The sequence below is a fragment of the Netta rufina genome, assembly GCF_964035555.1.
Source record: "Netta rufina genome assembly, chromosome: 25".
Lineage (NCBI taxonomy): Eukaryota > Metazoa > Chordata > Aves > Anseriformes > Anatidae > Netta > Netta rufina.
Window position 1 is genome coordinate 7,749,250 of NC_140149.1, and position 69,048 is coordinate 7,818,297.

A 69,048-nucleotide genomic window follows, 5' to 3' on the forward strand; every position below is an offset into this window, starting at 1 on the left:
AATCAATAGAGCAGAAAATACATGAAGTCACGCCATTTCTAAGAAACCAGCACCTGTGCTTTCAAAGCCTATACTGCAGTAACTTCTGCATTGATTCATAAAGCTCTCTGAGGCTGCTACACAGCACTCTTCTTTTGAGATCTAAAATTCCAGCTACAGTTGCAGAGCTGCTGGAAACATGACAGAGCCACCTACCTCCCCAGTGTGCTTATTCACCACATGGAAGCGAGTATTGTGCTGAGGCTCCCAGTTTATCCCTTCGGAAATGGGCTTCCCACGGAATTTGGAAGTGATAATCCGCATCAGATTCAGCTTGATGGGTTGCTCAATAAAAATGATATAATTTTCACTCATCCCTGAAAAGGGAGCAAAGGAAGTACTATCAGAGCATTTGGCAAATGAGGCAAAAAATTGTAATCCAGGGGCAGAGGGCAGCAAACAGCCCCTTCTGCTTCACAGTAGGCAAAATCCATAGCATAAGAGACAGGAGACATTCTTACCAAAGCTGTGATAGTAGGAGGGTTTCATCTTATCCATTGGAGCAATGGAGCACAGCACTTTTGCTCCCTCTAACGTGTCACTGCAGTTTGACTTTTGTGGAGGGATCTCAATGATATTATACCTTGTCCCTGGAAAGAAGAACGGGTATTCAACACCACTGAGATGTGAGACTGTCCACATTCATGAAACTAAAGTCAGACTCTGTTCCTTTCTGTTTCCTTAGTGTACTAGGAATGACAGTCATGGGTAAACTAAACAGAAAACAAATGAACAAACAACAACAAAACATTTAGCAAGTCAATAAAACAACCAACAGAGGATGACTACCACAAAAAGATTTTAAAGATCTTCTCAGCCTGGTTAACTGCCATCTAATTTTTCTGTTTGCAATGAATTCCTCATTTTAACTCAGAGTATCCTAAATAAATAAAAGCATCAGGAAGAAACCAAATTCATAGATTATACACCAAAGCAGATGAAAACTTTGAGCTCTGGCGATGACTGAAGCTCGTGGGAAGCTAAGAAGGGCATATCTGAATAATCATCTAAGGTTTAGTCTCTCCAGCTGAAAACAGCATGTGCTGTAAAGCCAGATGCTGCTAAAGCCAAAAGGAAATGAAAACAGCAAGAATGAAAAACAAAACTGGGCAACTGCTCAGTGAATTGGAACTGGCCTGAGGTATAATAATAAACAGCAGTGGCTGTCTTCATAGGCCTCAGACACCTGAACAAGAGGGCCTTCAGCAGTGCCTGCTAGCTCTGAGCAACCATGTAGATATAACTAGATCCCAACTTGGTGTAATGCTCCTGGATTTGAGAAGAAAATCTATGCCAGATAATTCAGGTTCACTGTGTGATATCCAAGTCACTGTAATAACTTCCATTTTCTTTCCTGTATACACTGTTATCATTCTTATCAAAAGCCAGTTAATGTAAGTGGAAAACGTGTCTAATGGCAAAATTCTTTCAATGAAGCTTCAACACTGAATGGGACTCCAAATATCATTCTCCTATTTTCCATAAAACCTTGGCAGAAAAAGTGGGGAATCCATATTCACAGACCAGAGTCAGAAGCATCTGAAACTACTTGCAGGGAGAAGACATTTTTCTGGGGCAGGCTGACAACCTGAAATTAGAACCAACCTGATTTGCCGTCATTTTGACACAAAGAAAAACAGCAGTTTCAAGATCTCTAGACACTGAAGCTTCTTCAATAACTGCTCCTTGAAGCAGCAGGGAGCAGCCTGTCCAGCCTGCCCACTGGCCAGACCTGGTCAGATCCAATCTTACCATGTTTCCCATAGGAATTGCCCATGTTGTATGTCGTCCCATCAGATGCATAATGAGGATGAGCAGTGGCCCCATTCACTGCAATGAATTTGCTCCAGTCTACCTGCAAATCCCAGAGATTTTCAGTCAGTGCATGTTTCCAGTTGCTTTCTAGCAAGCCACAATTTCTAAACATTAGTTTTGGTGAAGTCTGAGGAAGAATAGCTTAATGACTATGGCCCTACTGTGAGATCTGAATTTAAGCCCTTTTTGTGCCTGAAATCTTCCTGAATCCCCATGTAATAAGCACTGCAGACATGCAAAAAGAGAGAGTCACTGCCCACCCCCCCACCACCACCCCCCACCCCCCCCAAAAAAAAATGTTTTTTTTTTTTGAAAGCATACATAGCTAATCAATAGTCATTGTTCACTCTCCTCACACACACACACACACAAAAAGTACTTTCCCTTCCTGGGGCTGGGCTGTGGTTTGGACTCAGACAGAAGAGAGGATGTGCTGGGAGGGAAGTCTGAAGAAAAAAAGCAGGAGGGGGATCAACACATGCATTGAAACATTAAGGCATGGAAGATCTGCTGCTTTTGAATACCAAGCCACCAGAAGATCACAAAACCACACCCTTTTAAGGCATCTCGAATCGGAGATTTTAAATGTGAAGTCATCCCTTCCATTCCTGCATTTAGCCCAAAAATGCCAGTCTACATCTAAAAAGCAGCTTAAGGGGATTTTTTTTCTTCAAGTGACAGGTTGGCTGAACAGAGCTGAACATTCAAACTAAAAATGCCTACACATCTTCTAATCACTAAATTGTGGTTTTACAAAACAGAAAACAGCAAATCAAACTCTCAATTTCAACACGCAAGTAGCATGCAACACCTCATAAACAGAGCACCTTCATGGTTCACAACAGGTCCTGTAGAGAGCTAGGGACTGCTGGAATGCCTCCCTCGAGACCTGAGGGTGTGATGAGACTGCTATCTTATGGTATTAAACAGTCCACAGTAACGTACAGGGAGGGCAGTTAATACTCAAGAAGGGCAGAATCCTTCTTCAGTCCTTTGCCTAGTGAGCCAGCCCAGCAAATATCCGTACCCCCTTTAAAGGAGCCTGCAGGGGGATGCATAGCTCACCCTGCCATCTCACAAGCCATGCTCTACCCTCAAAGACAGCCACGCTCCTGTGAGGCAGTGCAGAGGACATATGGGAAGACTTCTGCTCTGACTTTTGGTTCTTTTGCTAGCATGGGCAAAAGCAAAGTGGCAGCTACACTTGGACTTCACATTGGCTTCACCACCCCGTTGTAACAACGAGGTTTTAGGCAAGACTTTGCAGGTCTGTAGTGTTTAGAGCTGGGGTTGTGTGAAGAGATAAAGGGAACAGATGGGAAGACTGAAGCGACAGTGGAAGAATAGAGATCTGAGATCAGTGATGTTAACTTCTTCCGGTATGCACTTCTATTCTTCACGCACAGACAAGTACAGGCAAGTCCAGACAAGCAGCAAGCTCGGTGGAAAAAACGGAAATGAGTCTACATCTGTCTCTGCCCTGGTCTGCTGCAGTGGGCAGTGACTGAGTGAGAGCTGCCTTGCTGCTAGGTAGATTTCTCAGGGACTCAAGCACACAAGGCAGAGATGCTTCTGACTATGCCTTACAGCTGCATTGATCATTTGGTTTGCAATCTGGTTCTTCTGTACCACAAGCCAACCCCCTTAGCCCACCTGCCCACACCTTTTCCTTTGTTTCAAGTGTTTCTGGGTCCACTTTGTACATGAAGGTGTTCTCACTGCTGACGTAATAGTCTCCTTTGTACACAACGTAGCTCACACTGGCATTGTCACTTGGCTCTGAAACAAAACCCAAGCTCTGTTTAAGCTTACATTACATCATATCAAGTTGGACATGTTTAGACAAAGAAACCCATTTGCAGTGACACTGATCCCCCTGTGGTTGATCAGAGATATCTCCCTAATCTCCAAAGATACTCAAGAAATTCTCTGCACAAGTGAGTTCGGGACAAAAGGACGAGGACTAGCACTTGCTGCACATCTTTCTCAACTCAGTGCTAGATACCAATAACCTACTCATGGTGTGTTGTTTCCTGGAACTAAAGGGAATTGATTGCATCAGCAGAAATCTTGAGAAACAGTTGCTGGGGAAGTTAAAGCATCTTTCACTGAAAGACCCCACACAAAGTTCCATGTACTCAACAGTAACACAAAAAAGCAAGGACTCAGGTTGTTGATGAGACAGGTCAGTGATAGTAACATCATTAATAATATAATTTAAAGAATATACTAGCACTGATTTAAAAAGCTATGAAGTGTAAGTTTTTTGAATTGACCTCTTAACTGTGTATCTGCAGTGATGGAAGGCTTTTCTACACAGCAGAGAGTTTTATGTATCTCATCAGCAATTAAATTTGGATGCTTAAGCCTTGTCAGCATTGCCAGTTAAGGTCACACTGTTCATGTGCACAACAGGGCTCCAGGGTGAGATTCTTGTGTTGCTTCTTACGGGATCTGGAAACCTGCAAAAGAGCTCAAGTTGGACCCAAACAAATAAACTGAGCTGTTCACTTTATGCATTCTGGGAAGACATGTAATTCCACTAACCTCCTAGAGGCTTAAGCAGGTTTTGTTTCTCACATCTGCACCAAATGCATTGCTCAGATGTTGTCAAGGAGCAACACAGACAAAACTGTGTTACCTTCAAGTAGGAGGCTCAATTTCTTTTTCATATTTCACTTACCACATTTTAATTTGCCTTCTTCAAATACACACAAACGTTAACATTCTAGTAAGGGAAGCGTGAAAATGACTCCAATGAAGCCAGCATAACCTTCATACTTTCATACGCCCTTTGCTTTTAACTTATTTCTTCATATCTCTCTTCCCTTCCTCCCCAGACAAAATTTTCTCCTCGGGCAGCCGTATGAGGAGTCCCATGTTTGATTTACACCATTAGAAACACGAGGCGAGACTTGAGGCTACAACGTGGGCTAAGGGGATGGCAAGGATGCTATTTGCATGACAGGACTTGGGAAGAGACTGCTATCTCTTCCCCATTCTCTTTGAAATGGAGTCATGGAGATGTCCCTTGAGAGCTACACACGCACAGCAGTCACAGCTGTTCTTGCTACTCTTAGGGAGACTGAGACCCACTAGCCAGGTGGCTGAGAAAAGCCAAGGAAAAAAAGATTCCCCTGATTGAGCACTGTGTGTACAGAGAACAAAGAGCCCAAAGCTGCCTTGAGAAAAGCCCATAGGACAGGTCAGAACAAGATCCTTCACCACAGGAAGATAAGAAGCAGAAAGTTGTCACAGACACATGCAACAAGTTGCACACTTTAGGTCCGTTCTGGTTTTAGTGGAAGACACTTGGGTTTAAATTAAGCCTATTTCTTTCCTAATTTATGCAGGAGTCTGTAGGCAATGGTACTTCCATTCCTGTGCAAAACACTCTCTTACCCTAACTTCTATCATCTCCTACACCTTAGTACAGGAAGGGAAGGATTAGCCCACTTAACCTACAAGCTTAGCAAGGTGTTTTAAGGGCAAAGCTGTGTCTCAGGGAGAATGGCAGGTTGTAATGCTCATTATCAGACCTGTACAGGGTGTTCCTTGGAAACAATTCTGTTGGCTATTTACAACAAACTCTGGAAGTGAGACAGAGTGTCACTAAAACATTAAGCTGAATGTACATCTCCCAGCTACATCAGACACCGAGTTGTAGTAGTTTCTGTTGTTCCAAGAAACCATATTCTAAGAAAAATATGGGCTCAGAATAGGCCTCCACCAGACTTCCTCACAGCTCCCTTCAAACCGAACCATGAGCTCCCCAAGAAAGTCTTAGAACATTTCACATTTCTTAGAAACCCTCTTACTTGGCGTATCGAAGCGTGACATGAAGCGCTCAAACACACTCTTGCATGGGTCTGGCATTGCCAGTGTCCCAAATTCTGAGACCACGATGCGGTTGTGCTGCCTGTTAGTGAGGTATGAATTGCTCTGCAGAAACTTGCTCCGGTATGTCACTGTGCCATTCCTCAGCTGGAACTGGTGCAGCAGGGCCATGCCATCAAACCAGTGGTTATATCTACAAGCAGACATAAATAGGAGAACAAGAGTTGGACGCTATGTTATGGGCTGCTACACTGTTCCCTCTTGCTTTATTATCAGTTGTGACAAACTCATGTCCAGAGCCCACAAACAAATAAACACATACAGCCTTGTGATGAGCCTCAACTGAGTGAAACAAATAAAATGTATTTGTGGGTGAGGGTCCTGAAGTTAAGCACTGAATTTCAGAGAGATTGGGGCTCCCTGTATCACATTTGAAAACGGACCTTAGGAATTTCTGAAAATGCGAAGTATGGGGGAAATAACTTATACTAGTAAACCAGCCACTTTGAAGACTTCCGCAAAAGGAAAAGAAATTGTGCATTACTGCACAACAAGAACAGAAAATATTACTGAAAGCCCAATCGCACAAGGAACTTCTTTTAGCTCTCAGCTGTTGGCATGATGCCATTCTCTCCAATACGAGAAATCTATGAGACTTAAAGAAATATCTGGAAATATGTGGTTTTGTTTCGTTAAAGAAATCTCCAGAAATAATATCAATCACAAAATCAACCACAGAATGGCTTGGTTGTATGATCACCTTTGGCTAGTTACTGCCATTAGCTTTGCGGGAAGAATTCATCCATTTGCTAGAATGGCAGATCCCAAGCCAAAGGAAGGGGTTGCCTTCTTAAAATGTTTTGATATCTTGTTTTTAAAGTGAGATGGACTTGCTTCTAAAGCAACTCACACAATTCGGCACAATCAATTTTAGAAGTTGCGCCCTGGGTTTCAGAGTGCTCGTGGGATGGACTTTTGTTAATGACAAAGGACTGGGAGTGTGTATGTTTTAATCCCCAGCCCTGTTACCTCATTATACCATTCTGAGTAGGACACAGCCTCTCTGTGACTCAGCTTCTCCACCCTTAGTAAGTTAACCACACAGCTATTTCAGAGAGCCCGCTAAGAGTTTCTAGATGAAGGAGCAGCTGTTCTTAAAAGAATGATAACACAAGCATTTCCCCCTCGCCTGATTTCAAAAGAAATTACAAGGTGCCCCAGAGCAGTAGCAAGCCATTTGGGTGGGTCCCCTTTAGGTTTAGCTAATGCTCAGGCCAGAATCATTTGACAAATTCACCAAACCCAGACTTACTTCTCCTCGCCAAACTCAAATCTCCCAGGACCATTCCTCAGCAGATTGCCATTTATCCATTCAGGAATATGTCCTTTGACCTTTGCTGGGATGGGCTGGGGGGTCTCCTCTACTGTCTTCAGTAAGGGCGAAATGCATTGCAAAGTGGGCAAAGTGGTTTGCTCTTTTGATGGGCTGGGCAGGGATCTCTTTAAACCTGCAAAGAAAGCAGTGACAACAAAGAGCAAGTAACTAAGATTTTCACTTGAATGAGCAGAAAGTTGCTAGAGCTTGAGTTTGGGTATCTAGGAGAACATTTGGCATCCTGCAAGCAGCCAATCTGTACCAGATACTCAAACTAAAGCTCTGCTCCCATAATACCCCACACATCCACAGAGAGACGAAAATCCAGTGGAGTTAACTTTACCTAGTTAATCCATTAGAGACACCTGTTCTGCAGGCAAAAGGAGGTAATAAAATGGGCAGTTTTCTTAGGGTCTTTCTTCTGTCCTGTGACTAGTGGTTCACCATCAAGCTTTATAAGCATTATTGATGCTACTGTATGCCCACATTTTATCCTTTTTTATTTGTGAAATGAGAAAAGTGTTTTGCAAAGTCCTTGACTGCAAAGGCTTTTGTATGCGTAAAACATGCAAAGGAAAGCAAGGCCAATACAGCACGGAGCAAACAGCATAGAAGACGGAGGACAAAGACTAGCAACATCCATTGCTTTGAGGTTTGAAATATGATAAAAGGTATGGTTCACTTCAGCTCCATGCCAGCAAACTGGATAGAGTGGATGCAAGGATTACTGTATGTTAGCCTCTATCCTTTACTATGCCATCATGGCCATATTCTCTGGCATTAACAGCTGTGAACTAATTCTGTGTTAAAAGAATTGCTCACTGCTTGCTTGCAGATGAAGTCACCAGTGCAGCAACGTACTACTTAACAAAAAGGTTTATCCAGGTCCAGTCATGTTCAATACTACTTCAGACACCTCTGTCTAGGAATACATCTGAGCTGGATTTAACCAAGGGTTTCTGAAACAGTGTTGAAAAACTGTGCTATGAGGTTCTTCACAGTAACCAACAGCATTGTTTGCAGCTAAAGGTAACGCATAGTTTTCCTAATGCTGGCCATTTCACAGTGAAGAAATTTTATACTACTAGTATTCCTTTCAACCTGAGTAGTTAGCCAAAATTCAAGATCTCCCAATGATGGGATTTAGAAGAGGGGATACATCATGGCATTAGGTTCCTTAAAAACAAAGAGCTGTTCTTAAACAAAACTTTAGACATTCTCCACTGAATTTAAATAAATAAATAAATTAATTAATTAATTAATAAGAAGTTTTTCTACCCGTAGTACAAAGGCTTTTCTAAGAGAAAGACAAAAAAAAAAACAAACAGCAAGGCAGCTAACTAAAAAGAACATCCCGGAGAACATCCCAGAGGATTCCCAGTGCTCTACTGTAAATCCAGGCAAGCCATAGCTTGCTAAACAAACAACAAAATAGTAGTTACAAACATGAATTCAAAGAACCCCAAGTCTTGGAAGAATACAGGCTGTCAAACACAGGTTGTCGTGTTTTCTCTCTACACTGCGCATGGAGGACTTTGCCAAGTTGGCAGCATTTGAAATGCAGTATACCAGAAGCTCAGACTATTGAAAGGTGCACAGGTCAGTTCTCAAACTCACCAGGACAATCCGATTTCAGAAGCTCAAGAAGGTAATCACTAGCTTTTCCCCTTGCAGACCTCCCCCCTCCCTGCCAAAAAAATAAAAAAAAATAAAAAAATTAAAAAAAAAAGGAAGTGATGAAGAACACAAATGAAACTGAGCTGAAATATACTGACAGGGAAGAACAAAGCAGATTAAACAGGTTTACCTGCAAGGATATAAGCAATAGGAGGAAAAGGTCATTTCTGATGTAGTCTCTTTTTTGCACATTGGCTGCAATATCTCCCCTTACTAGGACAAAAGCATCAATGAAGCGTGAAGAGAAGGGAATGCTGTGTGCTAACAGCACACAGTTATTAGCTCCAGTAGCCTGGCTTGCAAAGCCTCATCAACACAAGGATTGTTTTGGCAATCCATTTAGCTGCAAAGGGGGATTTATCTAGAAAGTGTCCAGGCTGTCGCTTTCCCTCCCAATGCTACCACCTCCTCGGCTAGCACAGGCTCCATTTCCACAGGTCAGTGGAGTTGTTCTGCTGCCCTGCTCCATCCTCACCATTAGACTACTTAGCCCTGAACTAAACCAGAACTGATGAAGATTTAGGCACAAGTGAAACACTGATAGACAAGGACAGCGTGGCATACAGAAGTCCATTCCTGAACCAGTTCTAGGACAGAAGGAAAAAAAAAAAAAAAAAAAAAAAAACACTAAACAAATTCCAGTCAGATAATCAAACTCCACCTGAATTTTGAGGGAGCGATTTGTTCTGGTTATACCACTCACTTTCACCACTGCAGATGCTTGTTCTAGCCTACCTTCTTTAATCCAAGTAAGTGAATTTACACAGGTTGCACAATTTATCCGTGAACCTCTGAAACCACGTATTCACACCTAGAGGAAACGTGCTGTTTCAGAGCAGGAGGTTATCTGTATAAGAACTGTGCTGGCACACAGCATTTGCCTGAGCTTGCTTCTTTAGGACAGCTTGAGACAGAATGGGTGTTAAGTATGCAGGAAATTGAATTGCAAGATCCCTTCAATGTAGTTCTCTAGCTTGTCAATCCTCAAATCCTTCTTTAGATCTTTAATATGGTAAGTCAGCTAGATAAAGAATTCAGGCTGCAGGGCTAAAGCAATTAACCTCAAACCACCAACATCCTCTCCCTCTTAAAATTCAATTAAGTTCTGATTAAATCCTATATGAAGCACTCAATCTGATCCCAACATGAGTGCTCCATAGTATTTCCTTATATAAGGAACAGAAGGCTTTTCATATCAACTGGTACCTGATTTAGTGACTGCCATCAGTATTAGCAGAAATACAGCTTTCGTAGGTTGAGTGAAAGTTTGTGAAGATGTAAAAAAAAAAAAAAGTAGAAATAAAAATAAAATAAAAAAAAAATGAGAGCAACATGTTCCTAAATAGAGATTTTTTTCATCTAAGCAGAAGCAACAATGGCATAACCAAGGATGGAGCAACAGAAGAAGATACTGGAGAGCAGCATTATTACATGTGTGGTGCCAGGAGTTGGATTTGATGATCCTTATGGTTCCCTTCCAACTCAGGATATTCTATGATTCTATGATATGGAAATTTAGGAAGATATACTTCACAAATAAGCCTGAACAGGACTGCCAAACACCTCCTTGGTCATCTCTCATCCCAGTTGCTGTCCCAGAAAGTTCTATTTGAAGTCAATCTTAAAAGTTACTTTGTTTCCTGGCTCTTAACTTCTGTTTGGAAGACTGCTTTAGAACCCACTGCCCAGGTGATAAGAAAAACACTATGAATTTACAGAAATAAGTTATTAATAGGACAGATCCTCATCCTCATTATTCTGTCAGCACTGCCAGGTGGCTTTGGTATTTCTCCCTCTCGTGTGTTTATCACATGCTGTTTTTAAAGAGAGCAATTATATCACTTCCTAAGCTAAGCAAACAAATTTCTTTTAGCTTTCCTTCTCCTATTTCAAACCTGTCATTTACATGATCATCTTAGTAGTCCTTGCAACCTCATCTGGTTAGAATTCATCTTTCTTGACCTTGGATAGACCCAACTGTTTGAGAGATTTCTAGAAAGCATCTGAGAACAGGCTATATACAACAAGAACATGTACATTATTGCCATGTACGATCAGACCACAGAGAAAACAAGCACAGCAAGACCATGTAGTATCTTTCCTCCTGGAAAGTGATCAAAGGAGATGAAGGTCCTGACTGTAACACATGCTAAATGGAATGCAGTCATGATGTCCAGATGAGTCAGAACAGAAGTTTTCAGAAACATAACAGGTCATTCTAGGATATTTCTGAAAAGGAGGGAACAAAAAGGGGGGTCAGGAAGGAAGCAGGTTTGCTCTCCTGAGTTGGTTATGAAAAGATTCAGGACAAGAAACAAAAGACAAAAGTAAGCAATTACCTCCACTACATTCAGCACAACACACACAAAAAAGTCTCTTTCAGTTTCATTATGTAGACCACCTCATTATTACTGACCCCTGGTCAGATCTAGGAACAAGAAGGTTGTCTGGAGATTTCCTCAGTGACCATCACCTACAAAGCAATGCAACATTTATGCACTTCGGGTGGGCAGGTGAATGGGTGCTTCTTTGCAGGGACTTAATGCAACCTACCTTCTGTTTCTTTCCTTTTGTGATGAATCATTATTTTAAAATATACTGAGACTTAATCAGTAGCAGAAAACAATGCCACAGACTAATTAGCATGTGGAGCAAGACCAGAAGGGCTTAGTACAGCATATCTCTCCCTGTCAGAAATTGAAAGGCTGGCATTCATTCAAAAAAAACAAGCTGCTAAAATACCTATGGCAAGACAGTACAGCACAATACAATACAAAACGAGTACTTTACAGGATATTGATTTGTTGCGAATCTGTGAGTCACTATAACTGTGTTTAAATTTAAAAAAAATAATAATAAAAACTACACACACACAAAATCACAAACAAATCCATACCTGCCTAGCCTATATTCCTTCCCTATTAAAAATAAATCTGAATAAAACCCACCTGAGTAAAGTCTACCCTCCAGATTTAATCATAGTTTAATATTAAAAACCGCTCCTACTCTGAAATGCACTAAGCAGATAAAGTACAAACACTTCCTATTTGAAAGCACTGGTCATGAGCTATTATAATAAAGGCATATTGCCATCAGATAGGATCACTCCTAAATGTTTAACTTAAATGCTCTAAATGTTTAACATCTAGCTTCCCAAAAAGACACCAATCTCTGTAAAAAAAAAAAAAAAAAAAAAAAAAAGACAGACTGTTTTTTAACATTGAGCAACAAGTAACTAAAGTAACTGACTCTGCTAGCACTAAGGAACAGCTTTTTTGTGCCCTTTATAAGACAAAGCCACAGTTGTTCAGGCTACAGACCAAGATGGAAGAACTTGAATAAGCAACAAATCAAAGGCACTACACTCGCAGTGGTACTTGATATACTTGTTTGAGCATAATACCTGAAAAACAGTGCAAGATTTTAACCTGCCAGCTCAAAGAACTTTTTTCTGGGTTCTAATTTCCATGCTACTTCAAACCCTTAAAAACAGGATTAGTGTCTAAACTTAATTTGGCATATCAGAGCAGAGGCAGAGCCAAATACAGTGTTGTACTATTTCCTCAGATCTTTCCCAAAGACTGTAAGCTATTTCTGCGTAATTATCACAGCCTATCATTTTCATGTGCTGTTTCCATTCAAGTAGAGGTGTGCCACAATTTCTCTGCCTGTCACAAACTGACATCCTAGCATGGATTATTCACATCCAGAAGCTGTGAAACCAAGGACAAGGATCTTTAAAAAAAAAAAAAAAAAAAGTTTCTGTACATTAAGTAACCCATGTGTTTTGGGTAGAGCAGCAGTGAATCAGAAAATAAATTATACTTGAACAGTGATGGGTGGGTCAGAAAATCTTAACAGTGGACAGAAAATATTTGCTAGGCTTGAAATTGCAATCACATTGAATATAGCAAATCCACTTTCATTTTAACATACATATTTAAATCCAAGGCACAGGGGTCCCTAACGTTTGTCTCCACATGCAACTGCATAGTCTGACTCAGAAGGACGTATAGGACCAGACCAAATGGCAGACCAGTAAAAAGAATGCTCACAGCTGGGATTCCTCGAGCAGAGGAACTCTAGCTCCCTGAGGTCTCACAGAAATTCAGAATAAAGAATAACTGTGCTGGAAATCTTCTGGCGCAAAATGTGGGCCTTGTTATCATCCCTTTAAATTACAGATTGGAACAATAAGGCAAGCAAAATAGCTTTCTCCTACCCGTCTCCCACCCCACATCAAATTGAACTGATGTTGCTGTAGCTATTCATTTCCAGCCTTTGCCAACACTGAATCACCAGGGCTGATACTCAGCTCACCAGAGTCTCACACTGATTACTGAAGTTCTTGCACTTGCCTTGTGTCTGCTGGGAAGTCCCCATACATGACTCCTCGTTCCGTCTAGCCTGTAGGTTTCCCATTGTCAGGGACTCAGCCACCCACTTCCTTGCTAACAGGCAAAGAAGAACATAAAAGAAGTAACATAAAACACAAGGAGAAAGAAATGGGGAAAAGGAGGGGAAAAAGACATGCCAAGGAGAGGTAAGGCAGAAGAGTAACTGTGAACTGTGCATATACTTGCATATGAAATACTTGTTGATTCCCTAAATACACCTATAGAAATAAATACTTATAAATACTATACTTCAGGGGCCTTTTTTTTTTTCAATGACATGAAGGAAGTGTAACATTTTCTTTCTTCAATACTGATTTACATAGCCCAGTCCTTGGAACACTTTCTCTAGAAAGACACCACGAACAAGGAGAGAGAGTAAACTTTGGCCAGTCATGGAAAATATAACAGATGGAACAAACTTAATTCACATTTTCTTTTCTGATATTATCACTTTTTCACTCAAATGCTTGAACAAAGTAGTGCTGGGGAGAGAAAGGGAGGGGTTCTTTCTCAACATTCAACATTCTTACCTTTTAGCTAAGTTGAGATAATGCTATATCAGCAAGGCTTTTCAAAAAGACCTTATTAAAAGTCGGAGAAAAATTGTAATTTCCACAAAGATACAAGAAATGACGCAAGGAAAATTTCAGGCTTTTCATGTTAATCAGATAATCAAAAAGAAAAATATTTACATTCCTATGCAGTCCAGTTTAAACACAACAAAAGAAGCAGGGTTCAGGAGAAGTTAGCAAAGAACCCCAATATACACTAGATTATACAGTCATGTATAAATACACAACATGACATGCCTCACACCAACTTATTTACACATGCAGTGGAAAAAAAATCTCCTGCACTGTTCCTAAACTTGCATCCATGGACGAGGTGCACTGGTGGCACACAAAAGCAGATGGGAGAGCCTTTCCAAGCTTTGGGAACCAACCCTTTTATTCTAAAGGGGAGGAAAACCATCATCAATAAAAACAAATTGGAAAGGAGAGATTCTGGTGAACTGACCTGCTCTGTATTATTTTCCTATTTTACAGTGGCAGATCTCCCTCTCTTAGTCACAACAAAAGACAGATCGAATTGTGTAATGATGGCACAAACTGCAGAGTGCTGTGGGAAGGCAAAATCCCATGGCACAATTTCCCACTTGTACGATCAAAGCTTCATTAATGTCACAGCCCTAAGAAATCCTCTCCCTCTCACAACCCACTTACACATCTCACAGCAGCCTCCCTTGCAGAGAGAATCTGCTGCCGACTGGCTTTCCAGCTCTAAACCATCCGTATCTGCTAATAATCCGAGAGAATCTGTGCAGTGTACTTGCCTCTCCCGCTTACCTTTTCAGTAAATAACAGAATGCTGGCTCCCAACAAACGTTTTGAATTTGCTTAGTTACTCATTCCTGATCGTTAGAAAGAAGCTTGCTCTACCGACCGACCTGTGCTAGCAGCAGCACTTAACAGCAGGTCGACAGAAAACCCCTTCCAAGATGATGGGATAGAAGGATTTGTTTGTTTATGCATTTTACCTGGAATGAATTGCATCAGGGAGGAGAGGAAATGCAGCAAATTAGCGAGCAGGATGCTGACGGCCGACAACAGGATTTTGGAAAACATTTTCTGTTCTGAAGGCATCAGGTCGGAGATGGTCTGGAAAGGTACCGCTGCCAGGACAAGCAGCGTGCAGCAGAGCACTGGTGGCTGCGGAGAGCTGCTTCAGAATAAGAGCCGGCAGGGAGGCTGCCAGCAGCAGCAGCAGCAGCAGGAGCAGGGCAGCAGCGCGCCAGCCTCGGGCCCCTGCCCGGCCAGGGAAGCGAGCATCTCCCGGCGTGGGGCACAGCCTGCGGTGTCACAGCGGGGGGAGCTTCTCCCCTTGCCCTGGGGATGCAGGGAGCAAGTCGCGACCATTTGGCACACGCACTGCGATGACTGTGGCTGTTTTCTTTTTATTAAGTGGCTCCCAGAAGCTGTCCCTCGGTGGAGAGCGCGGCAGCGTACCCAGCACTCAAGGTAACCCACTGTCCTTCAGATGGGACAGATTACTACTCATCCTAAATCTTCTGTTGCAAATTAAGCTGATTTCTTCCTGTCCTTTCTACAAGACACAGCAAACAGCTGATTACTGTCCTTTTTATTACTTATGCTATCATAACCTTCCCCTGTTTTCTGTGTTCTCTAAACTTAACTCCAGCCTTTCCTAATAGATCACCGTTTCTTTGTCCGTTATTATTCCTGTCTCCCACTCTGGACTCTGTCCACTCTGTTTTTAATTCTCCAGCTAGGAGCTAACTAGCACAGAGTAAAGCAGAACTACGCTTTTGCCTTATCCACTAACCTTTAGTTAACACATCTCAGCTTCTTTTTCCCCACACAACATCATATAGGCTGTAGCCATCACTCTGCTTTGTAAGTAGCACACAATCCCCCTTGCTAAGCTTAGTGTTTTTCTCCCCCTTTTTAATTTTTTTTTTTTTTTATAAAATTGATCTTGATTTCATGACAGTTTTCCATCTGATTGAGATGATGGCAAATTTTCAATGTACATTACCGCTAGCATCTGCCACCCCGCATAGCTTGCTGATACTTGAAAATTAATGGTATTCTCTCACGTCGTCCTTCTAAATCACTCACAACAATATTGAATAGGCCAGGTTTGATGCAGATCCCTATAGGATGCTGGCTAAACTGAACTTTCCAGGAAAAGTGAGACTGATTCCTTTGATCAACTTTTTAGCTCATTCTGTGGCCCCTACTTGCTGACTGTTCTTATCTATATAGAGAGATATATAGATATATATATCACGCAAAACACTGGCAGTTCCCTTATATCAAGGTATACCCCACCTATTGTTTTTCTATATCTATTAAGTTTGCTACTCCAATCCAAGTGTGTATTTGATTGTTTTTGTGGACTCTTCCCTGCTGCTTTTGAAGTGATTAAGAAATTTGGTACAGAATCTCCACAGGATAAGAGTTAGACTGATCGATCTGTGATTCTTTGTCCTCATTTTTCCAGCTTTTCACCCTGATAATGTAAGAGACTCATTCTGGTCTTTGCTAGTACTACCTTCGTCAGGTTTTCAAAAGACAATTCAAAGAAAAACCTCGAGGTTTTTTAGATTAGCTGAATTGAATTTAGACTAAATTTCATATGCCTTAAATAGATCTATTACCTATTCAATCTTGTATTTTTCCATTATGATCCATGTACCTACATCTACGCTATTTCAAGGCAGTTTCATTTTAAGTGAAAAGTCAATAACCTTTTCTGGGTAAAGATGATTGGTCCCTGAATACCTCAGCCACATCTGCATTATTTGTTGTTCTCCATTTCAGCTTTCAGATAATAGCAGAGCAATGAGATGAACTGAATACTAGTTTTTCATCACTTACAATTTCTGGATTCTGAAAGTACTCACAGCAAGCTCAGAAATGCAAGAGAATCACTGCCGAAAATCCCCGTGACTTCAAGAGAATCAGAACTTTGCCTCAGATGCTTCCACAATTTCTAGAAAATCCATTTATATTCTGTTACTGATCTGTCATCTTAGACGTTCTTGGTAATTTACTAAGGCACTGCAGCTTAAACAACAGGGGGAGAAGCTTAAAGAAAACGTAGTTACCAGCTGAGCTTTGCTGATCAGATTTGGCAGCTTTAAAGCCAATTAATTTTCAGTTCAAACCTCCTTCAGTAAAACTGGAAAGCGGATAGTGATGGGAGAGGTGCCAGGAGGACTCCATATGAAGCTCATTCCTCAGAGAGAGGATGAACTTTTAGCTTCATTTCAGAAGACGAGAGTAAGAAAATTGTTTTTTTTTCTCCCAATAAATATTGAAATACCCAAGAGAAACAATAAGCCCAGGAACATCACTATCAATGTAGGCAAATTGGAAAACACCAAAATTATATTTTGTAATGGTTTAGAAGATAAACAGAGTATGAGTATTCCCACATACAACAGATATTGAATAGCACACTGGAAGGCAAGAAACCTTGTTTATATTTTTAAAGTAAAGTAATTATGGAAGAATTCCTTTTAAATGGGAATAGAATTATGTACAAAAGCAACCGGTAAGTGGGTATTTCCACTGCTGAAATGTTTTTACCTTCAAAAGAGAAGAGATTTCTTTTCAATGGATACTTTAAGCTTTCTCAACTTACCATTTCAAACTAGAACTTTATTAAACTACATATTTTATTTTATTTGGTTAGTAGTTCTTCTTACATATATTTTACATAGATTTGTGCAGCAAAAAACAGAAATTTTGTTGTTCATAGCAATTTAGTAATTAGTTTTAAAAATGTTAATTTCAAAATCATACAAAGCTTTGAATGACTGCCTTTTAATGAGCATAATCACACTGTTCACAAGTTCACCCAGGCTACTGTAGCCATGCCTAGTGAGTTTACTTTTAACCTCTCTTCAGACTCTAAAATCCTTTTACTATGACAGAAATCCCACCATAAATACTGTATTACAAACAAGCAGTGTAACGTAATGAAAACCAATCATATAAGAAGTCACTGTAGAAAAGCAAGTCATCTTTGAGAGAGGCATGTTGAATTGAACTGCATTTGAATGTCAGATTTAAGCAGTTCTCCATTCTAAGAGGTGCAGACTGAATAGTTTTATCGGATTTTATGAAGTTTTTAAATGGAGCAGACCACTACACAAGTAACAGTACATATCTGTGCTCTTTTGAGCCCCTAAAGGAAGAAACTTGCACTATGTGATCCAATGGGACTTCTAAGTTGTGCATCTTATTAATATTTGATACTAGCACAAGAGCTTTACAGCCTATATATATTAGCCACGCAAACTAAATCTAATGAAATGAATCTATCTGATCGAAAAAAGTTGTACGATTTTCCTAAGCACAAACAGGTAAAACACAACAAGGCTCTTTTTGAATTTGACAAAACAGACAGATATTTAAGTCATGAAAGTTGCAATAATTTTATTTAAATGCTTATATGAGTTACTTCAGGTAGATTTTCAAATTCAAACACTTCACAGATGACAATTTTAAACTTTGCCTTTAATAATTTTTGTTTAGATGATTATTCTACAGACACCGAGTACAATATTCTAGAAAATTTAGCTTCCAAAAACTTCTCTTTTTCTCCCACTTTCTTGCATTTGAACAGAATTGTAGAGACCAATTACAAAATTAGCAGACTCTAGTAAAATATGATGTATACCAGTGGTGAGATTTTTAAAAGTCTTTAGATGCTAAATATGCAGATAGTCATCTTATGGGATTTTAAGAAATTCCTAAGCATGTAAGGTGCTTACATCCGTAGGCACTTTGAAAATCCTACTAAGTCCATATCTGCATCTTTAGATACCTTGGAAAATCTCTTCCTAGGTGTCCAGTTTCTCTCATTTGTTTTAATTTGATTATTAGTATTAGCTTGACAGACATCACATTCAGTCGGGACTTGTATCTACCTTCCTTTCTGCCTTTTAAGTCCAAAAAGATTTAAAGAAAAAATTAACGCACAGCACTAAGAGAAAGATATATTTATCTATCTTATGCTAGCAACAGGATTATCTAGCTCTTTTCTTTTACATTGGCCTCACAATTAGTACAAGTAATGCTTTATACATTTTATGCTTCATCTTTTAACCGAATGAAATGACATGAAAGAAAAATTGTTCAAAAACTCTATAATCACCCTTAAATAAACTGGATATACAGCAAACAGTACTGATGTATCAAAATAATAACAACAATAATAAAAGAACAGTGTAATTCAAGATAGAGGTAACATTATCTTTCATTTATTGATATTACCAGCAAAGTTTTGATTATATGCTTTTATGATTATATTAAAATGACCATTTTTCATTTGAAAAGGTGTAGGTATTGAAATATATATTCAAATTAAGACTTTATACATCTTTATACATTTCCCAAAGTAATACTCTTAATAGAACTCTCCTGTTTCTTAGCTGATCTCTTCAATCTATTTATGCTCTGAGACAAAAATAAAAATATGATTTCAGATACATTCTACTACAATTTTAGCATCAAAAGTTAGTTTTCTAAGGATGGAAGTACAGGGACAGCCTACACAATGGGTCAAAAAGAAAAGATGTTCTAATCTGTAGAATCCCTTGGAGTGGTAGGATTTAAAGGGGATATTTAGTGCCATGTTTACTGTCACTACCCTATATATTGCATATGCTTACTTATTTAAAAAATAAGATGCTGTTTAAATTGTTGAAAGTTTCCTGAATTAGAAATACTTACAGAAGATATTTATGAAACATTCATTATCACATTCACCATGGTTTTTACAAAGTTTTGCTCTGTATTTCTGCAGTCTAACAGACTCCATTCAGCTTTGCAGACTATTTGCAATCACAGTGAATCTCTGTTTCAGACTCTCCCTCTTCTGTTTTAAGTGGTTTTCTAGGGTCCTTGCTTCTTTCAAGATTCCATCAAGTTCTTGGACATAAGAAGCATCCATTGCTGCTCTCTCACTTAATTGAAAACAAAACAAAACAAAAATGACCCACAACTGAAGTTGAAATTAATACTGAAACCAGTAACTGCTTTTATGCTTTACTTAAGTGTGCAGTCTACCAATATTCAGTTTCTGACCAATTTATCTGTTCTCTATTGTAACAGAGAAAAGCACTTTTATTTCAAGATCTATGGTTTATAATTTTCACCATATGTTTTTATATACAGCCACAGTAATCAATCATACCAAGAAAAGTTAGAAAGAAGTGCTGTATAAATAGGACAATTAACTTGCCTTAAAATCTGGGCGTATTTTGATAACAAGTTCTTAATTTCTTTGTTCATCTCTGTTAAAAGGAAAAAGTAATTTTATTTTAACAGTTGAATGAATCTTCATCTCGACATCCCATTAATTAATTCAGTAGTTACTTTAAGTATATTTAATACATCACCAGTTAAAACCTCTTCCGGTGGTTCAGGTTTGTAAAGGGACTGGGAGCTCTCAGAAAAAGCCAAGTCTGTTTTGTCAGTGGAAGACAACTGAGGATTCTCTGTGGCTTCATTCTAGTAAATAAAATAAATTAATAAATAAACAAACAGATTCTAGGACTTGAAACATGCTCAGCTCGTCTGATCAAATTTAATTGAAAACAGCAAAAAGTTTCAAAAATATCTCAACCGTTTTCACAGAAAGCCAAGTGCTGGTTCCTGTGCCAACGCCCTCTGTTAAGAGCAGGCACAGCATCACTATACTAGGGTGTGGCTGGGAAATCCTAGGATTTTTGCCTCTATCAGTAAAATCTGGTGCACTTCAGCAGTTCACTCTCGAGAGGCCCTACATAACCATGTTGCAGTGCACACCCCATTTTGTTGATCTTCAGTCTGAGAAGGTTCCTCACAGAAGTCATCCTTGTTCCCCCGTCAGCAGAGAGGACAGAACACCTTGTGTGAGGGACCAAGGAGAGCCATGGGGCTCTCTTCCCCTCTCTGTGACAGGAGCTCGCAGCAACACCAGAGCAGCAGCTGCACCATGCCTCGCTCCACTGAATCATAGAATGAATCATAGAACGGGTTGGGTTGGAAGGGACCTCAAATATCATCTACATGTAGTTCCAACCACCCTGCCATTTTCAGGGACACCACCCACTAGATCAGGTTGCCTAGGGCCTCATCCAGCCTGGCCTTGATCACCTCCAGGGATGGGGCACCCACAACCTCTCTGGGCAACGTGTGCCAGTGCCTCACCACCCTGTGAGTGAAGGATTTCCTCCTAACCTCTAATCTAAATCTCCTCTCTTTTAGTTTAAAACCATTCCCCCTCATCCTGTCATTATCTGATTGAGCAAAAAGTCGCTCTGCATCTCTTTTTAAGCCCCCTTTAAGTACTGAAAAGCTGCAACGAGGTCACCCAGGAGCTTTCTCTTCTGTAGGCTGAACACCCCCACTTGCAGTGAGCTCGTCCCTCACTGGGGCTGCAAGGGCGAGACCCTTCCTCACACGGAATTGCTCACCTCCATCGCTTTTTTACGTTTACTTCTATTCTCATCAGATTTTTGTGCGTTGCTTGTCATTGTTACCTGATTAGAAGAAAAAATAAATAAATATGTACAACATTCAGATTTTGTGAGCAGTTACTGAGTGTAACTAGTGGGAAATAAACCTGCACAGACACCTGACAAATGTGTGACCAACACCTCCGTGACCGCTCCACACACAGCACCTCGACCGCAGCCCTGAGAGGGCTCCGCGTCCCGGGGTGGGCAGCGGGGGCTCCCTCAGGGAGATGCCGTCCCCCCGAGCTCCCCTCAGGGCGGCTCCGGGGCCTGGCGGCCGTTGGCGGCCGTTAACGGCCGCCGCGAAATGGCGGCGGCGGAGGGGAGGAGAAGGGGGGGCTGGCTCCTGAGGCGAGGAGAAGCCGTGCCGCCGGCTCAGGCGGCCGCGGGAGGGGTGTCACAGCCCGGCCACACGCCTGGGTTATCCCTGGGCCCACGAGGCCGCCCGTAGGCACCGTGTGGTTGTGCCAGGCACTGGGACAGCGCTGGCAGTGTCTGTCGCAGGTGGCATGGCAGTGGGAAGCAGGGGCCGCTTGCGGGTGTCTAGGCCAGATGGACCCCTTTCAAAAATTTGGAAGAGCCCGCAAATGCGTAAATCTGAGCAATTACATCAGACCTATAAGACTAGGCTACTTCCAAGACAAACGAGGCTTTTCTATAAAATGGAAAAAAAGATTGCATTTTCCTTACACTGTAGGTAAACAGTGTACAGTTTCATTAGGAAGTGTCTGAGTCAGATAGTGTGGTGAGGTTGCTTGCTTACAGCAGCAAGAGGCTGGCCACCACCATCCGGGAAACCTTTTTCAGCATTACACCTCATGTTCTTAGACCAAAATGTTCAACACCATTCTGCTGCTGCCTTCCTAAACCTCAGGTTGATGAGCTACAGTGAAGAAAATAGTCACAAAATGTGAAGTTACGTTGGAGTACAGGGGACTTTTCATGCATCTCTCGTTTCTGGTTAAGAGAACAGATCTTAACCTTACACGTTTTATCCATATATCCTCTGAAAGTCAGAACTCAGGGTAAGAAGTGAAACTGCTGAAAGAACAAGAACTAAGCACTTCCTCAAAATAGAAGCAATATCCAATTCACTGTCATGGCCCACTTCGTGAAACTCTCCAAAAATATTGAAGAACCCTATCTAACATTATAAAATAGATACAAAAGAAATATGCCAATTAAATATTAAGTTGTTATTAATATATTAACATTTCTACTAACAGACTACCTGACTTATAATAAGTGAACTATGTGTTGTTTTTTGTTTGTTTGTTTGTTTTTTTAAACCACTTTCAGTATCTTATGGATGTGATAGTCTATGGAAAGAGGTCAGAAAAATAAAAAAAGAAAAAAGAAGTCTAAGCAATTACTATAAAAGTAGTTCCTGTTCCTTTAAAATTAGAGATATTAAAATAGCAGGAGAAATGAAAGCTTAAAACTTAAAATAAAAATGATTGTTATGAGTTAGACCCCAGCCTTTAAAAATGCAAATATGTAAAGACTAAGAGGAAAAAAAAACTCCAATTTGCTAAATGACCTAACTGAATTTTTACTATCTCAAAGGTTGAAACAACAGACCAATTTTGGTTAATACAAAATTAACAATATTGGCTGACTGGCACTGGTTTTTTGGTGCTTTTGCACAACCTTCTGTACCAAGTACAATATTATTTAATATTTCACTAGTGATCTGCATGTAAATTTAAACTTAATAAAGAAAAAATGCAAAAGAATAAATAATGATTACAACATTAATTTTATATATATGTTAATGAAACAAAAAGTTAGGTATCTGGGAAAGAGAGACACAAGCAGTACCACCCAAATGGGGGGCTCTCCTGAATAAAGCTCTGGTTTCTGAATTATTAAAAATCAATTAAAAGTCAATAGAAGGAAGACAAGATTCGTGAGTATTATTTTAAGCCAACAGAAAATTATTCAGAGGGAGATACTTAAAGAAGTGAAACTTTTTATTTTCATTGAAAGAAACCAAGAGTCAATTTGATCGTACTTTATAACTTCAGAGGAAGGAACTATCTGTTACATAATAGCTATCGGGAAAACTTACAGGAACCAACAATCAGAAGCAGAAATCAGTTATATTTTAAGAGACGTGTGTGTGTATTACTGCAAGAGCCAACCATTCAAGCAGAATGCCAAGAGAAATGATAGAATTACAACTGTTATATATTAAAATAATCTAGGTCTAATTGTTTAAATCAGATCTGGAGATCTCTTTGGTATAGGTTAAGGTGAACAACACACACTGTGAATGCCTTGTAACAAAACAAGAAAATGGAAGAGGATAATATAATATTGCTCTCTGATTTGAATTTAGTGTGATTGAGTGCCTATAAATAATTACACTTATTATTTGAAAGCAGTAGCTACCAAAAATTTATTTTTATCTGCCTGAAACATGAAGTTTTACTCCGTGGAAAGTATATTCCAGTAACTAGGCAAAGAAAAAATTTGCCTCCTGAGAAATACTCTGCAACACCTGCATTCCTCTGCTTTTTATAATTTATTCTAAATCAATTTAATTGGTTTCTTTCAACAGTTTCAAAGAAACAATACATTTCTGCAGCTAGCCTGTGGTTTTTGTCTTAACCTGTTTGTGAGGTACAGACAAGAACCACAGTCATTAGTAAAATAGACAGTACTTCTATTTCAGAATTATTAGCTCAGAAGGGATATTGAAAGACGCCCCTTTGGCCTCAGAAATACCTCCTTCGGTTTAGGGTATAGCCAGGAACACATCGCCGACAGACGGGTACAGCTGCCCCGCTAAGAGACCGGCACGGGAACAGGGGAACAACGGCTCAGCTTGCGTTGTCGTCTGCTCTACCGCTTTATTTTTTTTTTTCCCCCACAGCCCAGTACTAAAAATGTATTGAATCCTACAAACTATGCAAAATATCAGCGAATAATTCGATCCCGGGTTTGTTTTCTTGCTTTTATGTCCTACCGCTCCACGGTACTTGCCGCTGCAGGAACCGCAGCTCCCGCCGCCCCCGGGGCAGCCGTGCCTCCTGCGAAACAGCCCGGCTGGGGCTGGGGCAGCTAAAAGAACCCTTCCAGCCAGCACCAATTTATTTATTCCCAATTAATAAGGACTTGCGAAGCAATTCACGTGCTGGTGCAAATTAGGAGCTATTCATTCACCTGTTTTTAACTGTCAGCTGTATTTTTCTGGCTTTTCCTTTTCCTTAAGAGCTGCCAATATTTCTCTCCTGTGGTTACACCTCTACGGAAGGTGATCGGGGGGAGGACTTCGCAGAGAGCAGCGATGTGTTTCTTGCTGCTGCTTTGCTAAAGAGCCCGAGGCACGCAGCATGCCTTAGGTCCGAGACTGGCTTCCCTACAGCAGTCAGCGTTTAGGGGCGAGTGTGCAGAGAGGGAAGGAAGGGCTGCCTGCTGCCGGCATCGTGCCGAGAGCCTGGGGAGGGTAACTTGCTGCCGTGGGAACGAGCCCTCCTCTGACAGCATCGGCGTGAGGTGGAGGGACGAGAGAGAGAGAGAGAGAGAGAGAGAGAGAGAGAGAGAGAGAGAGAGAGAGAAAAGTTTCCTTCGTAACCTCGAATTTGCGTGATTGGCTTTCTTCTTAGGGGAAGTGCCACCCCTACATGCCGACGCGCACAAACGCTCCAGGAACCGAGCCCCCCGCCCTGAAATCCCCTCCCGCTGTCGCCAGGAGCCTCGGGAGGAGCGAGGCGAGCCCCGAGCCCCGGCAGTGCTCCCGGCTCTGCTCCTGTCCCCACGGACACGCCTGGACCCGGGGCCGGGGGTTCGGCTTCCCTGGGGGTCCCGCAGCCCCTCCGCACCGCTCCACCGCCCCCAGCACCGAGGTAAGGGCGCTGCCGCCCGGGGAAGGGGCGGTGGGCTCCTCGTGGGAGTGGGGCACCCCGAGATCCGGGGGATGGCTGCTGTCCCTGATCCCTTCTGGGGGCTGTGGAGCTGCCCCTGCCCCTGCTGCCCCCACTGCCCCTGCCCCTTCTCCACTGGGTGAGCAGGGATCCAACCCGCACCCTCTGCTCGGCAGGGAGTCCCTGTGCTGGGTTACCCGCCAAAACGAGGGCCATCTTTAGTCCTTTATCCATAAATCCCGCTTATGCTTTCCCCGCTGCTTTAGAATAATAGTCCTCGACTTCTAGGCTCGCTCAGCTACGTGAGGCTCGTGCTGGCTGGTGGCATGGTATTTCATTTCAAAGGGTTGGGTGTGCGTGTTCAGAAAGGAGGGTGCTGTCCTCTGCCATGAACCCGGCTGTCTCTTCCACCCCGACCAGCTAGTGCTATACAGGCTACAAAAATGAGGAAAAGAATGGCTCCCAAATACATTCCTTAGTGTGCTCTTTCTGGAGGGACAAGGAAGTCACCATGATCCTCCCCACCAATCCCTAAGGCTGACTAAGTTGCTCAAGTGTATTTGCTTTATAATTTTGTTTAAGTTGCGAAAAGGAGCCTTGGAAGTAAGCCAGATGCTCTGACTGCACAGTAAAATGATGGTGCAAGAGCCTGTTCTTCCCATTGTTTGCCCAGGTTTAATGCTACATTTGTCACTCCAGCAGCTAGCACAAGGGAAAAAATGCCTGGACGGGAAGTGGTAGGTTTGAATGGAGCCCTTCATGTTCTAGGCTACTTAGAACAACCATGTGCATTCTGTGCACTCTGCTGTGACTCTCTTCTCCCCTGCATAGTGCACAGCAAGAAGCAGCTCCAGCTGAAGGCTTGCAGATGCTGGGCTCCCAACGGTTAGAGGCTGTGCTGCTGAATGTCACTCTGCCTGTTGCTGGGTGCAGCTGGCCAAACGTAGGGCGCCTATCACAAAGCCAAGCAAAGCAGATCTTGCAGATAGCAAAGTGAGCTGTTTATTTTCTGAAAGCGAAAAAAAGCGTTTTAGTAAATCTCTTGCTCATTTTCCTAAGATGCAGACCAAAACGAAACAGGAAGGAAAGTGGCAACCTGCATTTCACAAAATTCAGTGGCATAGAAGAGGACATTTTAAAACTCTACTGCCAGAGAAGTGAAAGGATGTCGTATCTTCCTCTGCTGTCTTTAACCTCTTTTTAACCTTTCCTTTAAGGGTAGTAGATGCTGTTTTAATTTTGAAGAGGATATTATTTATTTTTTTTTTAATGCATTCTAGTGTTTATTTATTAGATTTATTGCTTCCAATAGCACTAGAATAGAGCAGAATTTCTGAAATACTTGACTTTACAGCCCCAGTCAGGTCACTCCAGGTCACTTTTGTTTTATTTTGTATTTTTTTTTCTCCTGATGCACTGCTGGAACTAAGACATGGAAAAGCCTGTGCTCTGTGAAGCAACACAGTCTGTACAGGTGTATCTCTTTTCTGCCAGCATAGTTGGAAACTTTTAGATAGAAGAAAAGGGGTGAGTGCAGTCATAGGCAAGTGGAAGGGGTAGAGCAAATTTATAGCCATTGCCGTGCTGTTTTACACACTAACGGCTCTCAGTCACTGTGTCAAAAAGTTAAAGAACATGAAGTCTGGCTGGCTGTTACCAGTAGGAGGTCAAGGACAAGAACAAAGCAAAACCAAATTATTTTTCTGGAGTTCCTGGAGGGGTTGTGTCTTGACAGTAGAGGCACAGTGCAAGCCTGAAGAATGCAGAATAAAGATCAAAACCTCTGAGGTGCAGAAGCTGCCTGGACTTTAATGATTAGTTCAGGGTTTTGGTGAATGACAGGTGTTTTTTCTGAATGCAAGCGTGCCTTTTCTTCCTCACTTTGCTCTGTGTCAGTCTTGAAAGAGAATAGCTGTGATACATTGGTAAAAATAAGGTTAAAATATCATAAGCACATCTCCACTACTGCAAAACAGACTACATCTCTGCTTCTCTAGGCACCTGTACAAGTCCAGCTCAAGATGCACTTGAATAGCTAATTTCAACATAAAGTTTAGACTCTTTGGGCTGTCCTTACAGCTAATGGAAAGACACAGGCTATTCTAGGGGGCAGTCGAAGCAAGAATAAGTTTTGGGCATTCTGCAAGTTCTTGGTCACCATTCCAAGTCATTTCCTTATGAAAAATGAGAAACAGAAATGGCCATGTGATAGTAAGACAATTTTTGCAGGCCTGAGAGAACAGAACTAATTTGATGAAATATGTTTATGGAGCTACTTATTAGCATTCCCACAGAAACAGAAAATGAGTTTGTATAATGTTATATATGGAACAATTATTTATTTAGTGAAATGTACTCTGGACCAGATCCTTTTTTCGTGTAACATCACATAAATCAATGGAAAGTTTTATAAAATAGAACTTTCAGGATGCTCTGTGTAATTCTAAATAATGGCAAAAGGCAACAGAGAAGGAAACCAAATGTCCTTCAAAAACTATTTTTCCAGATACAGTGAAATACGCTGTCACTAATGTGGTGCTGTGCATTAGAGGCAAACTCGCCCAAGAACTCCCTCACTGCACAAAGTAAGCATTGTTCCTAACCCTGAGCTCTCTTGTGTTTTTTGGCAGGGTGAAGATGAGCTGTGAATTGATGGTTGTGTGTGCAGTACAGCTTGGAGAGAACCTCTGCCTCTATTTTGCTGGTAATGATTACCCCCTGCTTAACGAGACCAGGTGTTTCTGGTACCTGCGCAGAAGATCAAAAGATGCTAGACAATTCAATCCTTTCCTTGTGCAGGCATCCCTGCTTCTGTAGACATGTTTGTAACCCCCAGACTACCTAAGCAATCCTCTAAGCTTATACTACTCCCACCGCTTTAGTAGTTATTGTTCTTTGATTACGCAGACAGGCTGCTCAGTGCAAAAAGCACCTGAGTTTGTGATAGCTGTCCCAGTGCAGTAACAGGTCAGTACCATACTATTGGTGAACACCATAAGCTTTCACTAAATTTCTCTGTTTGAACACTGATGAAAAATAACTCTTTTATCACTCCACTTTCACATAATTTTCCCCTAAGCTTCTTCAGCTTGAAGTATTGTAGCCAAAGTATATGAGTCAGTGGAATAATTACTGCTTTATATAAAATATTCTGATAACTTGGAAGGATTTTTGGCTTGTGGGTGGAATTGGAATAACTTGATAACTTCCAGACCTACAGTCTAAAAATGGCCTCTTCTTTGGAAGCAATCTGAAATGAAATTGCTGTTAGAACAAAGGTGCTGATGAATGCAGAATTGTGCATGCCATTTATTCCTTGAACGCAGGTTGAAACTGAATTAACCTGAAAACATTTTGCATGCTTCTTGGTTTGGTGATAACTTCACTTCTCAAATGACTGTTGGCTTCGCCATTCTATTGAGCATGTTATGCTCACAAATGAAATGCTATGAAGCAAGAACAGCTCAGTTTGGTGGCTTAGGGATACGGGGGAGTATAGCTCAAAATGTACAGGTGACTGGCTGAACATTTTCCAGTTTTGCCGTATAAAATTGGTTAGAAATCGGTTTATTTTGTAAGGCAGAGATTGACTTTTCTTTCTTTTTTTTTTTTTTTTGTAATTGCTCACTTGGAACCAAGATGACGATGGTAAGCTGAAAGCTCATCATTTATTACTTCATAATCAATTATATCTAAACTAACCTGCCTGGGTGTACTAACATACAGAAGCTTTGTGTGCCTGAGAGAACAAGTTTTTAAACTGATTAATGACTACTCTAAAAGAGAGCTACAGCTCACTCCTTTCTGAAGTTGATGTTGCTTTATTTCTCCTGAAGGAAGTGCTTCCCTAATACAAGAAGCTTTTCATGTGATTATAATGTTGGGCAGAAGAGAGAACTGTCGCTTCTGTACTTGCATTAACAGAATTTGTAGCTTCTCTCGCTTGCTCCCCTGACTCCTTGTATTTTGGCAAATCCTTCTGTCTTGCCTGGATTGCTGAGGTAGAGGTGGAAAGAACAAGACAGCTTCTGCTCCATTTGATATTGCTATTCTAAGAATTTACTGTGCATGCTATCTTCAATTTTGCATGCTATCTTAAATTAAGCCTGTAGTGACCTGTTAAGATCTAAGCAGATTAGTTTTATTCCCCTTTGCTTAATATTTTCTGCAGAGCTGGAATGTGATGCCTTCTCTAAGGAAAAAACCCTCCATCGCTTCCTTCGGAATGTTAATAGCCAGGTGCTTGTGGTCCAGCCAGATCTGAACATGGCAGCTTTTGAAGACGTAACAGATCAGGAGATGAAATCTGGTACACTACTTTTCATGTCTTACAACCATTGTACTATTTCTTTATTCTAGATGGGCTTTTGTTCTTTGTAATCACTGAGTCTAAATAGTGAAACCGAGAGTAAAGACTTAGATTTCATCTATAAGAATAAAATTCAGCTAAGAGAGGTAGGACATACTTATGGCTAAGTTTTTGCAGCTCTCTTCCAAGCAGACCATTAATAGTTTCAAAAAATTTATATTTAGGCAGCGGAATGAACTTCTGCATGCACTGTTACAAAACTACCACACCTTCAGCAGGGATGCCTGTTGCATTCAGTGTCCAGGTAGAAGATAAAAGCTACTACATGTGTTGTGAGGAAGAGCACGGGAAAATAATAGTTCGATTTAGGGTAAGTGTCTGCTTTTCATACCCTATGTGTAGGCAACATTAAGCATTCAAACATTCGTGAGCTGAAACAAAACAGCTCGAGTCTTGTGCTAGGACTGACCCATTCCCTTTTTTCCTCAGGAAGGAGAAGTTCCAAAAGACATTCCTGGTGAAAGCAACATCATCTTTTTCAAAAAGACATTTACATCTTACAGCTCCAAGGCATTTAAATTTGAATACTCACTAGAACGAGGGATGTTCCTGGCCTTTGAGGAAGAAGACTCCTTAAGAAAATTAATTTTAAAGAAACTGCCAAGAGAAGATGAGGTAGATGAAACCACAAAGATAACTTTAACAAGTCATAATGAAAGGTACAACCTGTGATTACTTAACAGTCTTAAAATAAAATTTGGCTTTTTAAAGAAAACTCTAATTCATTTTTTATCTAAAGCAAAATAGGTTGATAAATTTCAATAAGGCAATACAAAAATGAGCTTCTTACAAAAGGAAACCAAATACATGTTATTGGGGAAAAGAAGAATTATGCCAGTAAGACAGAAGCAAAGAGAATGACACAATGAATAAACAAAAATGTGCATGCCTCTATGGTCTTGTATAGTTTCAGCCCTAAAGACTTCAGAGTTTGTTGATCAAACTGCTTGTGAGGTAGATGTCTCATAGGTGAAGCAGACCTAATATGGGGACAGAGAGAAAGTTTAAACAAATTAAAAATTAGTAACAATCAACCCTCACGTTTACTACACAGGCCAGGAACCTGGCCAAATAAACATGGTGTCGTTTTGCACTATGATCATGTCCTGAGTGTCTTCATCAATTCTGATTACACGGTGGCATTCTCACTTTCAACTGAAGTAGAAACAACAGACAATTTCTACTGGAAACTCACCAGAATCTTTGATTAGAAAACTGGTAACCTAAGCAATTAAAGCTCTAATAAAGCCATTTGTCTTCAGAGGGCCCACTAAGAAAATAAAAGGGGGTTAAAATTTAACAGTAAGTTGTAGATTACTGATCATACACATTTGTACATCTAATATGCTGTTAACAATGAAGGCAAATGTGGTTCCACATGGAACCTTACTGAGTATAGAACAAGGCAGCATATGTTGGGGGTGAGCTGTGAACTCTATTTCACATTGGCAGTCAAGCCAACACTGGCATTTGACAAAAATAAGATTAGTGTAATATACTTTGGATATTTACTCTTGAGGAAATTGATGACACATTATTCTCATCTTCCATGTATGAGATAGGCATTGTTCCTCTTCTGATCCAACTGGAGGCAGTGATTAGTTGAACATGGGTGGCAGCTGGGTCCTGGGTCTTGCCAGGCAGAAGAGGGTATAACTGTTATTTACCATGCAAGCAGAAGTAATCAGAGCAAACAGGAAGGCTTCTGTCATGAAACAGGAAAATTCTCAAGCTTGCAGAAGAGAGAAGACTCTAATTTTGGTATAAAACATAAAATTAGGGGCTTTAAAAAGTATGGAAGATGGAGACATGGAAGTGCTGTGCTAACCCTGCCTACCAGCTTTCATGCTGTGCTGCACCCGAGCTTTCATCTCTTTAGCTGATGCAGGCAATCAGACTCAGAGAAAGCTCTGCTTGTTACCTTTCCATTCTGGCCTCAAAAATTGACCAAGCTGGTTGCAGAGCTGCTAACCCCTACAATAGTTGGTCTGGCCTACTCCATTCCCAAAACTCTGACACAACTCATTTCTCACTCGAGGTATCTTAAGCAAATACCACATATCAATGCATCGTATGTTCAGTCTATACAGAGAAAATGTCCACCACCTTCTATAACTGCTCAGATTCCACAGAACTATCCAACAATGACTCATGCATCCTCCTCACTGTATAGAAATTGCGTTACATTGCTATCCACATCAGAGAGAAGCAACCACCTTAATTCTGACAGCAACTTTAGCAGAACCCAACTGGCCAGCTGTATAATATTTCCCATGGTTATATGAATGAAAAAAAAAAATAAACAAACAAAAAGATTCAAAAATCAACTCAGGAAATCTTGTTGAATTCAGCAGTTTACTGATTCTGCTTATTGCATAATCACACTGATGGTAACACAGTTCTGTTCCTCTTACTATTAATAGCACCTCAAAAGTACCATTAGAACATGGAAACAACCACTCCTTACTATTAAGCCAGCCTGAGAAGAAAGTTAAAAACCGTAATCTCATTTCTTCCCCTGAAATCCTCTGAAACCTAAAGATATGGAAAAGAATGCTGCCTCAGTCTCAAGTCAGGCCATGACATAAAGGGTATACTTCCTTCCTTTTTTACTCACACAGGAAAAAGTGTGGCTGTGTTGATTTAGAAAACACAAAATGCTGCACCTGAGTATACAGGTTGCAGGGTAACTATGAAAGCCATATGCTACTTGTCTCCTCGACTTAATCTGCAAAAGTCTAAGTCAGTTATTGCTTTATTTTATTATGGAAATTACTCTTCTATAAAGTCAAGAGTATGTCAACCCTTTAGGAAAGAAGGACGATACATATTCATAAAAATATCTGTTTTATAAAATCTAAATGACTTAAAGCAGAGCTAGAGCTGTAAGTATTTGAATGTGATTTTAGAAGAGATCTGCAGAGAAAAATAGCAGTATTAAAAATCACTCAGAAACACACACGCAATTTCTGTAAATTCTTTATTGTATGGATTAAGAAAAAAGTATTCCCTTTTCTACCTCAACTCTCAGGATCAAAAGAATGACAGGGAGTGCCTTACATACAGTTCAGTTGTGATGTCAGAAATAACAGTTCAATTTTCACCAAGTTTGCTTTACAAAGCAGGAGACTATTTTAGAAAACCAGTCATGGAAAGCTGCCATTATAATGAAAGTTATCTTCAGCTATACTTTCCATCTTTGATGTACTTAATTACTCCAAATTTGCAGTGCGGCTTTAATCAACTCACTCTCACCTGGACATTATCCACTTTATATCTTCTACTTCCTTTCTAAGATTTTTAATGCTCTTGCAATAAATCAAAAAAAAATAATGAAGTGGCTGCAGAATTTACATACTACGGACTCTTGGTTATTCAATTCTCATCTCAAACACATCAGTAAAAATACGGTAAAGCGAAGGCAGCAATGAACAATCGTGTTTGTCAGAGACTTGTCGCATCTCAGAGGCTCCACAGCATGGCAACAGCCTTGCAGATACCGACGTCGTTATAGTTAAAGTAGCAGAGGCCAGCAAAGGTCACGGCCGACAGAATGTACAGACCTGTATTGGCCACTTTAATGGGTGTCTCTCCATGGACGTAGTCAGTTATAACCTGTCCAAGACCCCTAAAGAATGAGAGAAACAAGCTGAAATCAGGAGAGCATGCCTCATGAAAATCCACCGGCAGGCACTCTACTGTGACTGCCCTGCTAAAATGGCTCAAACTGTCTGTTTTCCCACCACCTATCACCAACCGTTATTACCAAAGGTCTAGTTCTCACTCAAAAAGCATATGCATGTACTGAAAATACATAAAAACATTTCACATGTTCTATTAAAATACAGATATACTGGCTTGGAGATTTCTTAACAATGCTCAGGAAAGAAGGTGCTGAGCACAGCTCTTCCAAACAGAGATCTGCCTCCAGCTAACCTGATTTTGAAAGACTGAAGAAAACAGACCAAAGGAAATGCCCAAACTCTGTGACTGATCCTTGTCACAAATGCACACAAGACTCAAGGATGTGTATTGAGATTAGAAATCAGTTAGAGATTAGCATACTCTGTTTTTTTCCTACATCTGTCAGACTTTTCTTGAATTCTGTGGTCCAGATTTAAACCATTCAGCAACAGGAAGACAGAGTGCTCTATCATCCTGCTGGGGTAGTTCTCTTCCCAGAAGCAGTTGTATTTACTTTTTGTGATGACAGATGGCAACTTGGTGAAAACGAGAAGCACATTTACTGCAACAATCTTCTTCCTAGAATTTCGCCTTGGTCTAACGTGAAGCTGAAGGACCTGTCTCCCACAAGTTAAGCCATGCTGGTGGCCTGGCAAGTTTCGAAGTCCTGCAGCAGATTCTACCCCAAGAGAACAGAGCTCAGCTTCACTCTGATGGGACTCTGATACCTTTGTGATGTTGAGTGTGAGACAAGGGGTGCGAATAAGTCCTAGATACACAAAAGAGGAGCAGAAAGTGGAAGCAATCTGAAAGGCAACTAATTCTTGAATTATTATAGCTATTGCCTGTCACTGAATGGTGGAGTAAGGTCAGAAGTGCAAGCGGCATGCACCTGCACCACGAACTGCTCTAGGAACAGACAAGTAAGGCATACCCAACGTGGGATTCACAGGCTGTCCTTCAGCTGGAGTGCTGATAAAGGATCTTCAACAGATCTTCACTTTACACAGCAAAATAAACTTGAGTCATGCTAAGAATTGTCAGCAAAATTACTGTGTGACTTGACCACAAACTAATTAAACCACACAAAGCCCTCGAGAGAAAAGACAAGGGAACAAGGAAAGGAATTAGTGGGAAGCAGCTGGCCTGTGGTAGACACATGACCTAGTTCAAAACAGAGCAGCTTTGCTGGGCAGAGAAATATTTATTACACACCAGTGAAAACAGCAAAAGATGGCCCCAGGTGTCTTGACAAAGTGTAATAATATTTTAGAATAGTATTTCTGATAGCAAAACACAGCAAAAGGTGAAAGAAATCCCCTCAAAAATATATGCAGAATTCCTCTGTAGTTTCTGATCAGCTATTAGAGGGATTATCTGATCTGTTAGGCAATCAACTAAACTTTTAAGGCAAGCAAATAATCTTTGTTCTTTAAAAGATATTCTAGCATTGAATACATATGAAAGCTCTAGAGGAGGACTTTTCTGTGTAGGATTTAGATTCTTGTGTCCACACTTTGCAAAAATAAGAGTTTGGTATTGGAACAACTTCTCAGCTTAAAAAGGGAACAACACAAGCAAGATGTGGGGGAGGATGTGGATTCTCTCTGCTGAAAGCTACAGCAGAGCTGCACAGAAGCAGCGAAATATTTTTCTCATGGGGAAATCCCCACGCCGCTTACAAAGAAATGATTCCCAGTATGAAAAGTTCTGATGCTGGGTAAGAGACATTAACTGACAAATCAAAGCTGTGTGCATCAACACCGAGTGTCATTCCAGGAACTCATTTCAACACAGTGGGCTGCAACAGCCTGTCCCACTGCCTGGAACTGAAATGCACGTGCCCAGCAAGCAAAGTGCTCCAAAGCAGGCAGGATTTGCTTTACCTGCTTTATATTTGAAAGAGCTCCGTCAACCAAGTTCAAGGACAGACACGTTTCTGATGAATTCTGTGCTAGATTGGAGAGCTTTGGGAAGGAGCTGCCAGAAAGTGCAAGAATCCCTGCTGCAACTCCCTAAGGGCAGAACTGAGATTTAAGAAACCTCTCACCCCTAAGTCCATTTAAATTGTCTTATCGCTGCTGCGAGGAACTGCAGAGCAGCAGCACCTCAAGAATGTAACTGCTGCCAGTTGGGCCAACCACACAGCTGGATCCACTCCTAGATTCATAAAGGACAGAAAGCCAGGCCTACCCACATGAAAGACCACAGCAGAACTGTGCTTCAGAATGTAAGCAAGCATCTGTTTTGCAAGAATCAAGAAAATGATTAAGGTCAAAACGTCTCCACTGCAATGTTTGTTCTGAACTCTTCTTTAGGCAGAATCTCATCACCATTAAGATGTACAAAGCAACCCATGGCTCAGAACCTTAGAAGAAGTTGTTTTATGCATGTCTGCCCTGTTTCTGTTCCCTCTGTTCATAAAACATCACTTCTTTTAGAAGACAAAACCATCCAGGATTCTACACAGCCAGTACCAAGGCAGTTCTCCAAGGCAGGACTTTGGGTTTCATATCATATAGGAGAACGCTACAGAATGTTTAGTTTACAGATTCCTTAGTAGCAACGTGTGTCCTGCCTTCTGACATACAGAACAGTGTGACAGAGAAACACCAAGGTACAGCAAGTCTTGTCAAAGGTCACTGACAGTTCACTGACTATTTTGAGGAACCTACTGAGCTTACCAGTGGCCGTGGAGAGTGAGGGCTGCAGCCAGGGAGTAGTCCACGGCCGGTCCAGGGCATAAGTAGGCTGCGGGGAGGAGGCCCAGCAAGAGGACACTGACAGCTCGCTCGCTTGTCCAGTGCAAGGACGCAGCCTTGGAGCCACCTGCAAGGTGAAGGACTATGAGTGCAACGTTCCTGCTCTGGGTGCTGCAGCCTCACACGCACCTCCTCCCATCGATGCCACCCAAGGACCTGTTTTTTTCCTACCTGACTACTACATTTCTGTCTGAGCAAAACTAAGAAGTCTCTGAATTACTGGAAGAGAAAATACATCTATTTTACAGTGCCTAGAGGGTTTATTTTAAATACTCCTCTTTGCTGCCACTGAGAAAGAGAAGCATCTTTTAATTCAAAGAAGCAGAAGCTCAACAGGTGAGGTCAACACAAACACAAGTCCTCACAACCCTAGTCACAGAGTAAATTTCTGGGACCATCACACTGGTGTGTGACCCAGAAGCAGTCTGGAGGCCAGAGGACTTCAGCCCTCCACTGATGCTCAGTTGGGTACGATGTGGACCGTGTAACAGGGGACTCCAGACACGGATGTGCTGGGTAGGAAGCTCTGTGACTAACTCTTACCTTCTAGAAGCGCACAGATACTGTTAAGGAGGGGGGAAAAAATCAGTTTTGGAGGAAGCCAAACACCTAATTTCACAAGCGATACCCTGAACCACAATTATCAGCACCAGCCCAAGCAAAAAACATCCAGAATTGACAATGTGTAATTACCTGCAGAAATCAATACCCCCAGGGTGCTTGCCTAACACTTCCATATTCAAACCAGCAGCCAAATGCTTTTGCTCCTTTTTGCAAATAAAAACAAACCAGACAGCAAAGCAACGGGATAAAGAAAGCAAAGAAACCTGCAGTAAAACACGGGAAGGATCTCTGCTGTGGACTCATAACCGTCCCTAGGGTACACCATGGCCAAGGAGGCTTCGCGGCATGTGTATGAAGCGTGTTTAGCCTGAAAGCCCGAGCAAGAAGGAAGACGTCTGGTCATGGTGAAGGCTCTGCTCTCCCCGACGCTTCTTCACACTTCCCACTTCCAAGCAGCGCTGAGGGCTGCGCAGTGTCCTCAGCCTCACCGCGCTTCTCACAGCGGGGCCAGGCCCAACACTCACCTTCACTTCTGCTGCTGCTGTTACAACTTCCACCCTCCTTACCCACCGCCAGGTCACCGTGCAGGCGGCGGCACGAAGCGTTTAGCACGGCAACACCCGTGTGAACGCCTCAGGGAGCGGGTTCGCTGCTCCCACAACCCCCGCAGCGCCCCGCGGCCGCTCAGCACGGCTGGGTGCGGGGCACCCCCCACGGACAGACAGACCCACGGACAGACAAGACCCACGGACAGACAAGACCCACGGACAGACAAGACCCACGGACAGCCGCAGGGGGCCGTGCTGGGACGTACCGTGCCCCTGCTGCCCGTGGCTCCTCCGGATCGGAGCGGCTGAGGCGAGTGCCGGCAGCACCCCCGGGCGGCGGCGGAGGAGAAGGAGGCTCCTGGTGAGGAGAGCTGCGGAGAGACGGGTGGAGGGCGGTCAGGGCCGGGGACAAAGGGACAAGAAGACGAAAAGGGACAAGAAGACGAAGGGACACGGGCAGGCTCGGGCCATGCCGCACCACTCACCCGTCCGCGCTCCGCGGCCCCCCACCAGCCCGGTCCGCAGCAGCGCCGCCGCCGCCATCTTGCGTCTCCCCCCTCAAGGGCACCGGAACGGGAAGGAGCGGGCGGGGAGCGGCCCTCGCTGCTCCGCCGCCTCCCTCAGCGGCCGTGAGGGGCTCCCCGGGGACCGGCCCAGCTCGGCGGGGGCTCCGGCTTCGTGTGGTGCCCTGCCCGGCCCTGCTGAGGTGCCTCCAGTCCCCCCTCGCCCCGTCCCGTCTCGCCCCCAGCCCCCTCCCGCTCTCCCAGGGCTCTGTTCCGTCCCCCGGCTCTCTGTCAAAGCAAGCACCGAGCCCTCAAACAGCTCCGGATTTATTTGTCTCGTCAGAAGAAGGCCTGGCTGCTGCCCGGCGCCGAGATCCGGCCTCTGCCCTTCGTGAATAGCACACGGCGCTTGCCGAGGGCTCTCTGCTGGCACAAAGGGGTGCAGCAGCCCTCTGGAGAGGAGGAAGGCAAGGCAATCTGCAGCCTGTGCCAGGGTTTGGAAAGACGTCTCAAACAAGCAAACGCACGGGTTTCTTGCACCACACCTCCTGCCAGAACGAGAGCATTCCCTCATGCTCCCGTCCGCATCCAGCTGAGCCTGTGCCACACAGCTCTGCTGCTGTGGGAGTGGGAAAGACACAGTTACCAGAGGGTAAATCCAGTGATACTTCCTTTGTTAGCAGCTCAGCTGATGGACTTCGTGTCACTTATTGCAAGTTTTGGTCATTAATTGAGTAACCCAAAAGAAACAAACTGTTAAAACTTAATTAAAACAAATAAAAATGGTGCAAACGTGCCTGCCCCCCCCTGCAGACAGCCTGTCACGTTTCTGTGCATCGAAGATCAACCTGGTCACATCAAGCAAATCCGAAGCCGGCAGGACGAGCCAACCTGCGAGGCAGGGAACTGCTCCCCCGCCTTCCAGAGCACCGAGTCAAGGAGAAGCAAGGGGCAGCTCCTGCTGGCTGCCAAGGCTCAGTTCCCCCTGGAGGCTGGGAAGAAGGATAAACCACAGTGCTGAAAAATGCTGAAGGATGGGGCAGTGCTGAAAGGAAAATACCTGCCTCTGTCCTCTACCGTATTGCCTGAGCCACAGCCTGGACTCAGCAATTCCTCGTCAGTCCTCATCTGAGCTATCCTCAGATTTATCATCTGCAGCCACCTTCCAGTTCTTCCTCTTGCTCCTCTTCTCTGGTACTTCGGCGTGTCTCTCCGACACAGAATTGTGACGTTTCTTTCTCTTTCTGGGAGGCCGTTTCTCTTTCTTCTCCTCAGATTCACTGTCCTCAGAGCTGCTGGTGGTTGAGCTGCTTGCATGGGAAAAGTCACTTTCCTGCCCAGAAGACGAGGTAGGTTCCCTGGCAGGCACTTTCCTGGTCTTTTTCTTGCGCTTGTGTTTCCCCTTGCGAGTGCCTGAAGTCTCCTCTTCAGAGCATTCACTCTCCTGGAAAGAATCTGACGACGTCCTCCCCTGCTCCTTTTTCTTTTTCTTTCGCTTTTTGTGCGAACGCTTTTTTTGCTTCTTCTTGTGCGATTTCTTTGTTTTTTTCCGTTTGTGTGACCCATGGGCAGTTTGCTTTCTCAAATGAGATTTTTTCTTCCCATTAACAGCGTTCTGTTCCTCTCCTTCTTGCTGGTCACTGCAAGAACAAAGGATCATCAGAAGAAACCAGATGGGCAGGCACATAGCAGCTGAGCCTTTTCTACCTCCAAGTTGTTAGCAAATCCATTGACTCAACTGAATAGTGCAGGGGAGTGGATGTAGTGGCTGCATTTTTGTTTCAAATGCTTGTTAACAGCTTGGTCCACACCTTACTAATACCCCTGATCAAGGTATTCGAGGCAGAGCCAATGACAACGTGTACTGAAAGCCATCAAGTGACAAAAAAAATAACTTACAGCAGGCTATTTCAAATCTGTAAGCCTGACAAATTTTGTACTTGATGACTGCTAGGTGCAACTTAACATAATTAACTCTGAGATCTCATTTTACAGCTAAGTCTCCACTTTCCAGGGGTCTGGGAGGGTTGATTTTCTCCAAATACGGACTAACACTGAAAACAGACACACTACAATGCAGTGGGGAATCCGGAGCTGGTATTTGACAGCGTGTCTACTGACCTGATTTGGATTCAGCCTACTTCTCTGTTTCCCTGCTGGCTCAGGCAGACCCTGCACAATTCACAGCATTTCAGTAACTCAAGCTCAAGCTGAATGTCTAATTACTACAGGAGACACAATCCTCCCCTAAGACTCAGACAGGAGGGAACCACATTAATGGACTAGTTGTTTTCAGTGGGTATCTGTAACTAAACAGTGTTGCTTTGCCATTAAAGGTAGATCTAAAACCGAAACTTACAATAATTCAGTTTGTAAAATTCCCTGCATACCCTGACAAGACTCAGGATACATCTCTGAATCTGTTTGCTTTACCTGTCTGTATCAAATTCTTCAGGGTATAGCTCTTTATAGCCACTGTGACCCCACCTGTAAGAAGCAGAAACACGTATTAGAAGCAGAGAAGTGTTCAAGGGGAAAAAGGGTTCTGAAAAGACAGAGCCACAGAATGAGCATGAGTTTAGACACAAGAAAGAAAGGACATCAGAACCTTCCCAACAAGTAAAGAAGGAAGGAAAAAACAACTGATTTGATTAGTACTATTTAAAGACATTTCATGTTTTCAGGCTCCTTCCTACTTCTAATAATGTAAGTTCCATTTCTTTAAAAGAACTCTGGGGAGCACTGTGTTGCACTTCTTTAGACTTTTTTCAGTTCCTTGGGCAAAGAAATAAATACCAAGCTTAGGTGGTAAACTTAGGGCTTAGCTTTTGTGGCTTATTGTGACTTAGGAACTCTGTAGACAAATTCAAATCAGATACTCTGTGACAGTGCAAATGTTTGTGCCTCTTACTTATTCATTCTCAAAATGAGATGAAATACTATTTTATAGGAGTACATATCGACAGGAGTAACACACTAATATTTTGGTACAGGACTCCAGAAAGGTGCTCCAATTATAGTTACAATCAGAGAACATTTAACACCCCACAGACCTGTCAGGCATGTTGGCTTCACATTCATAGAGCTTTTTATTCCAGGACCGTGCTCTAAGCAAATCATCTTCAACCGGGTCAAGAAATTGTGAGTTCTTTGTTTTCCAGTCGGCCCTGTGACCCTCGTCATCGAAGCCATCACTGCGCATCCGACTGCTGCAGAAAGAGAACAGTTGTCCTTCAGCTGTCAGTTCTGATGGAGAAACTTTCTGAGCAAGGGGTTAGTCCAGCGAGGGGAGCAAAAATCCAGCAAGTCGTGAGTGTCCATCTATGCAAGAAGACCAACTATCATTTTAACAGACAGTCACCATTAAGAGCTCTCACAAACCAGTTCACGAGCTAATGCTGGTTTTCACATTTACTACTGCCTACAGTGCATGGCAAAATTCTCAGCCAACACACTAAATTAGAGGAAGGGGTTACCTTGCCTGCCACAAAAATGCAGTTCTCCTCCTTCAGAATACTCTGCCAGAGCAGACTAGCAACATGCAGTGAGACATAGCTGCTAGTAGAAGTCGGCAAATGAGGAACTTGGGAAGCAGAACTGACTTAACTGGAATTAGCTTGATTAGGTACCAGTACTAAAACTGCAAATCCACCAACAAGCACCAACAGCTCTGAGCCATCTCACATGTCTGCGGCTCACTCTGTGCCACACTTCCTGAGCGAAGCAGCATCTGTGCACTTGGCACGAGTCTGCAAGGTGTTCTCTCCCGAGATACCAAAACCACTTCCTGCAGCATTTGCATTTCTGCCATGTTGTCCCAGCATTTAAAAAAAGAAAACAAATCTCCACTTGCAATCCCCACCAAATCAGCTTGTTTTCGCATAATACTGCTTAAAAGGTGGACAATACCAATGTTGTACCAGAGCAGGACCCCATACTACAACAATTTTGGTTACTGATAACTTGAAGGCCAACACGTTTAGACTTTCCTCACACCATTCTGACCTACAACTCCAGCACTTCTTATTCCAGCTCTTTCAGAGAGCCCGGCCTACTTCCTGTTGTATTTTGAAGACTATACATGTAGATGGAAAGATAAATAGTCAGATTTAAGTGCAGGTCTGACTTCCTTCCAGGGACTCCATGCCCTATGTGGTATTCCTACATTATTAGGGGATGGCCAGCACAAAATACTCCTACAGCATTATAAAGCAAAAGGGTTCAGTGACTGTGCCAGGACTGTTACCTCCTCCACACAAGTGGTGCCCACCTGGAGGTGTCCGACAGCATCCTGCTTCGCCTCCTCCAGTATGTCTCTTCTGTCTGCTTCTCCCACTCCCTGATTTTCCACATTTCTGTCTCTTCCTGGATCTGAAAGCCACAAAAAGGAAAAAAACGTAAGCGTGTTACAGCAGCCCCCAGCTCAGCGGGGGAGCGAACCCTCCACGAACACGTGAAATTCACCGCTCGGCCGGGCCATCAGGAGCTCAGGTCGCGGTTTGCTGAGGACCACGGAGCTCCTACACCGTGCCGGGCACGCTCCCAGAACCCGAAACTTCTTCGCTGCCACCCAAAGCACACTGCGGGCACGATAAGGCACCCAGCCGGCTGCTTTACAGCCTCGCTGCTCACAAAAACCCGGCGGCGCCTTCCCCCCATCCGCCCCCCGATAACTCCGGCGGGGCTCGGGGCCGGGCCCTACCTTGTTGTGCGCTCCCGTGTGCCTCATGAGGTTCCTCAGCAGCACCTTCCCCACCGGCACCCGGGCCATCCTCCGGCCCCCTCCGCTCCCCTCCGGCCCCAGCAGGGCCCCGGCCCCCGGACGCGGCCGGGCCCAGCGCCTCCCCCGGGCGGCTGCGGCGGAGGAACGGGGCCGGGCCCTGTCGCTACGGCAACGGGGCCCTGCCGGAGGAAATGGCGGAGGGGGAGCCCCCGCCTTGCCCGAGTCTCCTGAGGAGGCTTGGCGGAGCCCCGGCTCTGCCTGAGGACTCAGCCCCGCGGGGTCGCCCCGCTCTTCGTCAACGTGTGCGGCTGCGGCGCGGTGCCGGCCCCCGGAGGCCCCCGGGCGCCCGTGCCCGTCAGGGCCGGGCCGCTGGAAAGGGCGGCCGGAGATGGGGGCGCGGGAATAAAGCGGGGGCTGAGGGAGCTGGGGGGCGGCATGGGGAGGAGCGTGGGGAGGAGGATGAGGGGAGACCCCGCTGCGGCCTTCAAGGGGGTTGTGAAAGGATGGAGGGCTCAGCTCAGTCAGGTAGGGACAGGATGAGGGGGAACGGTCTTAAACTAAAAGAGGGGAGGTTTAGACTAGGTACTAGGAGGAAATTCTTCATCCAGAATGTGGTGTGGCACTGGAACAGGCTGCCAAGAAGCTGTGGATGCCCCATCTGGGGTTGTTTAGTCTGAAGAGGAGGCTCAGGGCAGACCTTACTGCTCTCTGCAACTCCCTGAAAGGAAGGGGTGGGAAGCTAGGGGCTGCCTCTTCTCACAGGTAACCAGCGGTAGGACCAGAGGGAATAGGCTCAGGTTGTGCCAGGGGAGGTTCAGGTTGGGAATTAGGAGACATTTCTGCTCAGAAAGAGCAGTCGGGCATTGGGACCAGTTGCCCAGGGAGGTGGTGGAGTCACCGTCCCTGGGGGTGTTCAAGGAGAGGTTGGACATGGTGCTTGGGGACACGGCTCAGTGGTGACATTTGTGGTAGGGGGTGGTTGGACCAGGTGATCTTGGAGGGCTCTTCCAACCTTGATGATTCTGCGATCCCTGGAGGTGATCAAGGCCAGGTTGGATGAGGCCCTGAGCAACCTGATCTAGTGGGTGGCATCCCAGCCCATGGCAGGGGGTTGGAACTGGATGATCTTTGAGGTCCCTTCCAGCCCAACCCATCCTGATTCCCAGGCACACTGAGGGATTCACACCTGGCACCCATCTAAATCCCACAGGGTGTTTTATGCGCCAGGTGCCTCCCCAGCCACATGTCTCATGGTGAGGTGCGTCACGTTTCCCTGCTACCAGAGCACAAACACTGCTGGGAAGGTGAATTCCAATGATGCCCAGCAGCCACAAATTCAGTTTCTTTGCTTCTAAAGCAAGTGATCATAATAAACATCCAAAAGCCCCAAGCCCTGGCCAACCAGGACATACTACCGAAGCAGTAATTCTGATGCAACTTTTTTTTTTTTTTTTTAGATCTTTACAGCATTATAGATATTGCATATAACCCAGATGTTCTTCAGAGGGGAGAAGAAAACCCAGAAAAAATGAAACATCTGATCCACATGACACTTAAATTCGTTGAGGAACGATGCAACCTTATTCTTTCACCTTCATACACTATTGAGCCATTCAAGCTGAAAGGCAGCCTGGAAAGGATGCAGCAATGTCTGCAAGGATGGCAGATGCCAACACCCTGTCTCAATCAGAACACAAAGAAGGGTATGTAGACAGCTGCTGTCAGTTTTCTTTGCAGGCCTATCAGACTTTGCCAACAAGCTCCCTCAACCCCAATTCTTGCCTTAAGCATAAACCAAGCACTTAAAGAAACAAAAGTTTCCTTTGCTCTGAGATGAGTAGAAGAGGTTGCTGCTGTTACCAGTGCTCTGAAAACAGCAACTTCTAACAGCTTGGCAGTGAAAACAAATCACGAGGGAAGGAGAAACTGCAAATTACAGTCTTCAGCTGACAAACTTGCTAATTACAAAGCTAAACTTTTGGTAATAAGTTTGTCAAGCAGTGTAACAGTTCTTAGTAACTGACTGTTATGTGAAAACCTTTGTTTTCTTGAAAGAACTGACACTTGATCAGCTGCTACACAGAATAGAAGCTAAGGACCACAGCAATGCTCCTATCCTGCTGAAAAAAGGAAGTATTGCACAGCCTAAAGTGCCTCTGATAGAGGAAATTAGCAGTACAGAACTGCCAGAGGAGCTGAGCACCCCTGCCTATGAAATGAGCACCATGAAGGATGCAAACGAGAAGCCATTACAAATTGAACTGAAAGTTGAATTGCCCAAGGTTAGCTCCGTTTCTGAGTGTGATCTGAGAATTTCAAAGGTAAGGCAACAGAAAGAATAACCTTTTGTTTTCTGTCTGGTATCAAATTCCTAGAAATACTTGCTGCTAATTAATTGTCAAATAATCAATCACGTATTTTAGTATTTTTTTAGGATGACATAATCATTAATGTTCCTGAAAAATACGAATTACAACTAGATCTGCCAGAATTGGTGGATGAGGAAACGGCTACAGCAACATTTGACAAAGGAAAAGGGGTATTGTTCGTCACAGTGTCAGTTGCAAAGCCCATGTGTTAAAGAATTCTACGTCCTGTCCAGTTCCTGTTCACAGTTGACAGAACTAACCAAAGGCCCAGAATGAGCATCCTGACTTGCAGCTGGTGATGAGTTAATTGACCTCATCTTCAAAGGTGAATACCTCAAAATGCCTTTAGAAAGTGCATGTAGAAAAGGAAGCCAGGAAGAAAATTAGCATCACCAAACTTAGGAAAAAGTAGACTGTAAATACTCAAGGAATACTCAAATGTATTAACAGCTGTCCTAATGAACCATAGATGCATACATGCCTCACTGTATCATGAATTCTGCTTTAAGATACATGGCAATAACAGTTGTATTGTTTTTCTGTGTTTTTGTTGTTAAATAAATTATTTTGCTTACTGGATTTATGTGGTTAGAGCAGCTCCTGCAAGCATTTTATGCTGGAGCAACTAGCAGAGGTGTGTCATCCACAGCTCTACCCGTTGTCCTGCGTGCTGTTCCTGTTTTCTTTAGGACAATCCCTGCTGAATAGGCTTTGTAGTCTTTTCAATCAAATACAAGCTAAAATATTATCATTGCATGAGCTGAGCTGGCTTGTGAAGGCTGTAAGCAGTGTTGAAAGTCACTATCAGCACTCCAACCAAGCAAGCTGGATAGGATTTTTCAGACTGCAAGGCTATTCCCTGAGTCATTCAGGGAGTGTAACCATCAGGTAAGCTATTTAGTGTTCGTCACACAGGAAGAAATCAGTACTTTCTTTAGCCAGAACCTGAGGTACCGGTGAACACCGAGCAAGAAAACTGGGAAGGTTCAAGTTTGCTGCTATCTTGCAATCCTTGTGATTACAATTTCGGGTTAATAGGGTGAGTTTCACCATCAGACTGAAAGGCTGAACAGCTCTAACTGTGCCATAGCAGTATGACAAGCCACACAGAGGACTGAAGAGAAAAGCACTGGAACATGTTTTAGTAGTTGTCAATTCCAAACATTTAATAGAACAGAGGTTCACTAGAGCAACTCTGGAACCGAGATATTTTAGATCTTTAAAAAAAAAAAAAAAAAAACAAATTTTAATGCATTTTTTTTTTTTTTTTTTTTTTTTGCTTAAGCCAGGCATGAAAACCAGCTATCACAGCAACCAGACATTAAATAGTTCCCACAAAAATATTTAATTTCCACAGTATTTTCTTCCAATATCTTTAGTGAATTTTGTAGCAGAACTTTACAGGAGACAGTACTTAATGCAATATACAGAAAAACAGATTAGCTTTATCTTTTTGTTTTGTTTTGTTAACTTCTCCCCCTGTTGAATTCTCCCGGTCACTTTGTAATTACTGCACAATCCTCCTTTTTACATGAACATTTCCAAGTGGAAAGTGGAATTTGAGAATGTTCAGCACTGCACCCCTTTCAGGATACAATGACTGGGGTAACTGGACACAAGTCCAACAAACTACTTAAGCATTTTACATACAATATATACATGGATAGCACATTCTGCAGTTTACTGAGGCTGGGACAACATAGACAAGTAAGGGAAGAACTGCAGCACCAGTGACTAACGCAGAGCTTCCTATGTTAGAATGCCTGAAAAAAACTTTCAAACATTCGAGTCCCCACATGATTAACATCCACTGGTGGCACTATTATCATGTGTGATTTGCCTATATGGGTTCCAACACACAAAGTCTCTTGAATATTCTGCAAAACAGTTACTTCCATGGCATCGTAGCCTGATACTAACTTAGCAAGAGGAAAAGCAATTAAAGAGTCTTCATATGAAAAGCACATCTAAGTGAAAGTCTACAAAAAGACAGCACACTCCCTGTGGTATCTGAGAGCTGTGACACCACAGGTATCAGTGCTCTTTCACCTTTAAAGTGCTCAAAAGGGATCCCAAAGCTGAGAATGTCCAAACCAGTGCCAAATTCCAAGAGTTTTGGAATGCTAACACTTGGCCTTTGAGAAACCATTCCCAGGGGCTTCAGTTCCTTAGTGCATCTGTCATTGTCACCCACCCCAGCAGAACAGGATAATAAGGGAATTCACCTACTACCTTGCACGTTATGGTTACCATCTCATCTGAACTCCTGTGAAGAGATGCTTGTAAGTCAAATTTCGGAGAACACTGAGGTCATGAAATTACCTGGTATGCACCGTGCCCCCTCCTTGTTCAATCTAGTGTAGAAGCAGGTGCAGTTTGCATTCTGCCTGGATCATTTGTAAATCTGGGATGCTTAACTGCTTTGGAAGAGTTTGCAAGTTCACTAACTGTATAAAAATACAGTATAGCTGTAATATTGCTTTGAAAAGCATTTTTGCAAACTTTTGTTTCTGTACAGACTGGTAATAACATTACCAGATAATATAATACATATTTAAAATTAAAAAAAAAAAAAAAAGGAACTCTTTAATAAGTCTGAACACTAAAATCTAAATAGCTTGTTTAAAACAAAACAGTGTGACCCAGGAAAACGTTGCTTGCATGGTTAAATTATAGCAGCATGGTTACTGGCTTCTCAAGGAAATTCTTGAATTCAGCAAGCCACTGTGCTCCAACTGCTCCATCTACAACACGATGATCACAGCTAAGTGTAACGGACATCACACTGGCCACATCAAATCTGACAAAAGAAAAAAAAAAGTTAACAGAATCCTCTGCAAATCACTGTCAAAGCAGCTTTATCTCACACAGGGCACTTGAATTATAACCCACCCCTTGAGCATTCCTTAAATACAAAATTAACCACGTAGCTAAACAGGAACAGATGCCTGAACTGTTGTGTATCTCTTATGCTTTTCCATACCTTATTCCCCAACCTGCCCCCCTTCAAAGAAAGGGTCAGCCTTTACTTAACTTGGAAGCTGTGAGAACAAACATGGCAGATCATTTATCAGTCACTGCAACAGGCTCACGTAAACATTAGGAGAAACATACATCTCCCTATTCTTCAAAAGGTGTTGAAAGCACCATGTCAACAACTAGTAACTATTCTTAAATAATATATCTATTGGAAGTGTTAGAAAACTAGCTGTTATTTCAGAATTTTAATTTCAAAAGCTCAGTTCATGCAGAACCTGATGAATACTGACCCTTTCTCATTATCAGCTGGCACTAGCCTTTTCTCTGAGGAACCAACTGCAAGGATGCAGGCTTGAGGTGGATTGATTATGGCAGAGAAATTCTTAATCCCATACATTCCTAAATTGGAAATCGTGAAAGTACCACCCTACAAGACAAAAACATTCACAGAAAACTCAGAAAAGCTGTTTCAAGTGGAATATTAATGAACACAACTGAAACATCACAAAACAGACTGCTTGTTCTGAACGGGGACAGAAGACAAGGGCAGCAGTTATTACTAGCAACTGCAGTTCCTCACCTGGAATTCATGTGGCTGAAGTTTACCTTCTCGGGCTTTAGTGGCCAAAGAAACCACGTCCTTACTGATGGAAGCCAGGCCCTTTATGTGTGCATTGAACACAATAGGTGTTATAAGGCCTGCAGGAGTACTCACTGCAACGCTAACATCCACTACGTGATTTCTGCAAGACACAACACAGATGCCAGTTACTCTAGCAAGACACAAAGAATTTCAGGTGTTAAGACAACTCTACGTTAATATGTGGTCTGCAACAACTGTTTCAGCTCACACTAGCCTCAGTCTCAATATTCTTAGCATTTTCATTAAACCCTCTCAACTGTTGCATTATACCTGCTCCCCTCCCTCCTCAACATCCCACCAGCAGATCTGCTACTTTGCCATCAGCTCTCTACTGAACAAATAAAGTTTCCGGCTTCGACCGTACCATAAACTTACTGCCTAATAACTGTGTCCATCCACGAAGAATTTGCCTCAGGCACCTTCAAGCATGCCAGAGCAGAAGCTTTAATTATGAAGTCATTGACAGAAAGCTTAATGTTATCCGAGACCTCCTGCAAAGGAAGAGATTTGAGGTGTCAGTTTGTCCCTTGCATGTTAACTGAAATAATTTGGATAGTCACTGTCGTGCAGCCTTGTTTTTTCTTATTTTCTCTAAACAATCATTCTACCTGTAAGCATTAATATTTGAAGTGCCAAGATGATTTAGGAGGTGGATTAGGAGTTTTTATATCCTTCATAATCTAAGAAGACACCATTATTTGAAATGGCTGTTTTTCCCCAAACTTGTCTTAGAATTAACATTTTGTTTAAATTTTATTTTTTATTTTTTTTCACCCTCAAGGAGAATACTAAGTGGCCTTCTCAAGGAAGTTAGAAGTCAGTGCACAGTACCTTGGTAAAAATTCTTGTTCTGTCACTGACAGTCCAGAACTGATGCAGTTTTCCCCCAACCCTAATCTTGCCACGACTCCCCAAATACTTGACCTGATTGAGTTCTTTCCTTAGCACCAGTACTTTTCCCATGTTCACATCAATAGAAAGGTAGTAGTGAGGTATTGTTTGTTTGGATTGCATCAGTCGTTGAGCAATAACCTGTGGGTACACAACAGAAATGACAGAAATAAATGATTTCAGACAATTTATGACTGCAAATAATGATGTCAGGGAAGTAAAATCTTCTCACCCTCCGAATGTTGCTGATAGGGATATCCGTGAAGGTCCCCACTGGTGCTGCTGCAACTGCAGCAGCTGCAGGTACTGCTTCTGCTGCTGGAGCCTGCAACCAGAGAAAGACAGCACAGTTCACAGGACTGGCCCAACACCAATCGCAGAGTAGTTCAGTAGGTAGAACAAGAGCTGAGGCCATGCCCTCTCTTGCTTGTGAGCAGCAGACATTTCCACTCTCCAGCCCCACCTCTGATCCCCAACTAGGTTCATTATAAGCCCTACAATTGATTATTAAATCACACACATTAAATATTACACACGACTCTGAAGTTCACAAAGCGCTAAGTCCTGCTAGATGATGGTTCCGCATCCCATTCTTACAGATCTCAGACCTACTCACTGGAGCAACCTTTGGCGGCACAAATGACTCCACATCTTTCTTTGTGATTCTACCATCTGGTCCAGTACCTAAAAGCATCAAAGGAAAATGTAAGAGGATTTCAGTTAGTTGCAACAGGGCATCACGAAGCTCTGTTCAGAGATATAAGTCACTAACAGTCCCTGGTGGAGAAAGCTGCACAGTGAGGATCTTCTCGATACAGAGAAAAGAACAGAACAAGCAAGAACACACCCGGAGAAACAGATACTTAACAGAGAGAGCAAGAAAGGCAAAGGGCACTTTACCTTTCACTTGTGCAAGGTCAATCCCTTTTTCTGCTGCCAGTTTCTTCGCCAGGGGACTAACCACGATCCTCCCTTTCCGGGGAGGTGGCCCAGCTGCAGGGACTAGTGGAGTGGAAGGAACAGCAGGCTGAGGAGGAGGAGCAGCTGCAGCAGGAGTTGCCACCTCAACAGAAGAATCAAAGCCATTAGCTCTGTGATTATTTTGCAAACACCTTAGAGGTTTCACTTCAGTGCCATAAGAGAACAAGACCATGTAATTAACAGTCAAGGGAATAACAAGAATAGTCTCCAACCTGAAAGTACTCAGAGAAGTTTCCCAGCACCAGAAATTAAATCGGAAACTTTCCCATGCAGAACACCAACTACAACTGTTGAACTATACATCAAAATGGTGAAATAAGTAATTTATAGTCCAAATTTTCAGGAAGGATTCATTAGAACCAGTACAAGCAACAGGCTGGAGAAGAGACCATATCAAATGATAACCTGCTCCAGTTTTCACAGGGCAAAGCAGATGACATCAGAAGTGATCTATTCTCAGTGCACGTGTTAGCCTGGCATTCAGAGGATCACAGACATTATTACTGGAGTCAAGACTTCTCAGTCAAACCAACAGAACAGTTTAGCTCCAACCAGCAATTCTCAGCAGTCCGCATAACTTCCCTCCCTGGCTAAGAAAGGCCCTTACTGGTGGAGGCGGAGGAGGAGGAGGAGGAACTTGTGCCTTCATGTCAGCTACTGCAGTCTCCTGGTAGTCAGCAAAGGCTGGAATATCAGCCTCTTTCTCCACAATGATGCAGAGGGTTGTTCCTAATGGCACGTCTCTTGTTCCTTCAGGCACCAAGATTTTTGCCAAGTAGCCTTCCTCCTGCACTTCAAAGCCTGAAAGAGAAAGAAACAAAACTGGTTTGAAAAAGAAAAATCTTCTCAATGAAACAGGTAGGGAAACATCTTTGTGCACTGTATGTTACTATGAGGGACTGATGGCAAAAGAGGTGTTTTTACAAGTTCGAGCAGCATAAAAAAGTAACCCTTTTTCATTGCTTCACATCTTCACGTCCTGAGCAGCCAGAGAACAGGTAAAAGAGGCTACTCTGAATCCTCTCCTTTTAAGGGGCCATCATCCATTCTTGGCTTTGGAGTTGACTCACCTATTGTGGCTTTATCTGTCTCAATTTCCGCCAGTAAGTCTCCCTCATTCAGTTTTTCCCCAACTTTCTTCTCCCATCTCTGCACTGTGCCCATTGTCATGGTAGGTGACAGGGCAGGGAGAGTGACCTGTGAAGCCAGAGAATACAAGTGCATCAGATGCTGGTAATCCAAAAGGGACAGGAACATGATTCTTACTCTTGGCCAAATGATGTCAACCTCAAGGAGCAGCCAACCTTTAATGTACTCTTAGATCTTGACTCTGCTACAGCAAAGCACAGTCGTCTGCTGTATCTCTGGTTTGGCTTCTTTTATCAAGGAAAGAAAGCGAGCAAAAGAAAAAAAGAAGAAATCTATACATCAAGGTCATTAGCAGCACCATCACATTGGGAATCTAAAGAGACTAAAAGGAAGGCTGAAGCAAGACGCTTTGTCTTTGACAAATATATCTGGCCCCTGTAAAAGCTATACAGACTTGTCCTCCAATAAGCACTTAAAAGGTGCTGTAGGTTTACACGTGCATTTTGCAGTGCAATAAACATAGCACATGTGATTACAGCTTTAGAGCAGAACTGGACAGATAAGGCAAGTGAGGGAAATCAAGTTAAGTAGCTGAAATTCAACTCAGATCAAGAAGCAAAATGCAGTCAGATCAAGAAGCCTTGGATTAGATCCCTATTCAACTACTGATTTTTTGTAACATCTCAGACAAATGAGCTTCCACATGTCTCAACTGTGTAACTAGGACACTATTTTCAAGTTTTCTATATCAAAGGAATGTCTACCATTACGACTCACAAACACATCTGGTGTGCTCACTAGAGTATCACAGAATGGAGTTCTGCTCCAAGACCTGAGCAGGGCCTTCAGAGCATATTCACATAAAGTACAAGGCTTGTATATACCAGAACTGTTCAAATCAGACAAATGTAACATTTTTTTCTAGCCTGCAAATGAATCCTGGAGAAATAGGTCTCTCCGACAGGGAGCTGGGACGCTAAAACAATTTTCAGAAAATAAAACACTTTCTGGGACCTCCCCAAACACCTGCTTAAAGCATGCAACAATTCAAGGGGCTTGCACTTCTGCACTTACACCTTATAACCTCCCACTCCCAACAGAGCTTGTGACAAAACCCCCTAGAGCTAGCAACGCCAAAGACAGACAAAGAGTGCAACAAACCTTAAATCAGCAGCAATGCTCCCTTACCTGCATGTGAGGAGGGTAAGAGCTGCCAGGAGCCTGAGGAGAAGGCTGAGGTGGGGCTGAGGGAGCTGCAGCTGGAGGGGGAGGCACTGAGGCTGCAGGGGGCACAGACGCTGCAGTATCCAGAGTATAGTTTTTAAAGGCATCAACATGTTCAGGCCTAGGAAAAAAAACGGAACATAATGGCCAAACCAGTCTGGTGACTGTCTCTTAACCTTCCACATAGAGCACCCAAGAAGTCCCAAGAGAGAAAATTCAACTCAAGGGTTAGCAAAATACCTACTTTTCTACTGTGATACATATTATGGCCCCAATAGGAACATCTCTTGTTCCTTCTGGCACCAGGATCTTGGCCAAGTAGCATTCCTCCACGCTCTCAAAGCCAACTGTTGCTTTGTCTGTCTCCACCTTTGAGAGAGAACAGGATATTGTTAGAGCAAAATAAAAGTCAAGTGAGCTCAGAGCCCTGCAGTCTGGCAGTGTAGGGTCGTAATGCACAGAGTACTGGCAAAGTCACCCTGTCCCACCAGCTATGGGAAAGCATGGTTTCAAACACATTGTGTTCTTCGTGCTCAGAGGGGTGAAAAGCGGCAACCAACTCTGAAAAGCTGCCGGTTGCTTGTTCCTAGCAGCGCCTCCAAAACATGGGTTCAGGTGAGGGCAACCAGGGACAGAACCCAGAGCATATAAAATGCCCACTAAAAACGCAGCACAGCTTCTGCCCTCAGAATACCTCTGCGATGAGCTCCCCTTCACCGATCTTGTCACCTTCCTTCTTCTCCCAGCGCGCGATGGTGCCCATCTGCATCGTGGGGGACAGTGCTGGCAGGGCCACCTGCGAGGAAAAGGGAAGCTTTAAAACCTGTGCAGCCCTGGCTGTAGGGACCCCACTCAAAGGACAGGGACAAGGCATCGAGGAGAAGCTGTCTGCAACCCCTGGTGGGTCAGGACTGCCTCCAGCCTGCAGGAAAGATCCCAAAACCAGGGTGTCAGGGGAGTAGGCGCAGCAGGGAACCCAGAGAGGTTCAGTGAAAAGGGGATAATGGTGAGGGGGAACCCGACAGTGCTTCCAGGGTCTGGTGTACGGCAGTTGCAGGGCTTGGCGTGCAGGGGTAGGGAATGAAGGAGAGGCTCAGGACAAAGCACAGAGGTACAGGAGCTGAGGGAGTGCGAGAGAGCCTGGAGTACCCTGGGGCAAGGAGGGCAGCTGGGAAGGGAAAGAAAAAAGGGAAGGGATAAAAGGAAGGAAAGGAAGGGAGAGAAGATAAGAGAAAGGAAAATAGAAGGGAAAGGAAGAGGGGAAGGGGCAGGAAGGAAAGGAACGGAGACGAGGAAGGAAGGCAGGCGAAGGGGAAGGGAAGGTCGCGGGGCCGCCTCTCACCTTCTGGTGTGCCGGCAGGCTGCAGCAGCGCCTGGGCCCAACCCGGGGCCCGGCTGCGGGCAGGAGCCCCCGGGGCCTGCGGGCGGAGCCACCCAGCACCGGGCCGCGGCCCGGAGCCCCCGCCCGGGCCCCCAGGGCCGCGCCGGGGCCGATGGCGGCGGCGCTGAGCGCTCGGCAGCCCCGCGCCAGGCCGGCGGCCGGGGCGAGGCGTCGGGCCACCGCCCGCCACATGGAGCCGCAGACTAGAGCCGGGGCCCCGGCGCTCGCTGACCTCCCACTTCGGGCACGGCCCTGCCCGCCTCGGCTCGGCTCGGCTCGGCACGGCACGGCACTGCCGGAAAGCGCCGCGGGGCGGGGCCTCCGCGGAATGGCGGCGGGGGGGGCCCTGAAGGACGGGTGCTGAGGGGAGCGGGGCTGGTGCAGCGCTGCGGGCAGCCGTGGGAGGTGGATGGTCCTCAAGAGGGGGATTTTCTCGGGGTTCGGCTGGATAAAATCCCCGTTTAGCTCCAGTTAATCTCCCTCCTCACCCCAAGCCCCCTCATCCCACACGCCTCACCGAATAAACCCACGGAAGCAGAACTTTACTTCTTTTCAGCACCACCGTAAAGCTAGCCCTAGAACAGCCCCTGCTCATCTCAGTGATTTCTGCACGACTTTTACTTTTCACAGCTATCTTTCCCTTCACAAGCACTGACCAGTCTTAGTTTGCAAACCCCGCTTTATTGAGATCAGGGCTTGGGCTGCTAAAACCAACGTTTATGTATCTGGGATGGCAGGAGGTTAGGTACACAGATAAGGTTTTCACCTTCCTTGACAGGCTTGAGACCCACCATTCATTTTAAATGACGAATGCAAACTCTATGGAGTTTCTATGAAAATATAATTTTACACATACCATGTGTTACATAACCAAGTTACAAGTATAGGAGCAGGAAAGTAACTTTGAAGAGAGTTGGGTAGAAATAAACGTTCAAAACAGCAAAAATGCAGGTCCTGGGTATGACATTAAGAGCATATTCCCAGAATAAATTCACTACAGTCAGTGTTACAGTAGTGTCAGCCTGATGTAAAAGCAACAGCTTTTGGTTTTATCAGCAAAACCCATCCCAACCAAGGACTTGTAATCTAATACCTCTTATCCCCATTTCTTACCTGCTTCAGACCCCTTCCTGTAAATCACAAGAGGTAAAACATCTGGTGAAGGCTGCAGTGTCACTGCAGGCACAAAGCTGAACCCAAAAAGCTCACCAAACTTTTTGGGAGTGAATGAGCCAAAGCAGGGCCTTCAGCTTCAGTGCCAGCAATGGTAGCAGTCCCACCTTCACTATCACAGAGGGAGATGCATATAGGGACCTAAAAAGGAAGCACTGCTACCTGTTCTGTCTCAGGGAATGTCGTTTGCATGTTAGTTTACGTGTGACATTAGCACTGATGATAGATTTGTTGCTGACACCCCCAAAAAGCAAGTCTTGTCTGGTCTTGCTCCTCCGATACAGCCCACTGCTGCTCTGGAGAGCATGTTGCTGAAAGGCTGCCAGATCTGGTTCAGTCTTTGACTCATGGGTAGGAAGGTTAGTAAGCATATTAAACATGCCCGTGATTAGCTGCCTGAACTGGCCTAAGAACAAGGCTGAGGCTCCCAACTGTCTCCTGTATCAGCTAACATCTGTTTTATTTTCCATGAGAAAATTGGATGCCTACTGGACAAGGCTAAATTGAACCAGAAGCTCTGGTCACATTAACAGCCTCCCGTGTCTTCAGTGCTCCAAAACCAAGCAGTAGTATTGAACTGGCAACTGCAGACCTTGAAAACTGTCTCCATAAAATTCCAGTCTGGGTGTGTGGCTCTTGCTGAAATAAAATTGATAAGCAAAACTTGAAGCAACACTTGAGGAAAAAAATGCAATCGAAATACAACAATTGATTTCAGCATAACAACCCCATGCTCTCTTTAACAACCTACTAAAGATCATGCAACAGTGAAACAATTTCCAGGGAGGAAGAAAATCTTGTTTTTTTTTTTTTTTTTTCAAGAGATGTGTCCCGTCTGCCCCCCCGCAGCCCTTGATGAACTTGTCCATTGATGAGCTGTCCCACTGACACTGAAAGTCACCATAACGAGCTGTAGGACACAACAGGCATGTTGTGGTGTGCCAGTGTGGCACAGGGCCAGGTAAAAGCCTTGAGCTTCCTGGACAGTGAAGCAGCGTGGAAGGAATTGGTATTGTTACTGCCTGTACAAGCTGGCAGAATATAAAACCCAGTAGGAACCAGCTGGAGTTCCACAGTAAAATAAGATCAAGCCCAGTGTTGTGTGAACAAGAGACCATACAAAACATCTCAGCATCCACTAAAAAGTGAGTAAAACACGATAAAATGCGTGCAGAAATATACAGAAAGCACTTGTACTGGTATAAAAATATCCACAGTCCTCAGACAATGTAAACTGGTACAAAATAATTCCAAACAGTAACATATTTACAAAAGGACATGTTAATATAAAACAGTGAAACCAGGGTCACCCTCTCCCAGCCTCATCCACAGCACAGACACGTGGGTAGTCCATGAAAGGGCCACATGCAGCGAGAATGAGCAGAACCTTGACTTGCCATTTGACCTTTTAAGTCAACAGTGTCTGCTGCAGACCAGAGCCAGTGCTGTGTGCGTACAGCTGACTGGCAGCAGAAGGACAGAGGCAGGCAATGAAGGGGGAAAGAAACAAACAAACCAAAACAGAACACAAAAAACACAAGGCTTGGGGATGTTCAGCGTGTGCACCCTCCCAGCCAGCCACTTATTTCTTGCTCCTTCAGAAAGCCAAGGAGCAGGCTTACCAAGGAACAGATGGTGCTACTGATAGGATTTATCCCACCGGTGTGGTTATGTTTGGTGGCCCTGGCAATCAGTGGACACCAGCACAGCGATGCCTGTGCACAGGAGGTGACAATCAGTCCACTGTGCTGACAGAGGAGACAGTGGGAGTGCAAAGAGAGGGACTCAACAAGGAGGGGTCCTGTAAGTACCTTGGGGAAGCATCTGATTCCAGCACCTGCCTCCCCAAATGAAATTCTTCAGCAGAAAAGCAAGCACCAAGATCCCACAGTCCCTACAGCAACAAAGCAAACCCAGAGGACCTCAGAAGTGAGTACAGGAGGGCAAGGGGGAGAAGCAGGGCTAGGAAGTGGAAGCCAAAATTTGGGAAAAAGGAAGCTTTGCCAGGCTGGTGATCTTTGCTTCAGATTATGCAGAAAACCTCCAGAAGACTGTCTTCCTTCCCCAGGTCACACTTCTATACTCAGTCTGGACTGTACACGAAGTTCCCTCTGCTCCTGCAGCACATGCAAGTCTGAGACCAAAGTTGGTCAAACCTTCTGCTTGCATACTCCAGCGGCTTCTTCTGATTCAAAGGCAAAGCTTCACATTTTTGCCATCAGTGCAGGCTTATGCACTACTGTGTACAACAAACCAGACTTGAAACGCCCAGATCACCGGCTGCAGCACACACTGCAGGAACGGAGAAGCAGGGGAAAGGAGAAATGCACCGTTAAGGCCTTCAGGGTTCTGTTGATAGGGCAAAGCAAGGTGTTTCTTTCCCACAGACAATCATTTCAGTCCCACAACGCTGTCTGTGTTTGGCCACAGAAAGAAAGTCAGGCATCCATGCACACAACATGCATTACCCGTTGCTTGCAGAGAAAAACCTTTTCTTTTGGCAGCTTGAATTGGACTCCTTCCAGCACGCATGCTTTTTGGTCATTCTCTGAGCTCAGCAGCCAGTTACAGGTTTCCATAGTGACAAGACCTAAAAGCTTGATTAATTCTCCCCATGGTCTTCTTCCACCCAGGCCACAATTTTCCCCTCCCAACCAGGAATGATATCATCATCATGGAACACCTGTGAGAAAAGAGGCCAGTCATGTCTGGGGGCTGGACACCGCTCCAGGATGTGTGCATAGCTTAAGAGGCAGGCATCAAGTAAGAGCTTAGCTAGGATTTTACTGCGCAGTTCACTGAACATACTCCTCATCCCTCACTGAGGCACATCTCAACGATATATTCAGGTTTTTAAATTAAAAAACAAATTAGGCCCCTTCAATTGGTAACAGTCAACATTTTTGGCTTTTTATTTTTTGACGGGAAAGGTAAAATAAAGACAGGAAACACGCCTTCTCTAATCTATCAGACTACAAACCCCAGCTGCTTCTGCAGAACTAGTCAGCTGACTGCTCCCAGAGAGGGTGTCCCTTTGCACTTGTCTTCATCAATTTGTCAAACAGGAAGCATTCCAATAAGCTTTAACGGATCCAATACACACCAACACCAGCCTGAGCTCAAACAGGGCTATAATGCAGTATACAAAGGAAGAGATTCCGCAGTTACCTCTGAAAAATCTTTAAAATAAAGTAGGAGAACGTTTTCTGAATAAAACTGATCGGTCTGAAGTGTATCTCATTGCAGCTGGTTTCATAAAACCACTTGAAGAGCTAGAATTGTAGCCTGGGTTTTGCCCAGTGTCCCCTGAGCTATGTCACAGACTGCTTTTGCTGATAGCCTTTGCCCAAGGGGCTCTGCAAACCCCAGGCTGCTGCAATCAAATTCATATCATTGTCCTGGCTGGAGATAACAACATCCCACTTTAGCTCCTTGGAAGTGGAGCTTAATCTACAACTGTGAAAATCGGCAGTCTGCTTGGAGACAAATTCAAAGATTTTATTGGTTTAGAAATGGCATGACCAAGGTCTCCAGGGTTGTGTTGTAACACTGAACCCAATGCTGCCTGATAGTTAAATTCCACACCTACCTCCTCCTTGACTGTGCCAAACTCTGGATCCAGGGCTTTGAAGTGGTACCGGTGGGCTCCTTCACGATCAATAGCTACCTTAAAATCCTTCAGAGTCACTTCCCCTAACCTGCAAGGGAAGAGTTTGGCACTAAACCACAGTACACTGTACATGCTTTATCTCAGGTGTTCCTGCATGGAAGGTGGAACCACAGCACAAGTCTGACTAGGGATCTGGCACCCTAGTCACAGGAATGTGAAGAGTGTGCCCCACCTGTCAACTCCAAGGTCCTCTTCAGAGGAAGAATTTCCTCAAAATTTGCATGAGCCACCTCTAAACAGCCTTTCTCCCTTTCCTTTTTGCACTGACTGACATGAATGTTTTGGCACAAGAGTAACGCACCACAAGCCACAATAGATCTGCTTGGCTGCTTTCTCTTGGAAGTTAATAATAATATATATATATATATATATATAAATGAATCTCTTAGGGCTCAAATAAATGTTTCAGCTAGGGCATTGCTTTAGGCAACTTCTCCCAGTCAATGGTATGAAATCCAAGCCTCAAGTTAATGCACAGGGAACCCCTGCTAGGGGTGACCATACCCAGAAGAGATCAGACTAATGCTTTCAGGGAAACAAGCGCCTCCCAAATCAACGTGAGCAAGGCCAAGCCAAATCTCACCTCTTTGGTATGTTGACCATGAAAGGTGTGAGGGAGCGGTCAGTGAAGTACAACACTTTGGTGCAGGCACTGGTACTCATCACAGGTGTGCTGTGAGAATGAGGCAGTTCTACAAAGAAAGGAGCACAGAGCACACTCATTGGGGAACAACCTGCCTCCTGCCACCACGGGAGACAAGAGATGATCTCAGCATCAAACTTACCACAGCAAAGAACCTGGAGGTGGGAACATTTTCTTATGAGGGTGGATTTTCCCTTGGGAAGAACCAGGTATTCCAATGCTTACTGGAAAACTTTGCATTTTAAGGTAATAACACACCCAAATGCATTAGCCTAGATGATTTGCCTAGCACTGCCCTCCAGGATTACTGTCCCAGCAGCTTGCTGCTACCATCTACTCCACAGGCACTCTGTTCATTACCTCAGCAGTGACAGGAGAGCCTTTCTGGCAGAGGAGAATGAATAGACTCCATCCTACTGGCTGGGGACACAACTACATTATCACTTGCCTTCACTTGCAGATGAGTAGAGCAAAATGCTCTGATTGATCACCATCATTAAGGCGGAAGTTTATGTCACCTCCCACCTGCCCATTCAGCTTGGGCAGGATAGGTGTTTGTGCACAGATTTTTCTCTGTTGTTTGTATTTCTCTCCCTCTGGCTACTGCCTAGTTTCCTCTGCCCCTGCAATGTGCTGTGCCAAAAACTGAAGCAGGGGAACGTTCACATTGAGTGACTCTACAGTTTTAATTGCCCTAGCATGTAGAAAATAGTATGGGCACCAAGTCAAATGCTTTTTAATTAACAAATCTTCAGAGCCACCTCACAGACCTCTTTACACCTGAGGGATTCTAGGTTTGAAGCTGCAAGACTCAATTTTCCTGCTGCAGTGGAGGTGATGAAAGTCTGCTAAGGCTCAGTGAGAAAGGGAGAAATACAGCATGCATGCAGGGAATGCATGACAGTGGCTGATCTAATAACTGCCGTTTATGGGAGAAGGAGGAAAACCATCAACTCTTCCCCAAACCCCACTTCAGACTTCTGAGTTCCCCCCTGCATTCCTCCACATGAAATACATCCAGACTAACCTGCTGCTGGATGCTGTAATGCAGCTGAAAGGTGGCCTCTAAATTTCCCCAGTACCTGGAGTCCCCTGCAACCCCACAGACTTTCTAGGCAACATTTAAAACCAACCCCGGGGAAAAACAAACAAACAAACAAACAAACAACACATGCACAAACAGCCTTCATAGTGAAAAGCAAACGTGGAGCTGCTGCAGCTGGAGCCAGGGAACATGGTGTCACAGAGGGCTGTGCTGTTCTGCATACATGAAAGGAGCCAGACATGATGCAGGAAGTAGGGGAGGAGGCAACTGTACAGTTACATGTCCACTAGATGGTGCAAACCAGCAGGGAAGCTGAAATTACGTTACGTTTCCCACTCATCCCAGGGGTAATTATTTGTCATAATTACTTCTACTGCAGTACTGCCCAAATGGTCCTGACAGATTCCCACTGTAAAGGCGCTTTGCAAACAAGCAGCTGTAGGTTGCCTCTGGTCCTTTTCCCCTGCAGTGAAGTCTAGCCTGTACAGCAAGCAAATAAAGATAGGAAAGTAAGCTCTGGTAAAGGGAATAAGCTTGGGGTGCCAGATTTTCAAGGGGATGCTATGTCCTAGACTCTAGCTAAGAAATCTGAGCAATGAATTGAGCAGTGAGAGGGCAGGAGCTGAAAGGCACTTACTGGAGTTTGGAGGCCAGGAGTCTCTACACTCATTTGTTGCTCTGCTTGCTGGTGATTTTCCCCGGATCTAGGGTGTAAAGCCAAAATGGTGAGAACAGTGTCACTTCCCAGCTGGGAGTCATGTTGCTGGTAAACTCTGGGTTGTGTGTGAGGGACAGAAATCAAGAGCCAAACACTAGGAAACTTTTACCCTTCTCTCTTGCCTCTTCTGCATCTCCATGCGGTGTAACCGTTCCATCAGGCTGGAGATGCCCTGCTCCAGGCTGTCAATAGTGTGGTGCTGTGGGTCATGGCCACTGAAACTGTTCCTCAGACTACGAAGTGCATCACGAACAAGCTGCAAGTCATTTGTCTTGCCAAGAGAACACAAATTAATTAGATTATCTCCAGGCTGCTTTCTTCCCATCTAAAGCCACAGGCTTTATAAAAGGGAAAAACAAAACAAAACAATACAAAAAAAAAACTTTAAAAGGTAACAGCTTCCAGGATACCTGGAACCTTTGCCTACATCTGGTTGGGAAAATGTCCCTTAAGTGCACTTACCCCTCGGTGGGCTGCAGGAGCAGCTCCTTTTCCTGCTGTCTGGAGGAAGCCATTGCTCTGAGCACTGTGACTGCTGTATGTCATCACCTGTTTGGTGGAAGATGCATGTGATGCTAGGAATGTTAGCGTTAGGAGTACACCAAAGATCCCAGTTTGCCATCTTCAAAGGGACAAGAGGGTATGACAACTTTCCACGTGAAAACTTTCTGGCCAGCACCTTCTACCAGGTAAATACACTCACTAAGGTGTGTGCTGGCAGTCCTATGGGACAGAGCACAAACTTCCCCCAGGATTTTGACACAAGGAGCTAAGCCAGAGAGCTCACTGCTGAGATCTTTGGTAAGCTGCATGCTTTGTAGGGTCTGCCTGCCTTGGTTAGGGCACAGACAAACAGACCGCGTTGAGCCTGGCCTCTCTGGGATGAAGATTTCTGGAGATAGGTAGCTAGAGGGTGCTAGACAAAAACATCACTCTGACAGTCTGATGTGTAGACCAAGGCTTCCCATACCTCTTCAGCTTCCCTCTTCATGCAGTGAGCTAGCAGGGCCTCTTTGTGCTCCAGCTCCCGCTCCAAATCCACCTGAAAAGGGAACAGAAGTTAACCTTATGGGCTCATTTTTGTGCTAGGTTGATGCTCTTAGGGCATCGGTGCAGCCCACCTGATCCATACCTGCTGGTAGCTGGCCTCAGAAAGCTGCCTTAGCATTTCATCCAGTTTGGTTTGATGCTGCTGTAAGTGCCGATCCTTCTGGCCCAGTTCCTTCTGTAACACAGGAATCAACGGGACAGCGAGTAAGGCTCACAGTCATCTCCCTTATGGCAGGAAAGATTGTGTATTCTGCCAGGACCAGGCTCCTCTACAGCTTGACCTACACAGTCTGTCTGCTTTTAGATAAATGTTTGATCAGAGTTGCAGAGCCTTGTTTGTCAGGTCTTTGTTGCCTGAAGTCCCCTTGCCAAACAAAGATCCACTACTGAGGCCAGACAACTGATGCAAAGAAAAGAGATTCTTGAGGGATCAGTAGGTGATCAAATGACAGAACCTAACCTGATAGGCTTGTGCACACATTAGACATTCAGCAAGCCATCACAGAAAAAACACGACAATGAAGAATCCACTATCAAAAGCTACCTGACCCCTCCACCTCATTACAAACATCCATGGCTATTGCCATTTCTTCACCACCCACAGTGCCACTCTCAGAGGTGACTGAGTGCCAGGGAGACAACAGTCACGTTCACAGGAGAACCACCAGATGCTGCCCCAGCAAAGCTCCCAGAGAAGAGAGGTTCCATTACTTTGTATTCTGCCAACAGCCGGTTTCTCTCTTCAATCTTCCTCTGAAGGTCAACCTGCAGAGAAAAACAGATAGTTGTGAGGTCTCATATTCCTTGGGAGTTACTGCAAACCTCTTTGCTCCTTGCTAAAAGGAGACCAAACAGCTGCAGGGTTTGAGGGAGCTGATGTTTAAGGACAGCGACCCTATGAACAGGGCAGCTCCTTCCTTGCACTGCCCACTCCAGGCAGACACTGCATCACAGCTCCACCTGTCAAAGCGCCACTTGCTAAGCAGGGAGCACGATGAGGAAGGAACAATCCAACTGCACTGAAAACACCATGGAAAGCCCCTCCCTGTCTCAGCTGAAGGCCTTGGAGGACAGGAAGTGGGAGTGAAGAACAGGGAACTCCAGCAAGCCGGACAGCTGGCGAGCAGCCTGCAGTGTTTACTGTGCAGAGACCTCTGACTGGTCATTCCATCTCCCACGACCCCAGGAACTACGCTGCAACCACCAACTACATCCTCTGGCTGCTGGAGCCTCCAGGGCCCCTAGTCTCTTTCCAAAATAACCTCAGCAGCACAGTGACTCACATTCTGGTTGTGCAACTCCTCCTTGTCCATGTTGGCTCTCAGCAGCTCCTGCTTTAGCTGAAGAACTGAAGCGTCCTGTTGAGCCACCCTTTGCTGGAGAGCATCCTAGGAAAAGACATCATCTATAGGAAAAGTGCTTGTATAGGAAGGTGCAGACAAATGCAGAAACCCTTCCATGGGAAGTCACCTAGAGCAGTAGCATGACATGTTGGCTATGCACAGTGCTGAAGGGTTGCCAAGGTCCTGAGAGAGCAGGAGATAACACAGATGTCTGCCCCAACAGGCTCCTAGAGTCTTTCTGCCTTGCTCTTGCCCAGTAGTGGTTTCCCTACCAACATTTTAGCTGTCTTTGACGGAGGGATTTCTGTGCTGCTGCCTGAACTTCCTGCTCCAGAAATGTCCTGACAATGTGCCCTTATGGAAAAAATAGCAGTGTCTTCAAGGGTCTTTTCAGTGGCCTACAGCTTGTGTCTCCAGCCACACATCTGCAACATCCAGAGGGGGGTAAGAGGCCAAGGTCAGCCAGGGACAAGTTAACTTAAGCTCTGAGCATGACCTAATTGTGCAATGAAATCCTCTCTGAAGAGGCCAGAGTGAGGACTAATTCTGCACCTTTCATTTCGTATTACCCAGAAGCTGAGAGCTCTACCTTGGAGAGGTGCTGCTGTCTTCCTTCACAGAAGCCTGACAGGCAGCTCTAAACATACCTCTGTTCAGGAGTCGACTATGGTGAGTTTGTAACTCTAGAGGGAGAAACTGAACAAACAAGCCAAAAAGGTGAAAAATGCTGCAGCTGAAGAGGACAAGGATGCCTCCAAGCTCTTTTGCCTCTTGTCAAGAGTTCACTGGGCCAACCCTACTGTGCACACCCCAGGACAGTGGAAAAACAAAGTCATAAGAACCAAGCAGGAATCCCATGCCTCATATTTTGCTTAGGTGAAAAAGAAAATAAAGGTGACTTTGGACCATAATCCTACAGAGACAGAACCCATAAGACCTAACTCCTTGTGCCTGTCTCAACTGCAGGAAACAGCACATAGGATCCCCCACCTAAAACTCCCCTAATATAGCTCCGTCCCCTCTTTGGGATTCCTCAGATGTGTATGGTTGCTGCTTGCCCTACTCCTGGGCTGCAGCAGTCCCCATGGCTTTACTGTTTGTACTTCACGAAGAGTGCCTTTCCTCACCTTTATCCCCTGTAGGTTTCGAGCTTCTTGTTTGCATTTCAACAGCTCCTTCTGTAAATCCAAAAGAATTTGATTAAATGGCATCTTGTCACCCCTTCAAAATCATCTCAAGTCAGTGTTCTCTCTCCCCAGACACATGCTTCAGACAAAAGTACACCCCACTTCTTCCTACAGATCAAAGAGCATGACAGACCCTGAGACCCCTTAATGAGTTACAGCCATGGCAAAAAAACCTGAGCAGCTCTAAGTCCCTGCTATTAAATGCATGAGAAGAAAAAAAAAAAAAAAAAACATTCTTCATCCCCCAAATCTGTCCTTCAGGCCAATGTCAAGTACTTCGCTCCCAGAATCAGAGCTGGGCCTAGGGCCAGCATCAGCAGAAATTTGACTAAGGCAGGTTTGACAGGACAGGTTATTTACTACATTTATCTGCTACTTGTTTTTATTCAGATATGGCTAGAGATTTAACAGCTGGCCAGAGAAAAACATTTTGAGAAGCTACTACAACCTGGATCTCTCCAGCTTCAAGAGCATGCAGGCAAATCTACTTCAGGGTTCATTTAAATTCAGGTAATACCTAAATATTTGTTTTCTTAGAAACAGCCTTTACTAGCAGCGGCTTGAGGCAAACTGGGGAAGTAGCAGGTATTTTTCTGATGCTATCCCCACAAATTTTTATTAGCCACTGTATCCGTATTAGTGGTTAATGGATATATGGGTATAATGGGTATGTGGATACAATAAACACCTCCTAGCCAAGTACCTTTAGTGCTCTCCAGGTCAGTAAATTTGGGTTTCAGGTTTTTAGGGACAGATTCCACACAGCAGGAGATGGGAACAGAGCTGGACTCTAACGCAACATGCACCTCACCCCTGCACCCCCTCCCCCCGACCCCAAACCTCTTTTCTCTTCATCTGCCCATCCTCTAACCTTTAGGTCTTGATTTTCTTCCACACTCTGGTCCAGACGACTTCGGATTATGATCTGAACACAAAACACCATGGTTACTACTGTGCAAAACACCTGTCTGTGGCAGAATGTTACCTGAGGTTGTTCGATCAGAGAAATGGAAGCATAGCAATGTGCTCACCAGCTGCTCTTCAGGGCAGGCTCCATGCTCACAAAGTTCAAAGGATCCTTCCTGCTCATCCTCAGGTAAAGATCCATTGAGCAGCAAAGCCTGGGAAGATGAAGAAAAAATCTCTTTAGACAATTCAAAGGAAAATAACTGCAATAACAGATTTGAAGTCCATAGCAAAGAGACTGATCCATGCTTACATGGTGAGGCTTCTGATTTGGAATGAGACTGAAGTGTCTGTCCCCTGCTGAAAGACACAGTTCTAACCACATATTTACAACAGACCTTAGAAACATGATGTGCAGGGAAGCCTAATGCTGTTCCGTGCTAGAAAAGACCAGGACACCTGCAGAAGTGCCATCCAAGTGAGGGAAAAGCCCTCACCCACACAGTAAAAATCTTAAGCTAGGCCCTGTGCTTAATACTGTGCTTCTATCAGCCTTTAACTCCTTTAGCAGCTCCAAAGTAGCCCATGTTTGCAGAAAGATGCCAGAATTTCCACAGTAAACCACATCCAGCCTGAAAAAGGGAAAATCCTGCACTGTAGGAAGTGTGACAGGCATGACTGCTCAGATAGCCAGCAGAGTATGCCGTACCAGTTTACTCTAGCTGGTGGTATTTACATTGACCTTTCTGTCTCTGACTCCCAGGACTCAAAGACATTTGGTATTTGCCAGGATGTTACACCAGTCAATAATTTGATGCCTTTTTTTTTTTTTTTTCCCCAGTTAGTTTTCTGTTTTATTTCTATTTGAACTTCACAGCTACAGACAAAATATCCCACTTGCAGCAATATTCCAGCTCAGCTCCAAAAGACGTCGAGGCCGACAGGTCGCGTTCTGCCTGCTGACAGAATCTCCCATCAAAGAGCTGCAACTGCTGCCCAACAGCAGACAGACAGCAATCTGTATTCAGTTAATGCAAAGGCTCATCGGGAAACTGTTCTGTGAGGGCATCCCAAAGCCTGCCCAGCAGGACATTCAAGCAGGAATCAGACAGGAACAGAAAAAACTGTCATGGTTTTAGCTCCTTATGTGGCAGACATACATCAGGTCCCTGATATTTCAATCAAACTCTCGTGAACTGGTGGCTGTGAAATATTGAGCGAGAAGGGGGAAGAAAAAAAAAAAGATCAATTAATCAAATCCAATTTCTTGGCTTGCAACAACAGCTGCATCTTCCTGCTCCCAGGGAATCAGGGGGCAGCAATGCCAGCTGCTCGCCCTCAGTCCTGAAACGTGGGGCTAGGGTGGAGGAGCAGGACATGCCAGTCCTTCCCAAGCTTTCTCTCCCTGCTCCCAGTGGGCACATAATGTGAGCGGATTTTACCAGTGCACCAAGCATCTATTTTCTTTTGGAGCCTTTTGTCTCCTTCCCATTGTCCACGGGGAAAGCACCCTCCCGGCTGCCTATGCTTCTCACACAATCTCTGCTTTGTTTACTGGCACATAAATATTTACAATTGAAAGCCAGTATGGTTCCCAGCACAAACAGAAAGGAATATTCCTGAGAGAGTTCAGGGTCTTTACCATATGGATCAGAGGCTCTACTCCCCATGCAGAGTCACACAAACTCACACAAATGTGTTGGGCTGAGGGTCACTTGGTCAAGGAGGGACTGAACAGGGCAGTGAGAAAAAGATCCCACAAATAAATGGTCCTGGGAGGAAAACGTGCCAAATATTATAGTTCAGCTAAGCTCACTGAAAGACTGATGCAAGCCTGCGTGACCCCTGATCAGCTCTGTGAACTTGATTGATTTCCCAACATTCCTTGTCTCCCTGCATTACTTCCGATCACAAATCACAGAATGACTGCTCTATTCTTCCAGGCTGCTAATAAAACCCACAGGCTGCTAAGTGTCCTGGGGAAGAATGGGAGCCCCAGCCCATGGGAAAATACTGCTGCATCTTTATCGTTTTGCACAGTAACATATGTGCTTAGTAGGGTGATAGCGCACTCAGGGCTTAGCATAGCATCACAGGACAGGGCACCAGGCCAGCGAACCCAGCTACAACCTGGACTCCAACTGAAAGACAAGCTGATAATAATCAACTTCTAAACACAGGCTTTGTTCTGGCTTTTCTGCAGGGGTTCCTTGAGCGGGTGCAGAGAAGGGTGACGAAGCTGGTGAGGGGCCTGGAGAACAAGTCCTACGAGGAGTGGCTGAGGGAGCTGGTCTTGTTCAGCCTGGAGAAGAGGAGGCTCAGGGGCGACCTTATCGCTCTCTATAGGTACCTCAAGGGAGGCTGTAGCGAGGTGGGGGTTGGTCTGTTCTCCCACGTGCCTGGTGGCAGGACGAGGGGGAATGGGCTTAAGTTGTGCCAGGGGAGTTTTAGGTTAGATGTTAGGAAGAACTTCTTTACTGAAAGGGTTGTTAGGCATTGGAACAGGCTGCCCAGGGAAGTGGTGGAGTCACCATCCCTGGAAGTCTTTAAGAGACGTTTAGATGTAGAGCTTAGGGATATGGTTTAGTGGGGACTGTTAGCGTTAGGTCAGAGGTTGGACTCGATGATCTTGAGGTCTCTTCCAACCTAGAAATTCTGTGATTCTGTGATTACCTGCATTTGGTGTGCCCTTAAAATCTACCTAAATACCACTAGTCAAGGCCTTTAGTCTCCATAGCTTTATCTCTCTTTCTGTAGTCCTCTTTTTCCCTCCCCACCAAATATGAGCCTCAAATTACATCAACACAGTTTTGGAGAAACCTGAACTAAAACCAACAGAAAAGGCTCTATCTGAATTGCACAAACTGATGTTAGATTCTTTGAAACGCTGGTAAATATGCAGGCACTGGGGAAACTGCAGCCATGCTTCCTCCCAGTCTAGTCTCTCTTGATTAAGCATGGTATATAATGATGGGGAACATCCTAAATATTGCAGGTAAGGAAGATATTAGAGTGTGTGTTAGGTGCTTATGACAAAGCACTATCAAATACTCCCTTGTTCCCAGGGAAGTCATCCCACGGGGCAAGACAGGGAAGAGCCACTGTCCCCACTAACTAACTGACTTCTGCACAGTCACTGCAGGAGACCTTACTGGGCCAGGACTCTCACTCAGCTGTCAAGTTCCAGGCCAGTGTCTCAGCTGCAAGATAACCTATCTGCCAGATAGATTTGGTAGGAAAAAAAAAAAAAAAAAAAAGAAAAAAAGAGTATGTAGGGGAAATCTGGCTGAAAAGAAAATCTCTTACCTGCAAACCTGATATCATCTTCTTTGCTTCCTCCATTTCCTTTTCCAAATGGTCCTGTTGTTCCAAAAGCTGCTCCTCCCATGAATTCTCTAAATGTGACACAGGGTTCCCTGCTTGCCAGTCAGGCTGGAAGTGAGATTCTGTCTCTTCTGGAAGAGAAACAAACTGAATGTGGTCATGACAGACAGCGATCCAAAAGAGACTTGCACAACACAGTAATTGCCTGCTGTCCACAATGTCAATCACTGCCAAA

The 69,048-nt window shown here is 44.1% G+C and overlaps 8 protein-coding genes across 10 annotated transcripts in view; 2 read left to right on the top strand and 6 right to left on the bottom strand.

The window, feature by feature from the left end:
• Positions 1-7,120, bottom strand: part of BCO2 (beta-carotene oxygenase 2) — a 12,896-nt gene extending 5,776 nt beyond the window's left edge. The window contains exons 1-6 of the mRNA XM_084301539.1: positions 7,004-7,120; positions 5,673-5,884; positions 3,518-3,633; positions 1,792-1,894; positions 501-629; positions 196-356 (exon numbers count right to left, since the gene is read on the bottom strand). Of these exons, the coding sequence (XP_084157665.1) occupies positions 196-356; positions 501-629; positions 1,792-1,894; positions 3,518-3,633; positions 5,673-5,862 (699 nt within the window). The 5' untranslated portion in view covers positions 5,863-5,884; positions 7,004-7,120. The remainder of the gene's footprint in view (positions 1-195; positions 357-500; positions 630-1,791; positions 1,895-3,517; positions 3,634-5,672; positions 5,885-7,003) is intronic.
• Positions 7,121-18,158: 11,038 nt separating this feature from the next.
• TEX12 (testis expressed 12) lies at positions 18,159-21,193 on the bottom strand (the record flags this gene model as incomplete). The annotated part of the gene is made up of 4 exons (XM_084301643.1): positions 18,159-19,639; positions 19,918-19,969; positions 20,075-20,186; positions 21,134-21,193. 4 exons carry the CDS (start codon positions 21,191-21,193, stop codon positions 19,495-19,497), a joined length of 369 nt encoding a protein of 122 aa, XP_084157769.1. The 3' UTR covers positions 18,159-19,494.
• Positions 21,194-27,551: 6,358 nt separating this feature from the next.
• IL18 (interleukin 18) lies at positions 27,552-30,085 on the top strand (the record flags this gene model as incomplete). The annotated part of the gene is made up of 4 exons (XM_084301555.1): positions 27,552-27,748; positions 29,216-29,353; positions 29,578-29,723; positions 29,843-30,085. Exons 1-4 carry the CDS (start codon positions 27,682-27,684, stop codon positions 30,083-30,085), a joined length of 594 nt encoding a protein of 197 aa, XP_084157681.1. The 5' UTR covers positions 27,552-27,681.
• A 2,291-nt stretch (positions 30,086-32,376) lies between these two features.
• On the bottom strand, positions 32,377-37,639 carry SDHD (succinate dehydrogenase complex subunit D). Its single transcript, XM_084301529.1, has 4 exons — positions 37,457-37,639; positions 37,238-37,342; positions 35,782-35,926; positions 32,377-33,041 (listed from the first exon to the last, which is right to left on the bottom strand). The coding sequence occupies exons 1-4, from the start codon at positions 37,512-37,514 to the stop codon at positions 32,876-32,878; spliced, it is 474 nt and encodes a 157-aa protein (XP_084157655.1). The 5' UTR covers positions 37,515-37,639; the 3' UTR covers positions 32,377-32,875.
• An 824-nt stretch (positions 37,640-38,463) lies between these two features.
• On the bottom strand, positions 38,464-42,370 carry NKAPD1 (NKAP domain containing 1). The gene is made up of 5 exons (XM_084301528.1): positions 42,177-42,370; positions 41,745-41,845; positions 40,528-40,683; positions 39,908-39,961; positions 38,464-39,114 (listed from the first exon to the last, which is right to left on the bottom strand). The coding sequence occupies exons 1-5, from the start codon at positions 42,243-42,245 to the stop codon at positions 38,592-38,594; spliced, it is 903 nt and encodes a 300-aa protein (XP_084157654.1). The 5' UTR covers positions 42,246-42,370; the 3' UTR covers positions 38,464-38,591.
• Positions 42,371-42,388: 18 nt separating this feature from the next.
• PIH1D2 (PIH1 domain containing 2) lies at positions 42,389-44,778 on the top strand (the record flags this gene model as incomplete). Its single annotated transcript, XM_084301644.1, has 6 exons — positions 42,389-42,408; positions 42,461-42,722; positions 43,408-43,450; positions 43,655-43,900; positions 44,253-44,518; positions 44,632-44,778. 6 exons carry the CDS (start codon positions 42,389-42,391, stop codon positions 44,776-44,778), a joined length of 984 nt encoding a protein of 327 aa, XP_084157770.1.
• Positions 44,779-45,714: 936 nt separating this feature from the next.
• DLAT (dihydrolipoamide S-acetyltransferase) lies at positions 45,715-54,041 on the bottom strand. Its single transcript, XM_084301421.1, has 14 exons — positions 53,716-54,041; positions 53,068-53,169; positions 52,618-52,742; positions 52,338-52,494; positions 51,131-51,257; positions 50,668-50,861; positions 49,980-50,142; positions 49,696-49,763; positions 49,312-49,404; positions 49,113-49,220; positions 48,564-48,679; positions 48,126-48,288; positions 47,836-47,972; positions 45,715-47,366 (listed from the first exon to the last, which is right to left on the bottom strand). Exons 1-14 carry the CDS (start codon positions 53,944-53,946, stop codon positions 47,237-47,239), a joined length of 1,914 nt encoding a protein of 637 aa, XP_084157547.1. The 5' UTR covers positions 53,947-54,041; the 3' UTR covers positions 45,715-47,236.
• A 3,488-nt stretch (positions 54,042-57,529) lies between these two features.
• The window catches only part of DIXDC1 (DIX domain containing 1), a gene marked incomplete at both ends in the record, with an annotated part of 36,139 nt that continues 24,620 nt past the window's right edge, over positions 57,530-69,048 (bottom strand). For all 3 annotated transcript variants that reach the window (XM_084301413.1, XM_084301412.1, XM_084301411.1), the window contains 14 exons: positions 57,530-57,610; positions 58,517-58,625; positions 59,181-59,289; positions 60,923-60,989; positions 61,113-61,274; positions 61,466-61,552; positions 61,974-62,045; positions 62,136-62,228; positions 62,765-62,818; positions 63,337-63,441; positions 64,524-64,574; positions 65,455-65,508; positions 65,615-65,704; positions 68,796-68,944. In XM_084301413.1, the coding sequence (XP_084157539.1) occupies positions 57,530-57,610; positions 58,517-58,625; positions 59,181-59,289; positions 60,923-60,989; positions 61,113-61,274; positions 61,466-61,552; positions 61,974-62,045; positions 62,136-62,228; positions 62,765-62,818; positions 63,337-63,441; positions 64,524-64,574; positions 65,455-65,508; positions 65,615-65,704; positions 68,796-68,944 (1,283 nt within the window). The remainder of the gene's footprint in view (positions 57,611-58,516; positions 58,626-59,180; positions 59,290-60,922; positions 60,990-61,112; positions 61,275-61,465; positions 61,553-61,973; positions 62,046-62,135; positions 62,229-62,764; positions 62,819-63,336; positions 63,442-64,523; positions 64,575-65,454; positions 65,509-65,614; positions 65,705-68,795; positions 68,945-69,048) is intronic.

Excerpts from the sequence above, each read along its gene's own strand:
- SDHD (XM_084301529.1), bottom strand. The coding sequence starts at position 37,514 with ATGGCGGCGGCGGCGCTGCTGCGGACCGGGCTGGTGGGGGGCCGCGGA. Across the intron at positions 37,343-37,456 it reads GGGCCGCGGAGCGCGGACGG|CTCTCCTCACCAGGAGCCTC; the intron begins GTGAGTGGTGCG and ends GTCTCTCCGCAG. Across the intron at positions 35,927-37,237 it reads CCACGGGCAGCAGGGGCACG|GTGGCTCCAAGGCTGCGTCC; the intron begins GTACGTCCCAGC and ends TTCACCTTGCAG.
- NKAPD1 (XM_084301528.1), bottom strand. The coding sequence starts at position 42,245 with ATGGCCCGGGTGCCGGTGGGGAAGGTGCTGCTGAGGAACCTCATGAGG. Across the intron at positions 41,846-42,176 it reads ACACGGGAGCGCACAACAAG|ATCCAGGAAGAGACAGAAAT; the intron begins GTAGGGCCCGGC and ends TGTGGCTTTCAG. Across the intron at positions 39,115-39,907 it reads GAAGAATTTGATACAGACAG|TGACCAGCAAGAAGGAGAGG; the intron begins GTAAAGCAAACA and ends TTGTTCTTGCAG.
- DLAT (XM_084301421.1), bottom strand. The coding sequence starts at position 53,946 with ATGTGGCGGGCGGTGGCCCGACGCCTCGCCCCGGCCGCCGGCCTGGCG. Across the intron at positions 52,495-52,617 it reads ATATGTATCACAGTAGAAAA|GCCTGAACATGTTGATGCCT; the intron begins GTAGGTATTTTG and ends TTTTTTTCCTAG. Across the intron at positions 50,143-50,667 it reads CTCCTCCTCCGCCTCCACCA|GTGGCAACTCCTGCTGCAGC; the intron begins GTAAGGGCCTTT and ends TCTTCTGTTGAG.